General features: G+C 43.9%; 4 protein-coding genes and 1 pseudogene across 9 annotated transcripts; 1 reads left to right on the forward strand and 4 right to left on the reverse strand.

The window, feature by feature from the left end:
* Positions 1-445: 445 nt before the first annotated feature.
* LOC133915481 (protein WRKY1-like) lies at positions 446-3646 on the reverse strand. Of its 2 annotated transcripts, XM_062358658.1 has the most exons (5): positions 3478-3646; positions 1943-2855; positions 1725-1850; positions 873-1030; positions 446-819 (listed from the first exon to the last, which is right to left on the reverse strand). In XM_062358658.1, the coding sequence occupies exons 1-4, from the start codon at positions 3611-3613 to the stop codon at positions 892-894; spliced, it is 1314 nt and encodes a 437-aa protein (XP_062214642.1). In that variant the 5' UTR covers positions 3614-3646; the 3' UTR covers positions 446-819; positions 873-891. The 2 variants fall into 2 exon arrangements, with proteins under 2 accessions (XP_062214642.1, XP_062214641.1); XM_062358657.1 differs by having other exon boundaries at positions 446-1030; positions 3478-3645.
* A 27341-nt stretch (positions 3647-30987) lies between these two features.
* Positions 30988-32010, reverse strand: LOC133915483 (transcription factor BHLH148-like). Its single transcript, XM_062358661.1, has 2 exons — positions 31465-32010; positions 30988-31358 (listed from the first exon to the last, which is right to left on the reverse strand). The coding sequence occupies exons 1-2, from the start codon at positions 31891-31893 to the stop codon at positions 31077-31079; spliced, it is 711 nt and encodes a 236-aa protein (XP_062214645.1). The 5' UTR covers positions 31894-32010; the 3' UTR covers positions 30988-31076.
* Positions 32011-34148: 2138 nt separating this feature from the next.
* LOC133915482 (DNA repair protein XRCC4-like) lies at positions 34149-49198 on the reverse strand. Of its 4 annotated transcripts, none has more exons than XR_009909328.1 (5): positions 48747-49196; positions 47467-47595; positions 47103-47225; positions 45902-46796; positions 34149-34381 (listed from the first exon to the last, which is right to left on the reverse strand). XR_009909328.1 is itself a non-coding variant. In XM_062358659.1 (4 exons), exons 1-4 carry the CDS (start codon positions 49056-49058, stop codon positions 46533-46535), a joined length of 828 nt encoding a protein of 275 aa, XP_062214643.1. In that variant the 5' UTR covers positions 49059-49196; the 3' UTR covers positions 41954-46532. The 4 variants fall into 4 exon arrangements, 1 of the variants encoding a protein (XP_062214643.1); XR_009909329.1 differs by having other exon boundaries at positions 45801-46796; XR_009909330.1 differs by lacking the exon at positions 47103-47225 and having other exon boundaries at positions 48747-49198.
* A 3723-nt stretch (positions 49199-52921) lies between these two features.
* On the forward strand, positions 52922-55171 carry LOC133914560 (inactive LRR receptor-like serine/threonine-protein kinase BIR2; annotated as a pseudogene).
* Positions 55172-55997: 826 nt separating this feature from the next.
* LOC133915484 (deoxyhypusine synthase) lies at positions 55998-60566 on the reverse strand. Of its 2 annotated transcripts, none has more exons than XM_062358662.1 (7): positions 60209-60566; positions 59393-59560; positions 58978-59196; positions 58202-58285; positions 57105-57210; positions 56803-57038; positions 55998-56358 (listed from the first exon to the last, which is right to left on the reverse strand). In XM_062358662.1, the coding sequence occupies exons 1-7, from the start codon at positions 60449-60451 to the stop codon at positions 56272-56274; spliced, it is 1143 nt and encodes a 380-aa protein (XP_062214646.1). In that variant the 5' UTR covers positions 60452-60566; the 3' UTR covers positions 55998-56271. The 2 variants fall into 2 exon arrangements, with proteins under 2 accessions (XP_062214646.1, XP_062214647.1); XM_062358663.1 differs by having other exon boundaries at positions 59393-59556; positions 60209-60343.
* Positions 60567-65539: the final 4973 nt, after the last annotated feature.

Genomic DNA, 65539 nt, shown 5'->3' on the forward strand with positions numbered 1-65539 from the left:
CCGTTTCCATCCCTAGATATCTAAGTGTGCTCATTGGTTTTATCAGTCGTACTGCTTGGAGGCAAGCATGCTCCCGAGTTCAGACAGACATTTCCATCGAGCATCAGTACTTGTCGGCTTGACATTGCACGCGTGCGAAAAGTCAAAAAAAAAAAGAAGGAAAGAAATTCCTTAGCCAACCGGGCAGTGATACAGAGAACTGATCCCCCAATGCCTCAAGCAGAACGCCTGAACTCGCAGCATGGAGCTGTCAAAGCATCAAGAAGAGATAAGACAGGTGAGACACTACAACATGCAGATCGCAAGAAACCGGCCTCTCAACAAGACATCTCACGTTCTCGGTAAGAAAACAGCAGGACATCTCGGTACAAATGCCGCTGCAGCATCTGCTTCTGCACGATCAAAACTTAGCAGAGCATCAGGATTGTGCTAAAGAGACAACACATGTCAAACCACTGCCTCAACAAGATTGTACCATTGGACTGAAGATCAGGGTGCATTCTGTTCCTAGGTGTTGCGACTTTTACAGGCACTACCTGCCTTATGCCTTCTCCAATCCCGTAACACCATCCCCAGACACACAACTGCAGCTCAATGTTACACGGCACCACATGATGGCCCTCCTAGCACAAGCATGAACAGAAAGTGAAAAAAAATGAAAGCTACAAAACTATGAGTCTTCGATGAGGAACGCTCCCTCAACCATCTGCGCGTTAAGTTTCTTTCTTTCGCCATCGATTCTTCTGCAAGACCTAGCTAACTCCCTCTTCCCCCCAGCTGTTAGAAGCAGAACATATGTACAAACACAAGGTTCTCCTTCTTTTTCTTGTTGTCCTCCCTTCTCTAGGAAGGGAGGCGACTGAAACGGTCTGCGATTGAAAGCCTGAAAGATCAGGCTGGCTGGGCTAGCACACGGTTGTGGTTGTGATCACCTTCATAGGTAACAATCAGCATCGAGGGGTCATCGACACACCTCTCAACGTGCTTCCTTGCTGGGCAGCCTCTCACACTGCTACACTTGTAGTAACCCCTAAAAGACAACGAGCATATGTGAGCACTCTTTATCTGCATATTTGACGAAGGAACAAGAGAGTAAACTGTGCTGAGGAGAGGTTGCCAGTTGTAACCTTTCTTGGATTGCAACAGGCACGCTACCAGAATTGGAACAGGTTTCTTTCAAACCACATGTATGCTTATTGTAAGCGAAGAATGAAACTGAATGACTTGATTAGAAGCAAAACAACCCATTTCTGAGTGATATCTCACTTGCTAGCTATAAGCAGTATCTAAACAGTTGGGGAAGATACATCTTTGGAATTTTCAACTCAAAGTCAAGAGCTGAAAAATAATTCTAATGGTTCATATCGATCAACCTTTGGGATGGCTACTTCATGGGTGATCATGCATCCTATGATTCCAGTCAGCATGTACATATAATTCTTTTTTCTGATTATGATAAAAAGAAGCTCTAACTTCGACTTAATATAAATGAAGGTTCAGGAACTAATTACAACCTTTTTCCTAGAATAACAAACTAGTATTAAGTCAGCAAACAGCAAGAACAGATGAGCTAGCAACCGGCACTATGAACTAGCAAATACAAAATCGATATAAGCAACCCGAGTCTATTGTTAAACATGGACAATAGTACAGTAAGCAACACAAAATACAGCAGAATGATTAAACATTAAAAGGCACAGAAAAGATCAAGAATTTAGCGGTACCTAGGATGTGGGGATCCTTTTATTGGCTTCTGCCCATACTTCCTCCACGAGAACTCATCAGCAGGGATGTCTGCAACCTTGTTGCTTATCGCAGGGACTTTGATAGACCTCCTTATCCTCAGCTTCCTGCAATTACATACAATCAGTGATTTTCAAAACAAAAAAATGACTATAAGATCAATTGTCAGTAATCAATTTATCACCAAAAAAATCCCAACCTTTTCTTTGCACAATGGCACCGGCTCCCAGTTGCGCACCGACCACTCCCATCCTCCCTACCAGTGCAACTCCTCCTGTGCGCGACGCCCAACTCCGGAGTGCTGGACGTCTGAGAGCCACTAACTAGCTGGAAAGGCCTGCTTGCCCGGCTCCCATCCAAACTCGCGATACTCCCCTCCATGCTCAGAGAGGAAAGGAACGAGCGAGATGATGATGCTGTGCAATTCGAGCTGTCGAACTTGAGATTGACACCCTTGCCTCCAGCACTGCAACTACCACCCTGATCACCAAGACTGCTCCTCTTCATCATCTCGCTCTGAATCTTCATCTGCTGCATGAGCTGAAACCTCTGGTAGCTCTGATGCTGCTGGATGAAATGAAGGTGCGCCGCAGGCAATGCCGGGGTTGACGTCCTGGCCAGGGATGCAACGGACACCGGCTGGACGTGCTGGAGAGGAGGGGCCTTTGACGGCCCATCAAAATCGACAGCTGGGTTCTCTAGAAGCAACCTCCTGGGGAATTGGGTAGGGATCCTCACAGGATCCTTCGACGACGAGCCCTCCATCTGGTGGTACCTTGGAAACAGCTGGAGGCTAGTGATCGGGCTCCGGTTGGGTGTCTTGGCAGCGGTGGCTGCAGACACTGCAGAGCTCTCCAAGAAGAGGTTGCTGTCGAACATAGGCAAGGGTTTCTTGATCTTCCTGACCCTGGCATGGCCCTGGAGGCCATTGACATCGGAGAGCTTGGAGGTTAGGGATCCAAACTTGGAAACGGCCTCTCCGGTGGCTGCCACGAGATCCTTGTTGGGGACGAGCTGGCCGTGTGGGTTGGAGAGGAGGGCCAGCACCCGGTGGCAGCACTCCACTGCCGCCCTGTTGGCTTCCTCTATCCCCTCCATCGACGACCCCCTCCCTGCAACCAATGACTCAAATCAATCACTGCTTCAGCCCTCTGTTCGACCACGCACGCGAATCAGACATATCGACAAGCATTCAACACATGCCCTGAGCTAGCAATTCTTGGATTCAGCACATTTTCTTCAGTACACGAAAGAAAGCAGTACAAGAGGGGCACAGGTTTATACGCCGGTGGCTCTAATCATTCCATGCCATAAAAGATTGCATCCTCCCTAGATTTCGAAGATAAACAAATAGCAGCTCGACGCAGTAGATACCCACAATCATGAGGCACGTCAGGGCAGCATTTCGGTGACTGGCTAAGCTAAAATTGGGCATGCGAGCACGGAAACATGGCTCTTAAATGGTCCACTAAAATTAGGCAACATGACAGCGCAACAATCACCTGAACCTACAATAGCAGAAAGGTTGCAGCAGCACACCCATGACTACCCTACTACTCACCTACAAAAACCAATAAAAAATCAGGGGGAAAATCTACACCAGCAATCAGCTTCTCCACTCCCCATCCATAGAACAAAGCTCGCCACAAAATCAGCAGGGCGTCACGGAGTTTACAGAGTACACATACACATGCATGGCTTTAGAAGGAGCAAAAAAGAGCAGGAGAAGCTAACCTCGCAGAGCCAAGACTGGTCTGGCCTCCTCCCTGTCCTCCTCCTCCTCGCTGGCAACGACGACTCGAGGCTGGGAGACGCTCACTCGGCTGGTAAGCGAGGAAGGAAGCAAACAGCAGCAGTGCAGGCACGGCATGAGTCCAAGACGAGGCAGAGTGGAGTGAGCGAATAAATAAATAAATAAACAAATACTGGTAGGGGTGGCCAGTGCTCTCGCTTTTCGTTTTCGCCTTTATTTATTTATTTATTTATTCCGCCTTGTGCTCTCTCGTATTCCTTCCTCGGGCACGCAAAAATACTGCGGGGCGGGGCCACCGAAGTGGGCCCCCGGGTGATCGCTGCCGTCCATCGCGCCCGTCCCTGTCCCGCGCTTGGACTTTTTCTTTGGCTCCGATTTTTCCTTTTTTTTTTTCCGGGAGAGCGGTGGGGTTGGGCTCCGTGCTGCTGTTTCGTCAAAGGGTGTGTTCTGTGTCAGAGGCCAGCGACAGTAGTAGTGGAGGTGGGCCCCCCACGGCTTCTCTCTCCCCTTCCTGCTCCTCGTGAGCGTTGGCATCTCTCCCTCTCGCTCGCCACCTCCACGGTGTGCTGGCTACGTGGTGTGGTCCGCTGTGTGTGAGCGAGCGCAATGTGTAGTGTAGTGCATTTTGTTCTGGTGGAATTAATGTGCTCGGCAAATAGTCGAACCTGAAGAATGTCCAGTTCATGCTTCGTACTCACAATCCATGCCTCGTTTATGGCATATCTGCCTTTTAGATATCTCTCGTCTATAGCATAGTACTTCTATTTAGTACAATAATAGATATCTAATTTATAGCACATATTAATTAATATATTGGTTTTATACAGTACAAGAAATCTGGTGGGCTAACACAAGACTTGGCTCAGAGTGTGTAGGATAGGCGCATGCCATGGGTCCACCTATGATGGTGATGCCTAGGCATATAACAATGATTTCAAATCGTTAGGAGACATTCAATCTAAAATGGACATGTAAGATTTAATATTATAGTACTTTATGAACAGAAAGCGAACACAAGTATGTTCGATGAACAGTGATTGTGATTATTGTTCGTCTTTATAGTACTGTAGCTCATCTTACGAAGCACTATACGCATTTGATTTCATCGGATGAGTCGGACAATCCAAATCCTAAGTCATGAGACACATAGAGGTTTATTGTGTCAGCTGCAATGGACAAAAGGTGTCACGAGCTTGGCTTACTGGCAGGTCCACATGGCTTGGCTTCGCTGCAAGGTATATGATTATTGAGGCTAAGTCAAAGAACACAATTTACATCCTTTGGTAAGCATGTCATGTTTTCATGTTTGCGACCATATATCATGATTTCAATGGTTATCAATCACTAAGCGATACAAGATGTATGTTAAACCATTGACCAATAAGGGATATTGTGAGAGAAGATGGTGCAAAAGGAGAACATATATATGAGCCAATAAAATATTTTACTCATAAACTTCCAGTCAGCTAATGTCTCTTCTTGAGTCGACACTCTAGTAACTAATACTGCTTAAAATAGAAAATTGCATGTTCACATTCGATTTTATCTCCCACGGTTCATGTTAAGTCATTCACCTGGGTCTTGGCAACTAAAATTTACAATTTTGGTGAAGCAAATCTAACCGCTAGATCTTAAATGAAGCTAAATTTTGCAACTATACACCTAAAAAAAATCTTAATGGCAACCTGGCAACCATGTTGTTTACTTACTCCCACTGTCTCAAAATATAGAGTGTATTAGAATTTGAAAAAGTCTTTTAAAAGTATATTTAATCATTACTTTATTTTGTAATTTATTATTAATTTCTATAAAATTAATATTGTATTAAAAGAGCTATGAAATACAAATAGATTGATACAACTTTTATATATTAAAATATACATATAATTTAACTAATTATTTATCAAAAATTATAAAATTTAATTTTTCCAAATCTTAATACGCTCGGAAAGAACCGAACCGCGTTACTCGAAACCGTTTGCAACTTGAAATCGGAAAACCTTTGCAGAAGATCCGCGCCTCCTCCCCTGAAGCCGTTGCAGAGTTCCCGCGAATCACCGCGCGACACGTATAACAGAGGAGGCGTGGGGCCGGCCCGGGACGGGGAGCGAGTGTGGACGCCTCGCCGCGCTGGCTGTCAGGTGGGCCCCACGGTGTCAGGCCTCCCCCTTCCCTCGGCCGGGTGGCAGTCGCGCCCGACAGCGACAGGCGTCTTCCGACGAGACGCGTCCCGAGTTGACGAGCCAGCCAGACTCTCCGGTCCTGCCGGCGGTCGTGGTCCCGTGCCGAATCGTCCTCCACTCTCCCGTTGCGCGCCTGCATAGTAGTAGAAGGGGTCCTCCACTCACATGTCACCTTTTCCTTTTTGGGTTTTTTTGTAAGGAACAATCGCAGTTCACGATGACTTTATGCTCCTTCGTCCTAAGCTCAAACACTTAAGTTTGTTGAGGATATTATTTTTCGTTGGAAGTGTCTCAGAAAGTGTTTAGGTAGAAATCCAAGTGTCGTCGTGATAAGATTACTCCTGGGAAAAGCTATGCATGGTAGCATCTGATTACGGCACACGTAGAGGGCATATACATGAGAAAAATAAAGAATGTATTTTTGTTCTAGCATCGCCCCAACAGCTTCGATCTTGTCAAGAAAGGGAGTTAGATGCTTAAATATTTTATTTCCGGTTTTTCTTTTCCGATCCGTTTGTCATCATATTGTATGCAACGAAGAAAGTACATGGTTGTATTTGTAAATTACTATTTGGCATCTTTCTTAGCGAAAAGACGCGTATTGCCCCCGCGAATTCTCCAATCGAATCCAAAGAGAAAATTTACAAATTTAGCACAACGACTTTAATTTTGCTTAGATCACGTACTACAAGGCTGAATATACTTGACATATCAACATTTCTCTAGTAGGACTGTATATATAGTATCGACTCGAACGCTGACCATTGACCGAGTAATAATACACTCTACTCTAAATACACACACCAACCAGCTGGTGTACGTACCCAACTACAATAGTTCGAAAGGAGAGTAATTAACAATAGTTCGAAAGGAGAGTAATTAAGCTGCAGGTCAGTGATTCTAGAGATCGTAATCAATGGTCACTAAGATAATCATCAATTCAACATAATGAATTCACACGTAGTTCGTTTTTGTGTTCCTGAGTTAACTGTTTGAAAGGCTGTCGACACTTGACACGGTAACCCTGATACACACATATACGTACCCCCCTCCCCACCTAAAAAAGATAGGTCTTCATACGTATGGAACACTGATACTCTAGCATACGTGTATCCTAACAATATATATATCAGCTAGCTATAAGGTTGATAACGTTAGATTTTTTTATATGTTGAGAGAAGATTGATAAGGAGAGATAAAAAGTATACTACTAACTAGTACATAGTATACTCATTTAATTTATTGATCTTGTAGACTATTACACATGAATCTACATTAATTTTATAAACAATGTTGTATTTAAGTTATTGGGGATGTTGTTTATGATATTATATATTGATGATATGTATCTCTTATATATAACAATTATCTATATGGTTAGAGGTACTCCTGTAACTAAAGCTTTTGGTGGTTGACACCGAATTATTAACCACTGTTAGAGTCAGTTCCAGGGTACGTACCTACGGATTGGCCTACGGCTACGAGGGAATTAAAAGGGAATAAATATAATGATAGCTGCTTGTATCTAACAACCGGGCAGCGTCCCCGTCCGCACGTGTGATCTTCTTTGCTCTTTGGAAGAGAGAAAATGGTTTGTAATGATGGTTCCCTGCATGGCTACACCTAATTATGATCGCTACTGTTTCCTATTAATATGGTCATGAACGGATAATCATACTGTTCTCTGAATAACGCAGAATGATGGCGACGGTCACATCTTGTCGTGATACAGTTGTATTGATTATTAGTTTAAGGAAATTTATTTTTCACCAAGTAGTATATTTGCTGAACCTATGATATTGCATGCATATACGTGCGTGCGCACTGAGCTAACTAGCGGAGACAGACGGAAGTGCAGTCTAAGCAATTTCGCAACGCCACGGATTTTCCACTAACGCACGCAGCACTCTCGAAGCTATCCATCCATCGGAGCACGCACACGCGGTGCGTATCTACTTACCAATGGCAGATGCAGGACTACGTACGTGGTGCCGCTTTAACGAAAATTTTACGTCAAGGACTTGACCGTCACTACGACGGCACTCGCGTTTCGGTTTCAGCACGAGCCATGCATGGCCTTTATAGTCGTTGGATCCACACCCACCAGCGGAGATGAGCACAAAGGAAAAGCCGTTGGAGTAGACGTCGCTCTGGCTAGTTGCATAGCTTGACGATGCCGTGGCCCGTGAGAGCATGGTGCCTACGCCTCTCTCTCTCTCTCTCTCTCTCTCTCTCTCTCTCTCTCTCTCTCTCTCTCTCAGTCGCCTTCGCCCGGTGAAAAGGCCAGCCACGATCGAACTCGCACCGGCCAAGCGCGCGTGGCTTGATGCCCCTCCTATTTCCTGCTCCATCACGCCTCCCACTTGGAAGAAAAAGATTAGAATGATGATAGTACGAGACTGGGTGAAGCCAGCTCTCACCTGCTTTTCCATCATCTTCTTCGCCTTCATCCTTTTCGGTCTCTGATGGGGTTGTTGCTGCATGACGCTGGAATCTTGGACGCGATCTTCTTTTATCTGCTCGTATATGGCCCGACTCGCCAGGCTCTTGCTTGGAGGAGCTGTGCATATATGCGTGGTGCCATCTCTCACCTCAAATCTGGAATCTGAACTGGGTTGGACGTGCTTGGTTGTGTGCCGACATGTGAGAGCGGGAAACAAGTGTTTCAGGTCACACTGTACGAGACGAGCTTCGGTTGGGTCTGTCCTTTCGTACGTAGTGTGGTCCGGCGTGGTCTGTTTGTGGGTTCGCATGCCTCCTCCTATATGTTACCATATCATTCATGTATATATTAGCTGGGTACGGGTAACTGAGACTGAGAGGGTGACTTCTGGACCAAACTTTGAACCGTGCGAAGTACGGGTAACTGAGTGACCTGAGCACAGCTTACATGCATCCTTTCGAGTAAGCTCCGTATGAGTGTTTGAGTATGCGTATATGCGTACGTATAGCGCACCGGTAAGGGTGTGAATGCACCGTGACATTCAGTCTAATTTGGATTGAGCCTATGAGTGATTCATAAGTATATGAGTACATATGTTTAGTATCATTTTACTAGTTGTAAGAGTAGAACCAATTTATAAGGTTATTTGAATCTATACCATCAACTCTTGTGTTAATCAATTTACGTGAAATAGGGATAAAAATGTAAGCGACTTGGTGTGGGTGTGTTGTCCACCCAACATGTGAGTGGGTCTACAATCGGTATGGACTCTGAGCTGCTACATGCATGCACCCCTAAGTCCTACTCTACCGATGCTTTAACAAAGACTAGGAAGAGAGGCACGCTCCGCCATGCCCGCTTTGGGTGTGTGTTGACGGCGTCCTGGAAAGGGGATGCGACGGCGCTGCAGATATGCTATTGTGTAGTGAACATGATCTTTTTAGGATATATATGTGACTTTAGTGATTAATGATAACATAATCAATGAGACTAACATGTTTGTCAAGTATATGCTTTAGTATGTCTCATGGATGCAATACAGGAAGAAACCATCGAAGCAGAACTCTGGAAAGTTTGAATTGGACGATTTTAGAAAAGGTTGCACTCACCGGATGGTACTGCGCTCAGTAAAATGTACACGTTGGAATGTTTTCTCCTCAGAAGAGAAAATTGAAGACTACATGGTCTGGTGTTTGAGTGATGTGCATATCGAAGTGTTTTCCAGAACTTATGCAGATCTTCAGAGGAAAGCTTTTGAACTCGTCGGATGGTCTGATGCTCAGAAAAGGTGTATACTGGAGCATTCTTAGTTGAAGGTGAAAATGATGTACTCACCGGATGGTCCGATGATGAAGTGACGAACACACCAGAGGCTTCACCGAAGTATTTACCAGGAGATGTTGCAACGGCTTGTCTGGTGTGGTTGTACATATCAAATGGTCCAGTGATCAGATAATCTACACGCCGGATAATGAACAGTGAGAAGTGGTTTGGTTGGCTCAAGTCTACACACCGGATAATTTGGTGATGGAGGGGAAGGTAACACCGGAACATCCGGTGTTCATAAATGTGTTTGAGTAGGGTTCCAACGGCTAGTGACAGCTGACAAAGGCAGAGACTATACACCGAATGGTCCGATGTTCAGAAAAGGGTATTGCTAGAATATCCGGTGTTAAGAAAAAATCTTACCGTTGGAGCAACGGCTAGTGCGCAGGTTTTAGGCTATAAATACCCTCTCACTTGGTCATTTCAGTGTGCTGAGGTCCAAGAAAGCTCATAGACACTTGAGAATACATCTAACCCACCAATATGCTAAAAATGATCATCCAAAGTAATTAACATAAGATTAGGAGAGTGATTAATGCTATTAGGTATAGAGAAAAAGGTTGCTAGGTGTTGCTACCTAGACAAGTGATGAAGGAGTGATCCTAGCTTGTATCGAGAGATACGTCGGTATCTTGGTGGCTCAAACTTTGAAGTAATGTCGGTAACAAGTGACCGAAAAAGAGGCTTATGGTGAGACATTGCCTTGGTGGCTTAGTGGCTCAACGTACTTGAGGCCTAGGTGGCTGAAGGGTCGTGATCGGATGCTGTAGGGGAGCTATAGCCTTGGTGGTTGTTACAACGTAGACTAGAGGTAGTGTTTATGCCATCAATATCACGAGATAAAAATCTCTTGTGCCGAGTTTGCTCTCTCTACCTTATTTACGTTTCCACATTTACACACTTGAAATCTGCGTTTGCATGTTTACCTTCCTAGAGTAGCTTGCTAGGATTGACTATTGGTTGCAAACCTTTGAACGGTAGAGTAGACACACTAGATGAATATAGAGTACATTTAGATGAAATTGATAAAGGTTTATCTTATGAAGTTTTTGGAACCGATTAGTTTTATATGTCTTAATTCACCCTCTCTCAGGACGCTACCAATCCCTTCATTTTTGCTGCTGTTGCCATCATCCGAAGAGGGCTCACGGTTGGCGAAGGCTGGCGGGGCCCGAGCTGTCCTACTGTTGCTCCATGGTGTGGCTCGCATGGATGCAACGAGCAATGGTGGTGGTGGCACTGCAGAACACGGTGATGTGCACGTGTGGTCTCGGGGAGGAGGAACGTAGGGGCTACAAATATTTAGATTGTCCTGGTGGTGCTTATAGAGGGTTCGACTAGGTCAGGGAAGGTCTAGGGAATGCCAACGACGATGAGTAGCGGCGGCGGCCATGGAGTCTCTTGGTGCTGGGTTGGCTCTGGCATGGAGAGGAGGAATTGAAGGGTGGAGGAGGTAGAGGGGAGGGAAGCGGTGCTCACCGAGGTCTCCTAAAGGTCGGAGGTGGTCGGCGGTGGCAGATTTAACAGTGGTCGGAGACAGGGATGAAATGGGGAACGACAAAAATTGCCTTGTTTAATGGTGGGGGAGCTCCATTGGTGGTACAAGAAGGAGGAAGGAAGGCGGGGGCTCCATTTTATAGGTGCCCAAAGGCAGGCGGGGATGTAGCTTGGTGATGTGGCAGCAATAGTGGTGTGGCTTGCTGGTGCTCGGTTGGCGTTGGTGGGTCGCGTAGCATAGAGCGACGTGACACAGAGCACGTTTGCAGCGGTGGTGACGACGGAGTGGCTCAGGCGGTCTAAAGTGCTGGACCGAGTCGAGAGAGAGAGAGAGAGAGAGAGAGAGAGAGAGAGAGAGAGAGAGAGAGAGAGAGGTCGGAGAAGTAGACGAAGAGTCGGGAGAGTCCTCAATGGTGGGTGAGGGAGAGAGGGGGGCGGAGGAAGACCAGTGGGGTCGAGCTGGGCGAAGGCGCGACTGAGCTCGGATCCTCAGCGAAGAAAGCAGCGTGAATTTTTGGGCAGCGACTGGAGTTTGCAGAAGGAGGTGTTGGTAGTCTCTAGGCTTCACACGAGACGAGGGGCTGGCGCTGGAGTGGGACTCACTTGTCATAGGCGCGCTACAGGAGCTACATTTTCGTGACACTGTGAGAGGTTGTCGAGTTCTGAAACTTTAGGATGTAAGTTTTATGCATTCATTGCGTACTCTCGGGAGTATATACTCCCACATATGTATCTCATTACGTAGGGAGTATCTCATGTGATAAATGGTATGTACATAAAGCATGTGAGTATATAAGATCATCCAAGTAGTATGTATAGTTTTTTAGTGGTTTGCACATATTTTTTTAGTGTATTATATTTTATATACAAATACAAATGTATTATCAAAATCTAATAAAATTGATGGACTTCTCTTCTATTTTTTCATGTATACTTATAGTGACAAATACGTATATCTAGTTTATTTATGTGGTAGTATATCATAGTGTGTGCGCGCGAGTATATATATATATAAAAGTACTGAATAGATGGATCGGTGGATTAGCCATTGAAGTTATGGGCCGTTATAGTAACTAGCGTTTCATTCGAACCCAACCAGGCCCATAGCATAGCAATTTCCATCATCGATCAAGTCCGAGATCGAATAAGACCTAAGAAAAAAATCCTCAGCCCAGAAAAGATTTGCGATAGATCCAAAATTTTCTCATCCTCCATAAATGAACGATAATCCTTGTAAAAAAAGATAACTAAGATATTGTTTGGTAGAGCTCAAGTTTCTATATCTATATAAAATTTAAAATTTATAAATAAAATAAAATAATTTAAATATATATTTTTATTTAAAATAAAAACAAGTGTCTCAATTAAAGACCTAAAAATGGTCACAGCTTCAACTCTAATTTTTTTAAACTATAAATAACTGTTTTTAAAAATTTATAAAGCTAGAACTTTACTAAACAGACTCTACTCAACTAAGGTCCCTCGAGCAAATCCCATTTGCCAATTCCGATTAGATAACTGTGTGAAATTTCCACGATGTAATTTTTTAAGGTCAACTAACCATGTCGCTGCCGGCACCCCTGATAGGTCCACTAAAGTAGAGCCACAATTCTGTAATCTACACCACACAAGGCACGGCCAAAACGTGGTCTCCTCGTTCAGTTTGGATCTTCCTGCTCCTCTAATTCCAGTTGACCTCACTGTCTGAAACTGCACGTCTCCTCCCTTCGTCCCAGTCCCAACAGGTAGGGATAGACTGAGTGGAGTGATTCTAGATCCACTCACTGTAATAAAATAGGTTATTCGTACCAATTCATCAGTACCGGTTAGAATAGAATCGGCACTAATAAAATATCAGTGTCAGTTCAATTTAGTTTAATTGTTGATCGAGCACGAGAAGTTATGAACTGACACTGATACTCAATATCAGTATCGGCTCTTGAAACAAACCGATATTGATAATTCAATACCGGCTGTTAACTATAAGTCGGTACTGATACCGTCGGTTCGTATTTCGGACCGATACTAATAAATATACAGTATATAAAAAGCGTTTTCTTCTTCTCCAAGGGCGAACATAACAGAGATGAGCTCTGTTCTGCTCTGCTCCTGCCATTTATGTCCAACTTGCGCTTGGAGACTTCAAAATTTGGAGGAATATATTTGATCAAGGTGCTCTAAGGTTAATAAGATGATCTACATTTAATTTTTACTTAGATTTACTTGCTAGATTGCTTTATATTTGAAAGTATGTGATTGCTCCATGGTGATAAATTTTGGGAGGATCTAGAGCTCCAATTGAGTAAAAATTACAATTTTCTCATTGTAGGGTACATAGAGATGATTTAATTTTCATTTATGAGTAGATTTATTTGTTTGGTTGCTCTATATTTGAAAGTATGTGATTATGCCATGGTGATCTAGATCTCCAATTTTCTAGTAATGATTTAAGAAAAAAAAATATTAAAATCATCTCTAAATAGATTAAAATCTAGCTCCAATTTTTAAATAGTGAATTAGTAAAATAAAATTAAAATTACCTCTAAATAGATCAACATATTAAATATGAATATTGTGTTGTAGGGATGACACATCCATTTGCTAGTCGCAAGTGGACGTGACAGTATTTAGAAGGCGGGTTCTCCGACCCGGACCAAGTGCTGGAAGGTGATGAGCCATCTAACATAGATCAATCAAGATACGAGGTAATTCAATAAATTAGATTTATATTTTTAAATATTGTATGGTTCTCAGTTCAATGGTTTTTTTAATGATTGATAAAATGTAATGATAATAATGAATTTATAGATGGACCGGACATAGATGTACAAGGCTGACCGTCGTTGTCCAGATTTCTTTCATAGTATGGATGCTTTTTTAGGGCTACTGCGATGTAAAAAAAAGGCAAAAAATAAGCGTAATGATCACTCTATATGATGTCCGTGCATTGATTGCAAGAATTAAAAGCAGTTCTTAAGGCATAGAGCAGATTCGTGCTCATTTGTTTCGCATGAGTTTCAAGTCTAGTTATATTTGCTGGACCAAGCATTGTGAACATGAGGAGGTTGTGCATGAAGACCATCCCACAGTCAAAGAAGACGTAGGCAACGATATGATGGCTGATGAAAGCATCAATATGTCAACGTTTGAAGATACTTTTGTAAGCAACAACGATGACAACATAGACGACAAGTTGCGCAATGCGGAGGGAGACTTCACCAGTGATAGGAAACATGAAAAGTTTTAGCGCATGATAGAGGACTATAAAACACCGGTCTTCCCAGGCTGTAAAAAAGAGCACAACAAGCTACATGTTGTGCTGATATTGCTGCAAATGAAGTCTAGCAACGATTGGTTTAATAAGGGATTCAACGAGTTGTTACGATTATTGAGGGACTTGATTCTAGAGGGCAATGAGTGGCATAAAAACACGTACTATATCAAGCAGATTGTCTGCCCGTTACGGTTGGAAGTAGAGAAAATACATGCATGTCAAAATGACTACATGTTGTATCGCAACAGGATACAAATTTGGAAGCGTGTCGCGTTTGTGGCGTATCACGGTACAAGGGCAACATTGACGATATCGATAACGATGACGTAGGGGAGAAGAGTACGGGTAAAAGACCCCCCCTCTGGCTAAGATGGTTTGGTATTTCCCTATAATCTCTCGCTTGAAGCGACTGTCTGCAAACAAAGTTGCTGAGTTGATGTGATGGAACGTTGAAGGGCGTAAGAAATATGAAATGCTTAGACATCCTGCTGATGGAATGCAATGGAGGAACTTCGACACAAAATACAAGAAATTCAAAGTTGGATTGTGGAATATAATGTTCGGATTGAATACGGATGTGATGAATCCTTTCGACAACATGAGCAATAGTCATAGCAGGAATAAAAGAGCTTCTGGATCATCCGACGTTCATTGCCTCCCCGATGCCGCATCAGTGTTGGTTGTAGACCACAACCGGCACTGATTATCTACATGCCATATGGTTTGGCGTACACATTGGATGCTTTGCGATGAAGACACACACTGGATGATCCAGCGTCCAAAATTTTCTACATATCGAATGCTTCGCGTTGTAGTAGTTTCAGTGGACGACGCACATTGGATGTTACATCATTTGGATTCTGTGCATGCTGGATCATCCGACGTTCACTGCCTCCAGACGCCTCATCAGTGCCAGCTGGGTTTCACAACCGGCACTGATAGTCCAAGCATCAGTGTTGGCTGGGTTCTACAACCGCCACTGATACTCTGTTCCTATATAAGCAGGACTTAGTCACATCCTCTCCACTCCTTCCTTGCACATCTGCCAATTCCGCTACCTCCCCGATGCCATCGTTCCTGGAGCCCCTCCGTCCCTGTCCCCGACGCCGCCTTCCTTGGAGCCTCACTATCTCCATAACGCTGTCATCCCTAAAGCCCTACTGTCCTCATCCCCGTCGCCGTCCCTGGAGCTCCGCCATCCACATCCCTGGAGGCCCGCCGTCCTTATTCCCGTTGCCGTCCCCAGAGCCCCACCGTCCCCATCCCTGTCCCCGGAGCCCCACCGTCCTCATCCCCGTTGCTGTCCCTGGAGCCCAACCATCCCTGTCCCTGCCCCTGTAGCCCCACCGTCCTCATCCCAGTCGCCCACCCCCAGAGCCCTACCGTTCCCGTCCTCATCCCTGTTGCCGACATCGCCTCCCCGTCGTCCTCGTCCCTGTCGCTGTACCTGCAAAGTTTCAATAAAGAGGTTCAATTACACCATTGAAAGTTCAATCCAAATGGCTTTGTCAATAAGATTCCTAAGGGTATCAAATATATTTGCCTTACATCGTTGATAAGGTTCTTAGACGAGATGTCTTCCCTGTTAGAATCGACTTTTAACCATGTTATTATCTCAATTATTAGAATACCCAGACTAAATATGTCTGATTTGGTTGAGACTTCACCTCTGTAGTAGTATTCTGGAGCCATGTATCCTCTGTATCACTTGAGCGATAATGTTTGGAACAATACATGCAGGCTAATGCATAGAGCTTGTTTTGACCACGATGAAACAAAGATTGGGTTTATTAATTTGTATCATGCTTACCTTGATCCTACTACATTTGAAGTTAGTGTCCATGTTTGTTCTTCACCAAAGAGCCTTGACAAAGAGAATCTAAAAATTTTGGCATTAAATTATCGTCCAACAATATATTGCCAGGTTTGAGATCCATAGAATTATGGGTCTTCACAATTCATGTAAGAACCTTAGACCTTGACAAATCCTTTGTATTATTTTGAAGACCATGTTCCAATTAAGTTCATGAGATGCACCTGTAGAAATACACAAAAATAGTCAGTCAAAACTAGAAAAGGTTGTTTGTGTGATACCCATACTAAATATGCATTATTATCAATAAAAAAGTGATATTAACACAAAATTTACAATATATGCATTGAATATATCCTTTAGATATATGGACATATTCAGAATTTTTTTTAAGGTGTAATGTGGACTGATAGCATTCCGACAACATATTAAATTTCACTGTCTTTTGTGGCAGATCCAGAGAGAATTTAATAAAAATAGAAGGACATCAAAACTAAGACATACCTTATAAACTACCCCAAAAGAACCTCTACCGATTTCTTGTATGCTAGCTTCTTCTCCATGAATTCGTGTATGCTAGCTTTATAATTGATTTTTGCTTGAAGATATTTCATCTTAAATAAGGCCATATATATTTTACTTTAGAGCTTCTAGCTTAAATCCTTTACCTGCGAGTTTATCCATTATTGATACTGCAGTAGGTCTTTTCTTTGGATCAGTCTCCACACACTTTAATCCAAGTTCAATGCATCTTTTTACATGTAGGAGGTATTCTTCTTCTAGTGATTTATACTTTGATTCTACATGCGATTTTTTTGTCCAATTTTTGCATACATGTGTAATAATTAGAAAGTATATCTCAAATGAAACTATGAAGTAAATAAAGTACGCCATTATGTTGCAATGTATCCTCTGGGTCACATTAATATCAGATTATAAACTATCATACGAATAATACAAATGTAACTTTGAAGAATAGAAAGAAAAAAAAAAAGGGAAGTTATCAGTTTAAGTTTATCCTGTATCCATCCCACAACATTTTGGGTGAAAATTTAGGTTTGTTCTTCACCAAACAACCTCGACAATCCAAAATCTGTGATATTTGGCACCATGTTGTCACCCAACAATATATTGCTTAGTTTGAGGTTCAAGTGAATGATGACCTCATTTCGCTCCTCATGTAGAAAATGTAAACCATTGCACGTACAAAATGTCGATGTTGCAAGAAATTTAAATAGATAGAATTTTTATGTATGAATGACACATTCAAAATCAGGTCACCGTCCATAGACGTGCCCCCCATACAAGGCCTTTGACCAGGATCCAATCTAAGATGATGCTCCGAAGCGAAGCTCGAGTGCATACCTCAACCTAAATGAACCTGGCACTGATGCTTTGGAGGGTCCGACCACTGATGATGCGCTCTCGTCTCTGACAACTGATACTGCATCGGTGGGTCGGTCGTCCAAAGAACCGAGGCATGGCCAAGGTCCTAGCATGATGCATGAGGACATTTTGTCATCATGGAGGTCATTTCAACTGGGGAGCCCATAAAACTTTTAGATGTACTCGGGCCGTTCAAGACAGCATGCGGGTGTCTCGTAAGGGACCACGCTGGTGAAAGATTTTTTGGAATAATTTTGTGAAGTACAGGGTTTCGAGGGAAGCAAAAAAGATAAGTGAAGCAAACAAGACTAACTCTAAGAATAACTTATAACCCTACAGAACCGGCTCGCGCGGGTACATTAGGAAACTTGACGAGTGGGAGAAGATGGAAGAAGACGTAACTAAAAGCGGTGCCATACTTGCGACAGCTGAGTGGATTCCACGAGCGAAGAACTACTTGTATGGGAGATGGGTGACTCTTGCGACTAATGGAAGATTATGCTTCAAAAGTGAACTGTAGCGAAAATGACCCTTTTAGGCTATGATTATGATTTTGGTGATTAATGATAACATAGTCAATGGGACTAACATGTTTTGTCAAGAATATATGTTAGTAGGTCTCATGGATGCAATACATGAAGAAGCCACCGCAGTCGAGACAAAGTTTGAGTGAATTAGAGAAGTCTCAAGAGATTTGTTCTCACCGGATGGTCCGGTGTTAAGAAAATTGTACTCACCGGACTATTTAACAGAAGCTCGGTATTTTCGAAGGAAATAGATTATAAGCCACCGGATAGTCCGGTGACCAGAAGTGATGCACACCGGAGGCTTCACCGGAGCATTTAACAGAGTGTGTGAAAAACCCAGAAAAGAAGAGCTTAAGGTTAAATTTGAGTGCATTGAATTTCAACCTAAGGTCCCTTTGAAACAATCTACCTCACTTTTTAATTACAATCCTAAGGTAGATGTTTTCACTTCTTGTGATGATTTAATTACTTTATCTAGCTCACCCTTTTGCAATGAGATTTGTGTTAAAAATGTTGTTGTAGAATCATCTAACAATCTCGTTGCACAAGAAAATGATGAGCTCAAGCAAGAAGTGGAGAAGCTTAAGGAAGACTTGGCGAGATTGAAGGGCAAGAACCATGTCCAACCTACTCAAGATAACGATGCCACCATGGTGAAAAAGCTTGCAAAGGGGTCCACCGTGACATGCTTCAAGTACCATCAAGAAGGCCACAAGTCCTTCCAATGCAATCAAGTCAAGAAAGAGACCAAGGAGAAGAAGAAGATGATAAACCTCTCTAAAAAGACCTCCAACATCTACACCAAACTCAAGTATAAAAACAAGATCAAGAGCAACCACTATAAGCTCAAGAAGAAGAACAAAGGCAAAGTAGTTGCACACATGGTTGGAAGAAAGGATAAGAAGTGGAACCAACCTATTTGGGTGCTCAAGAAAGTCATCACCAACATTAACGTCCACATGTCTTCGGAGATTTGGAGACTTGGCACATAAGATTAAATGAAAATTCAAGCAAAAAGTCAAGTGTACAAGATTGGGCGCATTGTCTAGGATTGTATATGTTTATTTCAATTTATTGCAATGCCTAGTGTATATTTTTATATGGATGGTTGCTTGTATTTTGTTCTTATCCATGAGCAACCTACATGGTTTATCAGTTGTAGGTTTCTTTCATGGCACTAGTCCTTTAATTGGTAATCACTAACTCTTCAATTAGTATTTCTTATGTACCATGAACCAATTCATAGGATAAATTCCCTATTGTTATCAATAACAAGTGCATATCTCTTACAAATATTTAACATTTATATGCACACTTTTAGGGGGAGTATATCTTTTCGGTTGTGATTTTGAGACTAGCATGTATTTCAAGTGATATCTTTTGTAGTCTCATGAAGTGATCAACAAGACCCCATAGGTATGCAATGCTTAAAAGATTCAATTGGTATCATTATCAATTCATTTTCTTCATTTAAGCTACCTCCATGCATGATATGTCTTAAACTTCCTACCTTATCTAGTTGTGCATATATTTTACTCTCATCATATGAATGCACACATATAGGGGGAGTTTAGATTATATCATGTGAGTTTCATGATTTGTGATCCTTGTTTGTCTTATATAATTGGTATCAATATCTCATATTCTTTCAATTGGTATATCTTTTCAATTGGTATCAATACCTCATGGATCATAGCTTATTAAGCTCTCTCATAAAATGCTCTAATGTTTTTCCCTTGAGCTCAACATGTGTTTGCAGCCTTTTTGAGATTGTTGACAAAGAGGAAGAATTTTGAGACCAAAGCAAGAAACAAGAGAAAGCAAGATGTAAGAACTATCTTGAGTAGAGTGTTGACAAATGGGGATGCATCTTGAGTTGATAAAGGAGATGAAGAAACTCTTGCATGGGTTAATCAAGGGAGATAGAAAAGGGGGAGATTCTAACGAAAACAGGAGATATAAATTGGTAAGAACATGATTGCATTACAATTATTATCATAATTTGTTCTTACCATGCATTAAAGCAAAGAGGTATGGTCTTATGAACTTTTGAAATCATGTATTCTCTTAATTGGTCTAATTGGTATCATTTGCCTCTTGCTTTGGTTGTGCTGTCATCAATCTCTAAAAAGGGGATATTGTAGCGAAAATGACCCTTTTAGGTCATGATTATGATTTTGGTGATTAATGACAACATAGTCAATGAGACTAACATGTTTTTGTCAAGAATATATGTTAGTAGGTCTCATGGATGCAATACATGAAGAAGCCACCACAGCCGGGACAAAGTTTGAGTGAATTGGAGAAGTCCTAGGAGATTTGTTCTCACTGGATGGTCCGATATTAAGGAAATTGTACTCACTGGATTATTTAACAGAAGCTTGGTATTTTTGAAGGAAATAGATTATAAGCTACCGGATGGTCCGGTGACTAGAAGTGATGCACACCGGAGGCTTCACCAGAATATTTAACAGAGTGTGTGGAAAACCAGAAAAAAAGAAGTTGTACACACCGGAAGGTCCGGTGATGAAGACAGTGCACACCGGAGTATTTTGTGCAAAGAAGAAGTTTGGCGCGATCTGGCTTAGGAAAACTCATCGGATAGTCCAGTGATGGATTGAAGATTAGATCGGACAATCTGGTGTTTAGAAGAACTCTGAGTGGAGTTCCAACGGCTAGTTTCTGAGAATGTACACACTGGATGGTCCGGTGCTTATACCTCTGTTAACGCTGGATCATCCGGTGTTTACAGAATCTGTGACCGTTGGAGCATCGACTAGTTCACGGAGTTGAGCCTATTCATACCCCTCCACTCAGTCATTTGAAGGTGCTGGAGTCCAGAGAAACCCTTGTACACCAAAGAAGACATCCAAGCTATCCAAGAGCATAAAGTGTTCATCCAAGATGATTAAGCACACCATTAGTGAGTGATTAGTGCTTATAGGCCTAGAGAGAAGAGTTGCTAGGTGCTGCAACCTAGAGTGTGGATCAAGGAGTGATCCAAAAGTGTACCGAGAGGTATTCCGACGCCTTGGAGTCTTTGTGATTCGTCGGTAACTTGTTGACCCTCCGACTTGGTGTGAAGCGGCGACAAGAGGATTGTGTGGGGATGCAGAGGCCCTTATCTTTGTGACTAAAGCTCCGAAGTGAAGACACCGTAGAAGTGACCGGAAGAGAGGTTAGTGGTGAGACCTTGCTTTGGTGGTTTGGTGGCTCATCGTGCTTGAGGCATTGTCTTGGTGACTTGGTATCTCAAGAGCCGTGACCAGAAGAGACTTGGCGACCGGGAGCATATCCTTTGTGGAGCTCCAATGTGGACTAGGGATGCCTTGTGTGCCACCGATACCACGGGATAAAAATCCTTCATGCCGAGTTTGTCTCTCTACCTCATTTACATTTTTGCATTTACATACTTGCAATTTACCTAGCAATCGTTATGAGCGGTAGAAGTAGACACACTAGATAAGTCTAGAGCACATTTAGATAGAAATTGAGATAGGCTTATCTTGTGAAAGTTTTGGAGCCAATAGTTTTAAGTGTCCTAATTCACCCCCCCCCCCTTCTTAGGACGTCATCGGTCCCTTCACAAACAAGAACTGGAAGTCACACAGAAGATTAGAGATGCCAACGTCCAGTCTTCCCAGGGCTCTTTCTAGGCAGATAGGGAGAACGACGTGCTAACTTTGACATTGAGAAACAAGGAGCGCACTAGTCGCACACGAGGCAAGGGTTTCAGGCCTTGGAAGGTCAGATTCGAACAAAACACCGACACTTACAAGAAATAAAGAAAAGAAAATATGTGAGAAATGATGGCCATTATAAAACAAGAAATTGCATATGAGAGACATATGACATACACCAAAATAGCAGCAGTTATGCAGCAAGCTAGACGGGAGTAATTAGTCATCACAGATAATGCTTTGATGATGATCCATGTGGGTCCTCAGAGCAACTGCGCATCCACGAGGCTTTCAGGAGAAGACTTAATCTGTCACCCCATGGACGACATCATAGAAAGCACACCATGCATGCTTCTCATGCCCACCTTGAGTGTTCCCACCACGATGACTAGGGGTTTGGCTAAGCAATGGGTGGAAGGAACTCTCTTGAATGGTTGTCCGATACCGCAGGGATATGCCAGGGTACACGTGGACAATGTAATACATGCATATCGTAAATGTAAGCTAGATTACTCTGGAGAGGCGGGGGAAACAAGGCTATCAAAAAACGTAGGCCGATACGTCTTGTGGTGCAAGCGTGCCATATTGTTTACTGAAGACACATACGAGTTTGAGTCTAGTTTGTAGTCGTCGGACGCACCCAGAAGATCTCTGCCTCCTCTGCTATCGCATCCACAGCCACCTAGAAGATCTCCACCTCCTCCGTCGTCGCCTCCACAACCACCAAGAAGATCTCCACCTCCGTCGTCATCTCCACAGCTACCAAGAAGATCTCTAACCGCTTCGCCGCCGCCTATCCCGCTTCAGAAGCCGGTAGCACCTGCACAATCTCAGAAGTTGATGTCATCGTAGAAATTGACTTCGTCACAACAGCAAGTAGCAGCTAAGAAGTGGCAGGAAGCATCTAAGAAGCCGACATCTGCTCTGCCTTATGATAAAACTGATAAGAAAATCCAGCAACAACCGCCAAGGGAAGTGAACTCCAATGTCACTGCATACTTCAAACGTACTGAGCCAGATAAGAGTGCTATTGATCCAGCAACAACCGCCAAGTTTCTTCAAAATTTGGCCAGACCTGTGTACCCACCGATAAAATCTAACTACGAGCACATCATGGGTAAAAAATAGTTGAGGAATGTGTTGTGTGAGAAGGCAAAAAAACAATGAGCGCTAGAACAACAGGAAGAATTAGAAAGAAACTTTCTAATTCAGACCGGAATGACAAAAGAAGCACTTCATGAGGATTCCAAGGTTGAAAAAACAACAACTAAATGGCAATTTAAGCTTGGCGAACCACTGGTCGAGTCCCTGTCGGAGCTAACAACCCAAATGAGGAGATTCCATTCGTGGTACATGAGGCAGTCGAAGGCTGGTAGAGAAATGTTCGTATTCAAATACAATCATTGTGATTTCCTCCACGGGGACGGAAAAGTCTGGATTCATTTCGATAATATATATCAATTGTACCAGCAAGACGCCCTCGACGTTCAACTCATAAGTTTGTGGACTTTGTAAGTGTCTTAATTCACATTATATATTCTTGTACCATTAGACTAAATGTCTTAACTTCTTGTGTATGTAGAATGGAGATACATACATGCGGTCAAAAAGACATTACTGAAGTAGGATTCCTCGACCCAATAAAAATAAATGAGACGATGGTCGCCACCTAGCCACAAGTAACCGAGAACTATGCACTTGATTTTATTCAGACATACCAATTAAAGAGATACATACTTTTACCTTACAACTTTGGGTACATGTTTTCCTTCATGTTTGTTCTACTCTTTTTAGCATCACGATATTAGGACTTATGACTAATTACATACAATGACATATGTGCAGTTTTTACTAGGCTCTCTTTGTCATCTAGACTGACTATAGTAATATCATTATCCTCGACGTGAAAAGAAATCTAGTAGCCGAATACTAATCCGTCATAGACTTGCTACAAAGGTAAACTAATCATTTCATTAATGCTTTAGTAAACTTTGAATTGATTGAATCTAAGTCTAGTTATGGTCAACAATCACACACATATAAGGTGTACGTGAGTTATGTCAAGAGTTAAGTACGTCACTTTAGAAAGTCATAACTAACTTTTCTTGTAGGATTCAGACCAAGGGCAACAATTTATGTGGCTACTATGTATGTGACTTCATGCATGGATTCACCGAAAATAATTATAGTACCATTACCAATGCTGTGGTAAGTGATATACATATTGATGATTAATTTTTAGTTCCTACTCGTGTTCAAATAGATTGATTTCTTGAATTCTGATAATTGCAAGACCTCGAGTTGGAAATAGGTATCCTTATGCCGCAGAGAATCAACACACTTCAGGAACAACTCTATAGGTTCATCAATGATGAAGTCATTCTAGAGTCCGAGTGGTACCATATTTTCAAATGGTGCTGTTCGGATGCCGTCCCATCATATAGCCCGTGGAGTTCGTTACCTGATTCTTCTCAAAGCAAAAAGCATAGTTCAGGGTCTTCGGTTAATAAGAAGAATTGAATGACATCGCTTCTTACCCTTTTATTGTATAATCGTGTTAATTATGAATTTTTATTGTAAACTTGTCTCAATTAACTCTAGTCAATGGCATGTGAAATAATATGATTACATATGCATGAATGAGATAAGATGTGAATGAATTGTATACGCATATGTGATTATATGAGCTGAGATGATTATATGTGCATGTGAAACTTGAATGCGTGTTTATCTTGCTGTATGCGTTGTATGTGAAAATATACAGGGCAACAACTAAATTTTGTACAGGGCAGTGGGGACATCAGTGCCGGCTCATGACAAAAAGCCGACACTGATATAGAGACTATCCGTTTCGGCTTGTACCATAAAACAATACTGATAGTCTGAGTATCAATGCCGGTTCCTTATTATGGACTAACACTGATACTCATTATCTGTGCCAGTTTATAAACCGACACTGATAGTTCACGATTATCAGTGCTGAGTAATCAGTGTCGGTACAAAAACTGTCACTGATAGCATTTTTGAGTTGACACTGATGACCCTTTCTGTAGTAGTGACTTTAATTGAACTTAATTAGCTAATTAGTCATTTGTGTTAGAGTATATTTGGGATATCTCTAGATATGCTAGTTTAGGATTGATTGTAATGCCAGGATACCTGTCTTATCTCTAGGAGAGGCTTCTTGCCCTCAAAGCTTTGTACTCTATATATTCCGTTCTTGAGGTTCAATACAATACATCAACCACATTAAGCCACCTTCAATCTCTATCATGGTATCAGTTTAGGTTTCGGTCCTAGCCATAAACCACTTCTTCTTTCGGTACCCTGCCCCTAGGGAGATCGATCTCCATAATCTCCACAGGGGGTTGCGCAACATGTAGCTAGGTTTTTGTGGCCGATCCTATTGATCCGCCGCCATTTTCGCATCGTTCAACACAGTAGGGCTCCTCGGTCGCGCTGTCGGTGCCGTCACCCGCGCTCGTGCCGCACCCTCGTCGCTCGTGCATGCCCGTGCCCTCACCAGTCCATGTGGCGTGTGTGCCATGTCCTTATCGCTTGTGCATGCCGTGTCGGTACACCTCGCTCAGTCGGCCGTGTTGCTCGGGCGGCCACACCGTCAGTACGCGCCCTGGTTGCCTCCTACTACTGTTGCTTTTCCTTTTTCCTGATCAGAGATCATGTTGTGTCTCCTTGCTGATCCGTCAATCGCTCCTCTACTTCAGACTACACTGCTCGGCTTCGACCTCTCTGATGCCTCCTCCCTTCGACAATGCTGCAACATGTCTAAGCGCACTCGTCGACACCATCCGAGCATCCGTCAACCTACCGTCGTCATGTTGGATCATTGTCACCGGCGTGTCTTCCGCGCCATCAAGGTTTCACACCACCGAGCGCCTACGCCCATGGCCACATCGTCATCGCCTCTCAGCACCATCTGCTCATCCTCGTCATCGCCACAAGCACAAGTCCGAGTTAGCACCTTCTGTCGTAACTCCAGACCACCGTTGCCGCCGCCGCCTCCGCGTCGAGGCCGCTGCCACAGTCGACCCTTTAGCCAAATCACAGTGATTTTGTGTACCTATGCGCCTATGTTGGTGTTTGGGGCTTTCACCCCTCTCCATGACAACGTTCACGGCACCCCGCTCTCGGCTACCTCGGCAACAAAAGTGCTACCATCCGGATGAGCTACTCATCGGTTTCTCCTGTCACAGCATCTACATCGTGTTGTTTTGACTGTGGAGATGTCATTCATCTTACTCTTCAGTCTCATCATGTGCGATGCTCCAGCTGCGACTCCCACTTGGAATAAACAGCAACGGTTGGAGACAGGGAGGGATTAGATGATAAAGGGCATGTGGCGATTTTCACTTCCTCCGCTACGTGTAAAATAATGAACAAGTGAGGTACGTTGGGGTTCGTGGGCTCAAAGAGGATTCAGAACACGTTTTGCACGTGCGATGATGCCTGATGGCCCCAGGAGCCCCTGCTGCTGGTGGTTCCCGGAAATGGGGCTCAGGCTGCTGGTTCCTCTCCATTTCCTTCATCAGAGCCTCCTCCACGGCCTTCTCCACTTCAGTAGCCGCAATCTGCGAATGGTTGATCGACACAAGAGGAAGCGTGTGGTTAGTTGAGTATACAAGTAACAAGTGGCATGCTATGATTGATCGGTTGATAAACTAACAACCCCTCAGTTTAGTGCTTTATTTTCTTTGTTTTCGTGAGACTCGTTACCTTTTGTATTTCGCTTGTCTAGCTCTTTTATCTTAGTTTTTAATATAAATAGACAGCTCTCATGTCTCTTTTATTTTAAAGAAGAGAGATAAGCTTGGCACCGTGGAGAGAGATGCTGCGTTTTCAGATTGCGAGGCATTGATATATATATATATATATATAGGAAAACTAGTATGTACTCCTGGGTGTATATATATATATATATATATATATATATATATATATATATATATATTGACGAAACAGCATTGGCAATTGACATGATGTATTTTTTTTTAGTGGTGGTAAAAAAAGGGCAAGGCTGATGGATGCTTGATGTTTTTAGACACAAGGGTTCTTTGATTGACAGTTGGAAAATTAATGCTAACTAAAAAACAGCTGCATTTTGGTTAATCTGTTTATTGCAGGTTTTATAACTTTTGCGAGCAGGTGAGCTAGGATTTGTTTTTGAGGAAACAGGTGGGGATTTGTTCGAACGATCTATACAAAACCGGAAGATTTGAGCGCTAGTTTGACAACCGTTGACTGCTGCCAGAATGATGGATTCCAAGTGAGAATGGTAGTGTTTTGATCTCAAATGAGAAGGCTATGATAGTGTGTCCCTTAAGGAACATATAATTTGGTAGTATTCATACGATCTTACCCAGATTTTCATTCCTAAATTTGATTAAAATTCTTCATCGTTATCCTGTTGGCAATAAATGCTGCTTCCTATCGAACAATCTAATTCAGCAAGGAAGGATCTAGTGTACAAATAGGGTACGGAATTTCGAAAAGCTTGTAGGTGACTGAACTGCTGTATCTTTCTCCAATCTAAAGTCTGGACCAGCTATTGTCAGCAAAGCAGTTGACTAAGTTCAGAAATTTCAAGCATCCTAAGCTAACATCTCGAGAATTCCAATGATTCACGCTATCAGAGTGCTCACAGTGGTTTCGGCATTCATCTCTGCTCACCACGTGCGAAGCAATTTGGAGTTGAGGAGGTGCAGATGCACCCACACAAAAAAATCGAAAATAAACACTAACTCTCGAAATTTTACACCTAACACACCCCACGGCCCAAGCTCCTACACCCACCCTCTCGGCCCAATCTCGTGGCCTAGCTCGACAAGGGCGCCCAGCAAGCTGCACAGTCTAACGTCGAGCATACAGCCGTGTGTGGGCGAGCGACCCAGGCATAAATTGATCTCGCAATTATTGTATATGTGCGATAATAAGAGCATATATATATATATATATATATATATATATATATATATATTATATCCAAATTCTATGGATACAAAAACAGGAGCTTAACAGAATGAGAACAACACACATGAACAATAAACAGACTAACCAAAGTTATGTAACAACAGTAAGTTGACTCATGTGTATTGTATGAACTGAACAACACAAATAAAACTTTTGTGAAATTGCTCTCAGAACAATATGATAATTGGCCCCAGGAACAAAATATTCATGCTCCATAATTGTTTAACAATTATCCCAGTGATTGGGCAATATTCCTAGGATCTCAGCTAGCAAGATATAACTCGACTGAATTCTCAAATCCTAAAAACCTGTCCTGGACAGTGCTGCACACCACTATCAGAGAATACCCAGTCGGCACAGTAGAAACAGAATGGCCGAATCAGAGATGAAATTGAACTACCAAAAGGCAAAAACAGGAAATGCAATTTGAGCTATCAATCCATCTCAAAGCAGATATAAGCAAGGTAAACTCATATCACACTGCAGCGCTGAACCAGGACAAGCTTAACAAACGAAACTGGGGTTCCACTGTCCAGATCACGTTATATAGGAACAGGAAAATATGAACACCGATAAACCTGTAGGTTCCACCAGTTTCAATCAACAACAATAGAATCAACGGTTATGAGCTAGTGTACTTAGTGGACATGTCCAATCTCATAGTAATTTATCATCATCGAGCAAAAAAAAACATAAAGGAATCTCGCTATCTAGTTCAACAGAGAGGGAGAAAAGATGAATCTTAATACTCAGAGATATGCTATCAAAGGATTCAATAAGTGAGGCAAGGCACGACAAACACACCGCTGACCCAAAAATCCTATTCGCCGTTGTTACCGTCGGCTAGGAAGACGAAGATATAAGGCCTCACCACACCACGTTGGCGTGTGCGGGCGAGCCTCAGCACTCACAGCTCCGGTGAGCACCAACAAGATAGCTCCTCCACTTGATCTCCCCAAGCACCAAAGCTCTGAACCCCCAGAACCGAGCACCAATCGGTTCAATTTCATAGCAGCAAAACCAATCAAAGAGGCCAGCCTATTTGAAGCCACGACGCCGCCCTCCAGCTCCCCATAATCCCTGCAAGAATTGGGGGAGCAGTTGCGTCGTCGCCGCTCTACCCGAGTCGCCACCAGTCTCTCTCCGAGCTCAACCAGCGCCTGCCCTTATGCACTAGCCAAGCTGAGCCCCTTGTACTCAACGTCGTATGGGCTCGGCCCACACAAAGCAAAGGGCCAACCGGTCCAAGCAAAAGAAGCCCAAGAGAACATTAAAATTCAACAATTTTTCAACAGCAACTTGTTGATCGGTTCCTCTTCCTCTGTTCGTCTCGCCTACTCGCCGACCAGCCAAAGTCCTGTCTCCCACTCTCCCTCAATTCCCCACCGTGAATCCACAATCACGGAGCCTGCACTACCATAGAAAGGCTAATCACTGTCAGTTTTGAAACCGGTAGTATTTACTCGGCAATGAAAATCGTAAATATCACTATTGGGTCTAGAACCGGCGGTGATAGGCGTTCTCGTGAGCAAAAAAAAGAAAAGAAATGAGGCCGAGTCGTGCCACAACTTGCCTTGCTCCGCCTTGCGCAAGAAAATGTGGCAACACAAAAGCCGCCGCGACAGAACATAGCACAAAGGCCACCGTCACCGTCCTTCCTGACGTCGACCACGAGCACAGACAACGAGCCACGACAAGTCGGCCCTTGTCCCACCACGCCCTCAAACCCGCCGCCCTCGGCTGGTTCCTTTGGACCTTCCGGAGTGGATCTTGCGAAGCCGGTGGGGGAGGAGATTAGGAGGATGCCAACAGGGGAGGCCAGTGGGGATGCTGGTGAGGGAGGAGGCAGGTGAGGGCGGCGGTGGCCAAGGTGATACGGTGGCAGGGGAGCGGGAGCAGGCGATGACGACAACAGCCGAGGCGATGCTGAGGGAGGCGACAAAGAGAGTGGACGAGTGGACGCAATGAGATAAGACCGAGCTAGAGAGAGAGACAAAGAGAGCAGCCGAGCGGACGCGAAGAGATAAGACCGAGCCGATCGAACGTCGTGGGAGAGCCAAAATCTGATTGAACGCAAATTTTGGGTCCAGGCTAGCTTAACTGCCAGTTTGGGCTACACTCGGCACTGATGGGTCGGTATTAGTGCCAATTTTTAACAAAAACCGGCACTGATAACGACTATCAATGTTGATTCTTAGTGGTTTCATCGCGGTTTGAACGCGAGAGGTTAAGAACTGGTAGGGATACATTTTCACTGCCAGTTCTTGTACAACTGGCAGTGATGAACCACTATTTATGGCCAGTTCTGTAGTAATGCTAGAGTGTTGTAGCCCCGAAGGATGGGTGGCCGTGGCCAAGGCCTCCGCCCTCGCCCCTCAACACTTGCTGGCTGCCGCCTGCCGGGTACTGCAGGCTGCCGGGTATCGCATGTGCCCTAATTTCGTCCACCAAAAATTCACAAAAAAACAATAAAGTAAGTTACATCAATTCCTGAACTGATGCTTATTTATATTTCTCAGTTTTCATGTGTTCCGAGAACCTTTAGTTGTTGTTTGTCCAGGGACTTAGGGTTTGAAATGGGGGAACATTCAATATATATTGTCTTTTCTATTATGCAATTGATAGGTAATCAATGGAACAATTTTTAAACAAAAGCATCAGAGCCAAATAGTGCCAACAATGAGGGAAATTCATGTCCAGATGATATCAACCGGAAAGAGGAGATTAAATATGATTCATGCTTAATAAAGTTAATTGATTCTTACCATCCTAATCAACGAGAGAGGGTGAGAAGGAAGTACTTGGAGAATGCGCCTTCCCAGTCTCACACATTTAATTTTCCATTTTCACATAAAGGAGATAGCCCGAGAAGGTTCATTTCGGAATGGTTTATCGAATTTTAAAGCTTGCATTAGTATTGTCAGTTGCTACTATCACAGTTGAGATGTGCTTTTCAGCCATGAAGATTGTGAAAACATATTTGAGCAATAGCATCGGCGATGACTATATGAATCATACCCTTATTTGCTACGTGGAGAAAGAAGAAATAGAGAAAGTTGCCAATGAGATAGTGGTTTGTCGTTTCATAAAAATGAGACGACGTAGATATAATGATTAAAAGGTAAATTGTAATAGTGTATTATATTTATTTTCATTGGATTACTCTTTTAAAAAAAACTGAATTGTTTGATCTCTTTTTTAGACCGTTGAGGTCGGATGATGTATTTTGCCGATGCCGTCATTCCAACCATATTTTGTTCATGACTACACCAAATCCCTAACCAAGGTTATTAGTAGATTTCTTCATATTGATAATACTTTTATCGTTTCTTTTTTTTGGTTGTGCATTGATGCCGCATATGTTAGATTACTAATGTTAAAATCACCGATTATATTGAACACTGCTTGAAATTATATATAGTGTTATACTCATAGTAAAATCTTACATCTCCTCTATTTCGTTCTAGGTTCGCCACTGCATCCACAGCCTGCCGTCGGACATGTTCGACCGGATCCCTCTCGCCCTCACGTCCATGCTCTTGAGGCGCCTGAGGGCTCCGATCATGGAGTCGATCGCCGACGACGTCTCGTCGACCTCGAACTGAATCTCGACGCACTGCTGCCGCGCGTCGTGGCCGAGGATCTTGGCCTTGAGCTCCTCGTTCCGCCGCTGCAGCTGGTCCCGCGCGCCCTTGAGCTCGTGGATGTAGATCGCCGCGGACTGCACGACCGAGTTCTTGTCCCCCTGTCAGCAGTCAGCACAGCAGTAGTGTTCGTTCCACTGATCAGCACACTCCGCTGAAGAAGCTATCATAGCGTGGGAGCAGAGGCGGGCGGGCGAGGAGACGAACCTTGGACCTGGCGGAGACCATGGCGTAGAGGTCGGCGTAGCTCTGGCTGAGCTTCTCGCGACGCTGCCGCTCCCGCATCATGTGCCGGAACCCGCGGCTGCTCTCCACCGTGTCCGCCGGCTGGCGCCGCTCCTCCTCCTCGTCCCTCTGTTCACGATCTCCACCCATCCTGCCCAGCGCGTCAACCACCCTCCTGTCGACGTTCGTCCCGCTCCCGTGTGGCGCCCGCGCCCCGGCCGGGAGCAGCTCAAGTCCGGCCCCGCGGTAATCCTGGAACGCGCCAGCCCTCGGCGGCTGCGACACGCTGGACGGCTCCCCTGGCGAGGCAATGAGGCCGAATGGCAGCTCCGGGGAGGCCGGCGCGGCGCCGTGCAGGTAGAAGGGGGCCTCGTCGTGGAAGCTGGCGTAGTAGTAGGAGCCCATCTGCATTCCCAGCCTCCCGCAGGCTCGATCTCTCCGCTCCCCTCCCTGTTCTGCAAGCTGCGGCGGCGGTGCGACGGAGAGACACGGAGCGCAGAGCGGTTTGGTTCCCCGGCAAGTGTTCGAACGCGGGTTAAGTAGGCACCGGTGCGTGTGCGCGGCGGCTTTGGGTCACGTGGTCAAATGGCGCGTCGAGCCGAAGTGTGCGCGTATCAAATCTGATTATAAATATAATTCGTAGCGTAATATAGATTAATTTCTTTTTTAGTTTTATCACATATAATTTCTCTAATTTCACTATATATTTTATAGTATTTTTTTATCATGTAACTCTCTATAAATTGAATCAGGCCATAAATGCATAATCATATCTCGTATGATTATTTTCCCAGAGAGGGCGGGAGCGATGCGATTGGTTGGCTGGGGCCAGGACAGGTTGAGGAAAGGTCAAATCTGGAATTTTGCATTAGTTAATCTGGGAGGAAGTAAAAAAGGGCGTGCGGGAATGGGGCTGAGGCTACGCGCTTGGAGCTGTCGCGTCCGGGTGGCGCACACGTAGGACGGGCCGGATGAGAAGGTTCCACGTAGGGGGGTCACTTGGAAATCAAATCACGAGCGGGGGCTCAATGTATTTGCAGCTGGCACCCTCCGAGATTTGCTATTTCACATGTCGACATTAACAGGCACCGCACAACGAATTTCTTTGCGCAGGTTTTATGATCTGACGACATATTCATTGATGGACTTTGTGTGGTTTGATTCATTAACATATCGATCATTGCGTTTTATCAGTTCATAATTACATAGGATTTCAGAAAAGCGCCATTTACAATAGTAAATTTAAAGTTAGTTAAAGCCCCTAAAATTAAAAGAAAATCCCCTTGCCTGTTTTTAAAAAAATAATAATTACAAACTGGATCATTAGGTTATTTATGTTTTTTAACAATCTAGGCGAGACAAATAACTGACTAAAAAGTCCTAGCTGACACAAACATAATCCAGAATTTTCCAACGGTTAGAGGACTTTCTGTAAACAACAAGTTTGAGGGCTTAATTCGCACTTTAGTAATAAAGAAGCTTTGAAGGGCACGAACAACTCGAAGAGGGCATTTCTGTGGAATAATGTAACATGTGGACGGGAAGATGTGATATGTTCAAATAATTGCCACTGTAACAACCGGTCAACAAAAATATCATATTTGCATGTTGAGCAGATATATATCCATGCAGTACAAGAAAGATATAGAAAGTATATTTCTCCTAGTAGTAGCAAACTAAAATAAGTTGGAAAAATTCAAGCAACGAGTAGATTCAAGCAACGAGTACTATACGTACCTCACCGGTGTGAATTAGAACAGGCAACGACGAGAAAGCACGTCCTTCGCCACACGGTGGCGAGACCGTCACTCCGTGACATACATGCATGGGTGAAGAGCAAATGACGAGTAAAGACTTCTCCTTGACCGCATAATCTTCTACTCCCCTTGCTGTTGAGCACATGGAACCTTATATTATATTCCGAATCCTCGGCGAGTTGTTCGTGCCACTATTAGGATTTGAATAATAAGGTTTAAACTTTTTTTAGTGTTACCAGGTGGATTTAATTTTGTCATGTGCATGGAAGGTGACAGGTGGGATTGGTTGAAATTCAAATCCAAATCCAAATAGAGGACTTCAATTAAAAATCAATTAAAGCAAGCTTCTAATCCAGTCCAAACCTAATAGAAATATGTAACTTCCGATCCAATCCAACTCCCATAAGTCCAAATCCATCCAACACCATCCAATAATAGTCGGAGATGCAGTCCAGAGATTGGAGACAAACTGGAACATCGACTCTTGAATGCCTTATGGTGTGCGTGGCGAGGACGACAAGCATGGCGTTGGTGGGGCCGATGTAGCATTGACGGCCAGCTCTTGCAGGTCACCGTGGAGGGCGGATGCAGCGGCAATGACTTCAGGTGCTAGATGCGCAAGCGACGCAGCTACGAGGAGGCTGAGGCGGTGACGTGGGGGTTGCAACGGGGGGAAAGGCCGAGGGCAGTCCAGACAGGGCGAGGAGGAGAGCACCCTCCAAGCCTAGCAGGATCCGACCATGCATTGGCAACCAGCAAAGTAATCCATTATGACCTGTGGGATTTAGACGGGATGTCCTGTAACATCTTACTCTACGACTAAAGCATAAATAAGCCAAAAATTCAAATTTTTGGCAACAACTTCTCTGTAATTAAGGTATAACTGATAATACAATCACAAGCAAAATATATAAGATATAAATGATATATAAATCTCCTCATGATGCAACCATATCATACGTCTCTTTCTAACATATACAATAATGGTTCTTCTTCTTCAAACGAAAACTTAACACAAGCATTGTACTATTAAAAAAACTGAGTTTCATGGTGTGATTAGGGTTATTGATATTATGGTGAAGTGGTGCGTGCAACTACAAAAATCCCATGCCCATCATGCACGTCAAACCGCCTAAGTGTACCTGTAAGAGAATTAACGGGGTGAGATAAACTCAGCAAGTAACGGCTATGAATATAAACATATCTTACCTAGTTAAAGAGTAATTAAGTACAACAAGTTACTCACAAAGAAAGACCAAGACATATGAATTTAAAAGGGGTATTCTTCCACATGACATAATATCTGTCAACACAATTTTCCATATACCATGGCATCAAATTCTCCAAGATTCTGTATTATTCAAGTATTATATAAATGTATGAATGCCATGTTGCAACTTTATTTGAGAGTTTTGTGCTAGAGGATACCAGCATCTCATGCAACTCCATGTACGGGTACGAGTCATGGTATGATGGCGATGACTGATCTTTATCTCCATATAAAATGCATAAGTGCATATGTATGCATGTGAATTGATGTCAATTCTTAATTTTTCTTTTGATCACTCCTCATGATGAATAACACCACTACTAATTCATGACGCTAACAATATAATCAAAATCATTAAAATAGCATGGATTTGATTAGTCAGATGCAATATCATCCATGGATTGAATAAATTAGAAAAATCCAAATACTTCAATCTATTCACAAAAGAAATAAGATATGAATGTAAACATTGCACTGAATTACACCCCTACGTTACTTGCCTTTTACCGAAAGCGGTGAAAGAATCTCGCTTAGGCATGTCGGAAGTACTACCACCTCCACAAGTTCATTTTTAGTCCTAAAACACATCAATTACACATTTAGTACAAAAGCACGCTCTGTACACCTGAAAACATTGCATATATGGCATTACATCAAAAGCAGGCCAAATAGAAAAAATCATCTAGCATGAACTGATGTGACACCTCCACCTCAAGGTCGAACTAGACCTCCCATACTAATTAGACCTTGCTCAATTAAAACGAAAGGATGGATTACTTCGGATGTCACATCTTCATCTTAAACAATGGCTATTTTAAGCAAATCGGATTACTAATCATATATTCGACGAGAATTGACTATCTCAACTTACCTGCAAGCGCCTAATGATTAATTAGGAATCACCTTCATAGGATTGATGAGGAATTCGACGAAATTGGAAGAATTCCAACTCTTCCCCCCTTTGCCCTTCTCCTTCTTACCCCTTCCTCCTTCCTTTTCCTCTTCCTTCTTTGCCTTCTTTCCTTCTTGTCTTTCCTTTTCACTTCTAATGGAATATCTTCCACACGCACGACAACATCGTGCCCCTCAACTAGAGCAACTAGCAGCTAGAGCGACGAGTGGTGGATGAAGGCAACGATGTGTAAGGTGGTTGAGCCATTCGACTCAAGAGGGGTATGGATGGATCAGGGTGGGCGACTGATCCATCCATGATTGTATCCTTTTTTAAAAAAAAAATCAACGGTCTAAGTTTATTGGACTCGCTACGGGTCACAGGGTGTTTGAAATGGATGTTTAAATAGAAAAATGGATTCATCTCAACGGGATCTACACAGTTATGGTCTCCAATCTTTCATTTGAGCAACGAATTTAAAAGTAAATTATTTGGTTCTCATGGTCAACACACTCTCTTCTTTTTTTCTGAACATTTTGGTATTACATGTCCATCTCTTCTTAGATGTTCTGGCCCATGAAATGGAGGATGCACTATGGATGGGATGTCCATCTAGGCTAGCTTCGCGCATTGGATTACTCATGCCCAAGCGCCACTACCACTGACGCTTTCATTGAGGTCTAGTCGGTGTACAACCTCAGCTTGAGCCACCATGCAACCATAGAGGTAGACGGGATATCCTTCTCCTAGAACAAGTGGAAGCAAAGGAAGGCGTCGATGGTGCACTTGCACTTCTATGGTGTGAGCCACATGCCATATCAAATGGGGTACATGATGATGTCTGGCTGCGAGGATAGGGCCCATGTGATATTGCAGCTTCAGAACTTCGATGAGCCCTCAAATTTCTTGGACGCGAGTATGCGATGACCTCGCCCATCCTATCGTGGGGCAACCACGGGCCCGACGAGGAGGACGACAATGCATAGAAGAATTGAGTCCGAAGAGGTCCAATGGACATTGGATATTTACCGTTTCTATCCAAATGGATGTTGGATACTACTGGATCTTGTGGTGTTGGATGTCCAAGTCCAATCAAGGTATGTCCAAGCAAGTCCAAACAAGGTTTAGTCCAATTGGACTTTGGATTACACAGATCCAATCCCACCTATAGTGACAGTGTTGTTTGTGTATTCAAGGTCCAACCATAGTCATGGTGTGGTTATGGGTGATTCCAAACATCCCATATTCCTCGCATTCCCCATGATAGCTTCCCAGTGGTTTGTAATGTTTAATAGTTGTTTTCCAAGGGTGAGGGTGATGCATGAGTATGTTTCGCTCATTTACTTATACCTACAATTTGCATATTACACACGTGTGTGAGGGTAACGCATGGCTCTACAAAGAAACCATTGTTAAAACAAGGGTTACTTAGATATATGGTACTGCTGGCTTGCTAACTTCGATATATTAGAGATATACAATATGGATGAAATTGGACTAAAGTGCCCTTCCTTCTTTTAACCTCCACATCTCTCATCCTCCCATGGCCGCTGGCCACCATTATTATTGCTTTTCCTATATGGATTGGTTGTCAACTCCATTTACCACAAAATATTTGTTCCGCAAAGGTGACTTGAGGCCGAGATAGGCTTGGAATTATCGTCCGAGGCCGCAAAGACAGGGGTGACCAAGGAACCACTAGCGGTGGTGACACATGAGAGAATGTCCTTACCCTGGGTGACAAGTGAAAATGTCCTCCATTTAGTCAAGGGCATGAGTGGAGTAAGGGAGCTCCCACACTATGTGTGCAGTAGCATCGAGAGGCTCCTTTGTCTCTCAGTGGAGGCTAGTGTTGAACATAACTAGGTCCAACGCTAGTGGAAGTGATGGGTAGGGATAAGATGATCTAGTGGCTCAAGGCATAGGAGAAGGAGGGGCTTGTAGCTATAGTAGGGAGACATGTTTGGGCAGAGTGAATCCGGCTTGCCAAGGTTGATTATTGTCGGTAACGGTGATGACAACATGGTTATTGGTCGGAGAAGCTGCTCGTTGCCCATGATTGTTGCTTGGAGTTGGGAGAAGAGCGCTATAATGGTTTATTCAAAACCAACAATTTTGCTGTGGCATATATCTCTAACCCCTTAAAATAAGAGACTGTTCCTTTTTCTTTGACAATGTGATCACTAAGATATTACTTTGAACGTTACTTTCTAAAACTTCATATTAATATGTAGAAGTGAAAATTGTAATTTTATGAAGTTTTAGATGATAAATTAACTATATATCTTTATGTAATAATAAAATTAGTTAGGATCACGAATGATATATCACTACTCGTACTAGACTGCTAACTAGTACGACAAAATGCTACTCTCATACTTTGTTTCGTCATAAACCAATAAGGAGTTGTGTTAGTGTTACCGTAGATTAATGACCTATTTTGTTCTTCAACTTTACGTTGCTACTCATTTTAGTCCATTGAGCTATCTGATTTTGGTCAAAAAGGTGTGGCACTGCCCCGTGAGCAAGTGAGTCTGCTTGGCGTGAGATGTACCGACGCACCATGCACAGATCGTGTGCTGGCCCAATACCGAACAGGCTCGCGCATCTCATCTACTGTCTTCTGCCTCCATGGCAACATGACCATCCTTGGGAGCCACCGTTGCATTGGCATCGCCCTAGCGCCTTGCGTGTGGTCTTGGGCACATCATGATCCGATTTAACTATCTAGGTGTGTGTCTATGTCTGTGCTAGTGAGATAATGTGGCGTTGCCTAACATAGTACAAATGTAAGGAAGAATAAATTATTCACATCAGTTTTATAAGCACAATTTGTGAAGGCAGCAAATGATAAATTTGTAGCTTCTCAAGAATCACATCAAGAACCATCACTGTTTTCAAAACTATGTGAGTAAAGTAGCTACATCTTTTTCCTCAAGAGCATGGCCAAGAATGTTAGTTTAGCACTTCGGTGGCACAAGAGATGCCATGCTAAATTGGAATAATCTAGCGGTACACCTAGGATTTTAAGAATGGGAGTATAAAAATTTTAGCATTCGAGTTTTGTTTCCTAAATATATGTCATTTTAGTACAAGACATCTGAAATTGAATAATTAACCCTGTGAAAACTTTTACTGTGGCCAACATGGTCTCTACGTGTAGTGTGAAAAAAATCAACGTATGTTGTGGAATATGAGAGGAACTAGTGAGTAGAATTTCAGATGCATCATAGAAGAACATTAATAGCAGTTGTTCTATTAAACCAACAACCGAAAACAACTAGTAGTCTCATATTACCATCTCTAAACATTATAGCTTAGGTTAGTCTCTTTTCCGCATAAATATCTTTCTCTACAAACATCCTTAAAATATCAATCTTTAGATAGTTTTTTACATTACCTTACAATATTTGAGTATTCCAAAAGAATTATACATTCCTTTGATCTAATAACATTCTAGAAATTTTCTTTATAGCATAAAATCTTTGGAGGTAACAATTACCATGCAATGTTAGAGTATTCAAGTGTTTTGAAGTGCCTTGTTTTGGCATTTTTAGAGGAAAGGATGAACTTTATTGATTAATAATATGTAAAAAGTTACATGGGGATATCTAGAGTATTCGAGAACCACACATAGCGCTCAAGCCCAAGTATGGAAGCCGCCTTGGCTATTATGACCTTCTCCATTATTGTTCCTTCCTTCATGCTTAAAGCATCTCTCTTTCTCCCTTCACGAGTGTGCTTGCCTCTGCCCCGTGCTTCTCCTCCTGTATATGGCAACATTCCCATAGCCAAATCCTCCACCGCCGTGCTAACCGAGCTTCGCTGGGTTGTTTTATTGCCTCACTCGTTGTTAGCACCGTACACCTGCCATCCTTTGCCAGTTTGCCATGATCGTTGATCTGGCCTACCTCCTAGGGCATCCCCTTAAGGCCAGCACCGATGAACCCCTCCCCATAATCGAAAGCCCCTTGCGCTAAAATCTCGTCAGCAATGTCTAGTACTATAAGCTCCTCCAAATTTTAGTCGATTGTAATCTAGGAAGGATGTCAAAGATATCACAAACAATCAATCCAAACATGGTATCATCTTTCTAACAAACAATAGATCCATTTCATAAATGAAATAAATGGCTCACCAATTATTTGGTTCAAACCCATGGAGAAAGAAAATCCTCCGTCGTTGAATGGACGGAATACAGGCCGCAGCTTATGCCTCCTAATTTAACCAGTCTCCATCGTGTAGCATTCGATATGGTGGTATGCAATGCTAGTGCTGCACAATACCTAAGTGACAAAATGGCAATATAGATGGGGAGGCCCGGAGGGGAGCTGAGTCGTAGGAGGTGACACCAAGGATTAACAGGAGAGGTTGCAACGGTGTGAACGAAGCAGGCAACTGGCAGTGGCGAGCGAGGAGTGGTGGGGTGGTTTATCAAAGCCGACGACGTGACATGGAGAGCTAGATGATAGAGGGAGGCGACAACACGAGAGGGACGAGCGTGATTAGAGCCGCCACGACGAGGTTGAGTCTGGAGATGGGGCGGTGGGCAAAGCAAGAAGGCCTTGGGCCATGACATCCGACGTGGTTGGTGCGGGTTGAAGGTCGTTGGCCCGTCAAATTTTATCCGAGACGCACGTCTTGATACAATGTGCATGAGATAGCCCACCTTAGGGTGGACCGCAATCAACAAATTTTGCAGTATACCCCCTCATATGGATGGCGACTATTAATTACGATCCAAAATGTTACAGTTTAGCCCCTAAAATGGATCACGGTTATTAATTGCAATCCAAATATGTGAGACCCGGATCTCAGGTTCCCCAATGCCTCTTGTATCAGTCTCTGATCAAGTAACTGATATGGACAAAATTCAACAGAATGATATCAAAGCGGACAATAATTACCAGAAAAGAGCGAACAATGATCTTGTGGATTAGGATCCATGACAAACCAGCTAGGCAGAAGAGCCTACAACGGAGCAAAGTGGCACAAAGCGGAACAACCCAATTTCATAGGCAACTTGGGTGTGGACGCGGCCATAGACTTCTTCTCTTTAACTTCGTCAGGATCGAGATTGATCTCCATCTCAATAATCTAAAAGCAGAAAGACTGAGTATGGAAATTACGCAACAAGTCCTAACACTACTTCAAGAAGTTGAGTAGATGTATAGGGGAGGTAACTAAGGATAAAGCCATTGGGTTATAGTTTGGGCGCAAAACCAGTTTTATATGCAATGCGAATTAAGGTGTAACGCTCAGTTTAAACCAATTAAACAAAATCCATGTTTGATTGATATAAGTTGTTGGCCCTGGGGAAACCTATTTGTTCCCCTGCAGTTCCCATCTTTTTGCTAATTGATACCTATCGAACCAATTTCAACGGCATATAACCAGCTTTCTCCAAAACATGGGCACGCTGCCCACTCGCACATCAAGGGGTGCACACACTATGAAACCAACTATTGTGAATATATAACTTTGCATGTCCATGACCGTGGACAGACTATTCGAATAGATTTACACTTTGCAGAAGTTGTGCACTGTACACATACGATATGCTCAATCTCCAATTGTTACAAGCGGATGAGTGAATCATATCGAGATCCCATACCCATCCAACATGTTGCTACATGATCCACCCACAAGATAAATGGGGGTCTGGATCATTGGATTAATCGTGGTTGGAGTCCAGCCATTGCAATGTCACCAGCCGGCCCTCGTACTGCGCACAGTAACGAGTCTTTTCCTGAGTTTCCATTGCACCCTTGCCTCCAAGGTGGGTACTTAGCTCAGCTAATGGGGTGTGAGATCAAGTCCTACCCATAACATGACACATGGTTGCACGGGATGGCTTAGTACAGTAACTCAATGATTCTGTCCTTACACGATCGGGACAAGTATCTTCATATCAGCAATCCTCCCCAAAGGACTTGCTTACTAGGAGGCATCCTTCTCAAAAGAATACTTGTAGGAGATAATCCCCTAACTCTCAGAGGACTATCCTGCTTGCCCTCGCTAAAGCAGTTTTCAGAGTTTTCTTAACAATGCACCATTTTTCACCACTCACACCATCAATCACCTCAACATATTTCACTCATTTGTAAATTAAGTGATCGTAATAAAAAGTGATTAAGTACTCTTTGAGGAGAGAGCAAGTGTCTCCGATGAGAGCAGAGTAATCAACCCTAAGCATACTAGTTGATAAGGTTTCATCCAACATCATTATATCAAGTGTTGGGAGCATTATAGGTGAGTAGTGTTAATATTTGAATATTGTGAGTAGTGATTGTAGTATGACTCAGTAAATGGGTTATAACTAATATCAGCATTTAAAGAGAAACTATTATATAGCATGCATGTATAATTATCATGTTTTTACTTCGTTATTTTATTATATTGCAAACATGGGATCAGCATGATCAAGGAGTTAGGACTTGCCTTGATGAAGGTCAATTCTTGATTAGTCCTGCCGTTCAAGTCTCCCAGGTTTTTCATTATCGGGTCCCACCTTCATGAAAGTTTATCTAGCCCCTAAGTGTGGTTTTGGAATTAATGATAATACCTATAAACTAATAATTGTGTTGAGAATTATTAGTAGATTGTTCCATAGGTGATGCATGAAAGTATGAGCATGGATTCATTGAGGAATGCCATATGATCAAGAGAGATGCATCAAGATGAATGAGCTTTAGATGATGCTCGGGTAAGTGATGATAATACCTATAGACTAATAATTATATTGAGAATTATTAGTAGGTTGTTTCATAGGAGATGCATAAGTGATATATTGTGGATTCATTGAGGAATTCTTTGAGATCAAAGAAATGCATCTATGTCATTGAGCTCTAGGTGATGCTCATGAGATAAAGGAGAAGCTCAAGAAGATTGACGATAAGCGTGAAGGATAAGTCATATGTGGAGATTAAGTGACTAAAGTTATAAGATTGTCAATTGAGTTTTGTGGACTAACCCATGTGCTTTGTGCTTAAGAGTGAATTAGGGTTAGGTTCTATAAGAAGGCATGAGTTGAATTGAGATATTCAATATACCAAGTTGAAAGATCAAGATCAATACAAGCTTAGTGGATAACTTATATACTTGATGCTTTCGGTTCATGCATTAGTGGTGAACCAAATGAAGATGACACGAAGAGTGAAGTTTCCTATACTTTATACATAGGAAGCTATCAAGAGAGCTTCATTAAGCTTCTAGAGATCGAGTGAAGATCAAGATGAAAATGAGGATGATCAACGTCATCAAGAGAAGAGAAGCTGATGATGAGCCTTGAAGAGCTATGAGAAGCATCGGGGCTTAGATGATGTGTTTGTCAAGTCTGATGAGATTGCTTAAGGAAAATGTATAAATAGAATAGATTTTCTAGTTTTTTCAGTCTCAAAGAGTTTGGTGGGAAACCAGATTATAGAATTGATAGCCGTACTATCAAGAGGGGCTACCAAAAGCGTTGCTCGATTGTCGTGTCAAATGCTCAAACGATGTGCTTAGTGCAGGATGAGCTTGTGTTGAGAGTTTGTTTTAGGAGTCCAGTGTATCTAAAAGGTATTTTAGATCTAATCATTTGTTGTTGTTGGCCTTAGTGGTGAAAATTGCTTGTGACCAAGTCTTAGTGGTGTTTGCCATGTTCCATGTGGTACCAAGTTTAATCTTTGGGGGATTAAGCTTTGTACAATGGGTGGAAGTGCCGCCAGGGGTTCACAATGAGATATATAGGTCGGGCATCTACGCGTGACGAGGATTCTGATTTGGGGCTCATCGTCGGAAGGCGGTGGCCGAAGCGATGTCAGACGGTGGCTGGAGATGGTCGTGACGATGGTAGCAAAAAAATGGGCAACACCTCCCCGCAAATTATGCGCTCTGGGCACCTGCAAACCTACGGCTACAGCCTCTGGTGTCTCCACGGCACGAAGGCGAGCTCAATAAATGGGGCGAGGGCCATTAGCAGCAATCATACCACGACAGTAGGGGAAAATCCCGTTGTTACCCTTTGCCGCACCAAGGCAGGACACACGAACCACAACGCGCTAACTGGGAAGGGGTAGAAGGGCAGGGGAGACTCACCGTTGTCTCTGGGGAAGGAAGGGTGGCCAACGATAGAGGGATGCGTGACTGCGGCGAGAAGTCGTAGGCGGTGGTGACGTCGGCTCGACCTCGGGTCCCTACTCTCCTCTCGGCTCCAAGCGTTCTCCTGCACTCCTTCGCGCTTCCAGTGAAGGCTTTACGGTGGTGGCTAGCGGGTCGAAGCGGCAACGTGTCTGTGACAGCGGCTCAACAGCGGTAGTGGATTTGGGGGAAGAAGGGGAAAAAGGGGCCTGCGTGCCCATTTTATAGGAGGGGGAGCAAGAGGTGGCGGTGGTGAGATGGCGCGACGTGACATGTCTGTGGCAGTGCCTACTGGAAAACGCATGGCAATGGCAGCACGAGCACCGGCCATTGTGTACGGTGTGCTGCATAGTCGCGGTGTCAGGCCTTTCCCCGCGTTACACGCGTCGGCAGGAGAGAGAGAGAGAGAGAGAGAGAGAGAGAGAGAGAGAGAGAGAGAGAGAGAGGAGAAGGCAAGGAAGTCGTTGGCACATTGAATGCGGGAAACAACGGTGTGACTTTAGGTCAGCGCGACAGCGAGCTAGAGGAGGGTGAAGAGAGCAGGCGGTGTGGGTCTCCCATGTCGGTGAGGGAGAGGAGAGCAAACTAGCGCTTGGCTGGCGGGCTAATGCATGGGTTGGCGCGTGCGTGTGTCGAGCTGGCTTACTACACGCGCCACTTGGTCGGTACAGCGTGGTGGTAGCCCAAGGTGCGCTCGCAAGGGGGAGGAAGGGCTGTGTCGCGTTGGCCTGGGTTGCGCAAGGAAAAGAAAAGAAGGCAGCCCGTGAAGAATAAAATAAATGGGAATTGATTGGTACTAATTCAAATGGATTTATTTGAACTAGGATTTGGATATGGATTTGAATTTGAAGCTTTGATATTTGAGAGAGGTTTGAATTTAGAAGGTATGAATTTAATTGGATTTCAGCTGAATTAAATCTAAGGATCTAGATTTGAATTTGAGAGACATTCAAATTCAAATCCTCACTCAAAGAATCATAAAAACAAATAAACCAAAAATACATATCAATTTATTGCAAGGATTAATTTAGAAATTAATTTGGTGCTCTTTAAAATACTTAGTCAAAATAATATATGTGAATATATACATACATGTATATATATTCAACTATATATTTCCTTGATTTTATATTTATTTAAATAATTAGATTTTTTTAAAAGAAGTGAATTTTGTTATCTTCTAATGCTAAAACGCTTACAAAATATTTGCATGTAACCCCTATTTTGGGTTGCGATTATTAACCGCGATCCAAATTCTCTGCCCCTCGTTCGCATCTGGCGGCGGTGCACGACGACGGGCGCTAGCAGACTCCGGCGGATAAGCGACGCCGAGGATGTGCTCACACCATGATCTCGGTAGCGGAGAACCCGGATGCGCGGCCGTTGTAGGCTTGTAGCGCGGAAACGGCGAGAATACGATAACGCGGCGGCGCGGAGAAGAACTCAAGGCCGGTGGAAGGGGACGGAGCTCCGGGCCACAGTCTGGTCGATTGAGCGTCAAGGATACTGTGCGTACCGATGGCGGATGCGATGTGGCCGGAGATGCCCAGATGAAGGCTGGCAGCGGCGGTTGCCATGGCCGGGGCAGAGAAGATCGACGGCGATTGGTCGGCGGAGACAGTGGCGGCCGATGGAGACCCTAAATGCCATGAGGTGCCGCAGGTTACTTCGGTCTTCGGATGTCCGGCCGGTGGATAAACGGCAGCGGGTGGTGTGTCAGGGACTGCCCCGCTGGGCGGGCGCCAAGCTGGCCCCTCCCTGGCTGGGCTGGACGCCGGGTACCAAAGGGGCGACACAGCACGTGAAAAAGGAGCGAATAGAACAGACTGAACCGGCTCTCTTCTTCCTCCTCGACATCTTCTTCTACCTCCGGCTCCCTCAGCTTCCTTCTGGGCTCCTCCGTTCTTCTTCTTCTAGCAGACCAGACCTCTTTCTTCCCCTCTGTGCTGTTCTTCTCTCCCACTTGTATCCCAGTGTTTGTGCTTGGTTTGGCTGAGGCAAACACATCCTGAACTTGAGGAATTCGGTGTTTGTGTGTTGATTCGGTTACTTGATCCACTGAGGTTCGTGACATGGTGCTCGGACAAGGTCACCTGAAGGATTGGACATGGCGGAGACGCTAATTGTGGTGTCAGTTTGGGGGCATCGGGGTTGACGATGGCGGCGGCGCTGGTCTTCACCGTGGCGGAAGACGGAGCCAAAACCGCCACTCCGCCAAATAATCCCAGATAGACACTGAAAACACACAAAAGAACCGGAAAAGGCAAAACGAATTCACCTGAACAATCTGCACTCCAGCCAAAACAGCCTACTGCATCAGAGCTCCCAGAAAAAAAGCTGCGTCAACGAATCGCATCAGATTAGCAAGCGATTTCTTACCTCAACTTTGTTTCTCGATCTGGTTCTTCTTTCCTTTCCGCTTTTTCTCTCCTGTGCTTCTTCCGCGTCTGCTGGGAGGATGGCGGGAGCCTGGGAGGGGCGATGGTGGTCAACAGCAGGAAATGTTCTGCCGCGTGGATTCCAAATGTTTATTTGGTCCAACAGCCAGGAAACGAGGAAGAGTCTGAGTGTTCGACTCTGGAAAATGGAAATTGACCGGCCCTCAAATGCATGAAAAACACGTGGTCAAACATTCCTCCTCTTTTCTTTTGTTTTTCCAAGCAAGGAAAATATATCTGAGGGGGAAAAGAAAGCGACCGAGCTCAAATGAAATGGAAAAAAATGGTATGGGACATAACACATGTGATGAAATGCAAATATTCTTCATCAATAAGCTACAGCTGACATCCGCAGTCACTTTCGTCATACACTTCAATTTGGTACCTTCCTCTGCCAAAAACACGTGAAGACCATTTTCAACAACTTTGGCATGATAGATCAAGGGTCAGCTGCAGATGGAAGTCACAAGGTGCATGATCAACTAGCTGGATGACTGATACATCACAAGGATAAACATTTTCCATGTAGGTCCCGTTATGTTCAGTCTAGCAGTGAGTTTGCTTTGTTCAGTCTATTTTCTTGTCCTCTTGCAACCTCTCCTCCCTCTGGAGGTGGCTGCGGATTTCTCAGGAGAGCTATGAAGATGGTCGCTGCCTGTCTCTGATGGCTCATCGTTGACGCTTGCCTCTTTGTCGCCTCCTCCCTCGAAGAGCTCTGTTCTGTCCGTTGAGTTCTCCTCTTCCTCCTTTGGACGCTTGTCCGCAGATTCGAGTTCAGCAACTTTGTCTCTAAGCTGTCTGAGCTTGGCCTTCTTTGAGTTTAAGACAGCCACAAACTAAATAAACACAGAATAGTGAGTAATGCACAAATACGTTAAGCTAAAACTATGGCTTTGTAGAGTTCTAATCAGTTAGAACAGAATGAGAAAAACATTGACATCTAAACATCAGCACAAAATGGAGCAAAAATGTCAGATTGTGAAAATGTGAGGCCCAACAACCAGTGTTTTCTGTGATAATAGTGCATCAACATCAAAAGGTCCAGGGTATGAGCGTTAAGTATTTTGAATTTCATGAGGAACTGCATAAGAAATCATCATCTGCAACAGGCACTCAGTGAACAAAACAACAATAAACTATACCTTTGAAAAGGTGGCTTGTACGAACTCAGCTTTCTCATTATTTAATCTTTCACTTTGTTGCAAGCACTTCTCGGCTTCTTGTTTCAACTTGTCGAAGGATTGTGTTTTCCTAACAACCTCTTCCTAAATAAGGAAATGTAACAACTTAGTAAATTTAGGCCCAATTAAGAAATTTACTAAAGTGGTTCAGTAGTTTGGCGGTTGGGGGCAATTCAAGCAAATCAAGTTCATATTCATCTGCACCTTGACAAGCAATTCACCCTGTGGTTCTCTTTAAATTCAACATAGCCATAGCTTAGCTAGATTTTCCATAATCCCATGTAGTCCTAAATGAAGATGTAAAACAAAGGGTAAAGGGACATACACTCAAGCGTATATTTGCAACCATAAGAAAATCCAGGATCTCAGATATAGTCTGTTGGGTAGTAGGTGAAGGCTGCAGCTTCCAACGCCATTCCAACTTGGTACCTTGTCTTTCAAATGTCCATGACAACTAAATGGAAGAAGAAAGACCAAACAATTCAGGTAAAAAAGTAAAGGGAAAAAATTTGAGAAGCAAAAAAGAAGCAAGGACATGGACTTTCCATAAGCTGGAAGGCAAGTTTGAATAGTAGATACATAATGACCATATGAACCTCTTTAGACACAAGTGCATTACGTCTTCATATTTCAAGATGGCGAGACCTCAACAAAAGCTAAGAATCTTACTTGTTCCTCCTGTGTTGAGTAAGTTGGAAATAATAGTAACTCTGACTACATTACTAAGGCCTAGCTCCAAACAATCAAGACAACTAAAAGTGAAGGAAGTAAATCAGTCCTAGAGGTAGTGGTGAGCATATACTACAAAGAAAAGTTTTTTCTCCTTTCCATGAACAAGTCCTGGTCTATATGCTAAGTTCTGAAGGTTGTTTTAATTTTCTTTCTGCTGGCTAGTTCTTTTTTGGTTCCTTAGTTCCATCTCATCTGTGGCTGACCCTTCCTCAATCGGTATTGTATTTGTAAATTGCTGTTTCATGACCTTTCTATGCACCCCTCTCCTATCTATCCTTAAAAGGAATACACGGCAAGTTTTCAAGGGATCAGGCCATCATTTTAGTGCTATAAACTGGTAGCACAAAGTGTTGGTGAAAAGGCATTTATCAGCAGTTTCAGCACATGGCCTAAAGGCATTACCGAATCAGCATCCCATTGCATTTTAATCCATCAATGTCTGTAACTGTAGTTTTCTGAACAAGTGGGTAGTGTGCACAATTGAATTTGAGAGCTGCTTAGTAGATCGCTAGAAAGGCCCAAATCCAAACACGCAAATTTGTCAGCAACTTGCACATGAGCAAATGGACCTAAATATTGAATGCGTTCTTGGATAAATACTTGCTACCAAACCTCCCAGATTGCCATGCCTATATGTTACACTGAACAGAGTTAGTGAAAGAAATAAGGATCAAACTTAATACTGCAGACCTCAAATAATAACCCTTAAGGCTTACATCCAAATGAAATCGAATAGCCTAGTTTCAACAATTCAAACTTGCTCTAAAATCAGTAGCCTTCTTCCATTGACTCGATAATTCCTATTTACGCATGAACCGGTTCAGTGGACAGGAAAGGAAGATAAACTGGGTGACCAGAGCCGAATGGACTGACCCTGCGATGACCGTTGCCGGCGTCGTGGAAGGAGTAGGAGGAGGACGGCTGGTGGAAGGCGAGGTAGCGCTCCGCGAGGGCGAGGTAATCTGCGACGGGCTGATCCCACTGCTCGGCGCGGAGCCGCACCTCGGCGTCGGAAGCGTCGGCGACCCACGCGCCGGCGCCGTCGGTGACGGCGAGGGAGAAGCGGGTGGGGAGCCACGTGGCTTTGACGAATACGGCGCCGCCGCCCGCCGCCTTGGGGTCCTCCACCGCCACCGAGAGATTCGCGCAGCTGTGCCTGGGCGCAGCCGCGGCGGTCGTCGCCATCGTCGCCGAGCCCGAAGAAGGGAAGGCGGCTGGTCGGGGCACGGATCGGCCGTTGGAGAGAACCGCGCACGGGAGCTTGAGTCTTTTGGACCGTCCGATGACGTGACTAGTTGAAACCAAGTGTTTACGGAGACGCTTCTTCTTCATTCTCTTCCTCCCCTTCTTTTTTATCTCAAATATGTAGAAAAGCTATACATATTTATATTAAAAAAAAAACATAGAGTTTTTAACGACGACCTTGGAGGGTCTAGTTATAGGATCATACAAAACACACTATCACATTAATACAAAAGAAAAACAACCGTAGGACTGAATATCGATGTTAGCTAAAAAATCGAGCCCCAACAACTCAGCCTAGCTAAGAGGATGGACAGCTTTATCACGCCAGGGCGCACCATCGTTCAGAGTCCTCCCAAATTAGGGCCAATAAGCAAACTGATGAGATGCAATGATTATTGAAGATGATGTCGTTGCGTGACAACTAGATGTGCCAACAAGTTACAGTGAGTCCAAGCCTTTGCGGAGTTCCTCATCCACACGCCCCTAGATATCAACCCACCAGTCTAGAAGAACAAGATCATCCGTTGGAACATGAACCCTCAGAACATGCCACCAAACTTTGCACACCAAGGAATAATGTAAGAATAGGTGGTCAACTGTCTCCGGAAGTTGCAAGCAAAACGAGCACAAATCATCTGGTTGTAGCCCGTGGTGCTTCCTTCGAACCGTGGTCCATAAGCGGCCATGGAGGCTGAGCCAAGCAAAGAATTTTACTTTCGTCAGCGCCCACACTTTCCATAGTAATCGTGCACCTTTGAAACGAATGGATCCTTGGAACATGAGGTGGTAAGCAGGCCTTGTCGTGTACTTTCTTGAAGGGCACCATCTCCATATCACGCAATCCTGCCCGTCACCAAGGCGAACGGATCCCAGTTTGGAATAGAGATGCAGAAACTAGGTGATCGCGGCAACGGAGAGCGGGGTCGTGATGTCCCTCACCCAAGAGCGGTTGGGCAAAGCATCCTTCACTGTTCTAAACTTAAGGCGCAAAGGAGTGATGCAACCGAAGAGGTCTGGTGCCAACAGACGAATAGAACAATCCTCCAACAACGCTTTAGTCCAAAAGAAAGTTGATTCCCCATTGCCAATCTCAAAAGTGGTTGAAGCATAAAAAAGGGCGACGACTTCACGCTCATGAATTAGGGGAAGGTTCACCCATGGCCTAGAGTGGTCTGAGCGCTACCACCAGAGCCATAGGAGGTGCAAAGCAAAGCCGACAATCCGAAGGTCTTGAATTCCCATTCCTCCATAGGCTAGTAGCCAACACACTCATTGCCATGCCAGAGCACTGCAACCCCCGGTCATCACCATGTTACCAGCCCATAAAAAGGCCTTCCGAAGCTTATCTATTTCCTTGATTATGCACAGAGGAACAGGAAAGGAGATGATCGTGTGCAAAGGAGTTGAGGACAACACCGCTTTGACCAGAGTGGCATGGCCAAATTTTGAAATTAGCCTAGCCTGCTAGGTTAGTAACTTAGCAGCGACCCTGTCCACCAAAGGTTGGAGGTGATGTCTACGCAGCCGGCTGATCGTGAGAGGCACTCCCAAGTATTGGATGGGGAAGGCAGACAGCTGACACAGGACGTTCTCGCTGATAACTATGAGGTCATGATCGTCACAGCAAATAGGAACGGTCATGCATTTGTCCAAATTAGTTTTAAGCCTAGAAACCTCACCGAAGAAATGCAAGATATCTAAATGAGCTCAGATGTCTTGCAGTTTTGGTGAAATTTGCTGAGACATGCGCCTAAGGAGAAATAGCCGAGGAGCTGAGTGACGTGCCAGCGCTACTACTTGATTGAGTGCCAACACGTAGCTGTGCTTTCAGCAAGAATTTCACCATTGGGAGCAGGTGCCTTTCGAAGCACTTTCACGTGTGAACCGAAGTCGTCTTGCCGAACTCAAGACCCACGGAGACCTACCTATAGTGACGTCAAAGTACCAGTGAGCATGGAGGTTTGGTTAGGCTTGGTTACGACGACGTCGAGTTGGCGACGGAGGAAGACTCGGCATGAAGGCCAGCCACCCGGTGGTGTGGTACGTAGTGGTAATAGTACGCGCCCCGCTCTGAAACAAAGAAAAAGGTGCGTGCCGAAACAAAGAAAAAGATCACTGTGTCATCGACGTATAGAGAACAACGGTGCCAGATTGAAGCACGTCCCATGGACTCAATGATTCCTGCCACCCCAGCCTTGGTCAGCAGACAATTAAGAGTGCCCATCACCACCACGAATAAGAATGGGGACAAGGGGTCCCCTTGACGCAATCCACACACGTGGTAGAAAGATGGCCCCGGAATAGAGTTTAGAAGAATTACGAGTGGACGAGGATCCAAGAATTTGCTTCAATCCAGGAGCACCAATGGGGACCAAAGCCCCATGCCTGCATAACCTCTAAGAGAAAAGCCTAGCTCACAGAATCGAATGCTTTAGCGATGTCCAACTTGAACAAAATCTTAGATCTCTTGGATTTCTTGAATAACCTCGCAGTGGAGTGGATTAATTTGAAGTTGTCATGAATAGAATGCCCGGCGATGAACAACATTGACTGCTAGTGATTATTGAGCTAAGCCGAGGCGCGAACCAAAGAGCCAAAGCTTTTGTGATCAACTTCCCAACGCTATGAATAAGGCTAATAGGGTGGAAATCCGAGACCGAGGTGGCCCCTTCCTTCTTTGCTAGAAGCGTGATGAGAGCGTTGTTGACCCATTGAGACACCTACGATCGCCAATGCCGAATGCACATATGGCAAGGGTCACATCATTCTTGATGACAGGACAGGCAGCGCGATAGAACTCCGCTGTAAAACCGTCAGGGTCCGGAGCCTTGTTGAGCAGTAGGTGCTTGATTGCCTCCAGAATATCCTCCTCACTGAAAGTAGAATCAAGCAGCTGCAAGTCAAGAGGATTGATGTCAAGTTTAGACAGGTCCAAGGAGAAAGGTCTGGAAGGAGTGACGCCAAAAATGGAAGTGAAATGGCCGAGTAGCGCCTCCTCTATAGCATTGTGGTCAGAAATTGTGCCTTTCAATGTGGCTAAAGAATAGATGGTGTTCTTGCGTGCCTAGAAATTAGCGAAGGAGTGAAAGAGCCTAGAATTGGCGTTCCCCTCCAAGAGCTAGGTCAACCTGGAATGGCTACGCGCAATTGAGCGCTCGAGGGAGGCCAGGCCCAAACAAAGAAACTTGAGGTGCCTACGCAACTCAGATTCTGTGGTTCAAAGACCCCTGCCCTCCTGAGCGGCATCAAAATGAGCAATAAGCTCTCGTGCAATGAGTAACTGATCCATGATGCTGCCGATGTATTTGCTACTCCAGCGCTGAAGCGCTTTAGTAGTACGCCGGAGCAAGATGTCAAGCCTAGAGAGCGGTGGCTTGGACAACTCCTCAGGCGATAACACCCAACCATTCTGGACAGCATCAAGAAAGCTGAGCAGTTTAGTCCAGAAAGCCTCGAAGTGAAAATGGCTGCGCCTCTATGTGTACACCGAAGATGATAGCAGGAGGGGGCAGTGGTCCAAACAATCGGAAAACAAGGCTTACAGGAGATAGTCTGAGAACATGTCCTCCCATTCTGAGGACGCCAGAGCTCTGTCAAGCCTCACTAGCGTGGGGGAGGCCCTCTCGTTGGACCAAGTGTATCGACGACCAACAAGATGAAGATCATTGAGCTCCTCTCCTACGATGAACCGCTGGAATTGTGCAATAGACCACCTGTTGAGCTTGGTGTTGTTCTTATCTGAAGAAGAAGCGATCATATTGAAATCTCCAACAATCAGCCAAGGACTAGGCATTAGCACGTGCATGTTAGCAAGCTCAAAGAGGAAGGAGTCCTTAAGGCTCTCGTCATTGGGGCCATTCACAGAAGGTCTTAGAATTGTGTCTAGTTTTTTTTAAGATTTTTTTATTTTTTTCAAATTTTTTGAATTCAAATTCGGTTACCGTTCGGTTTCTAAAACCGAACCGGATCGAGAAGGTCGGTTATCGCAATTTTTGAACGGTTAACGTCGCTTTTTTGAACCGTGGTATCACTCAGCTGGGCGAGGAAATTGAAAATTTTACACTTACAATGTTGGACTTCGATAATTTATTATTCTAAAACTTATATTTAACAATTTATCATCATAAAAATAATGAAAATGCTATAACTCGAGCATCCGACGCATCGGATGCCCGCTCAACTCATAACCTATCATTAGGTCAGCCAAAAAATATTATCCATTTGAGTTAATTTCTGTTATGTCGCATCTTCAATATTTTAGATGTTCAAATTTAATGTTTCAGACGTTATTAAAATTTATTATCATAGTTATTTTTTTAATGTTACATCCCGAAATCTCTTGTAAACAGATCCGAACCCGAAAAAACTATCCATTCGAGTTAATTATTATATTTTCGCATCTCCAATATTTCAGACCTTCAAATTTAATGTTTCAGACGTTATGGAAATTTGTTGCTATAGTTATCTTTGTATGTTACATCCCAAAATGTCTTGTGATAGATCCGGATAAAAAATTATTCGTTTAAGTTAATTTATATATTTTTACATATCCAATGTTTCAGATGTTATAAAATTTTATTGTCGTAGTTATCCTTGTATGTTACACCCATGAGATTTTACTTAAAAATGTTACATGCAATATGGAGTGATGTTGTAATGGAAATTTTCTCCTAAAATCGAATGCATACAACAAATTATTTTGGTGCATATTTTTTAATGTTACAGATAATTCTTTTAGATGTTGTAAAAGTTAATGTTTGATGTTACGACGAAAGGACGGAGCGTCAGAAGAGAAATTTTCCATCCGGACGCTAGCAGCCAAAAAAATAAGCTATCATGATTCACTGCCACGTACACTTTTGCCCATTAGTCCCACCTGTCAGCTACTTGTTACCATCGCTGAGCTACCGCGTCAATCCGTGTGTCCACCCATCATGCCTCCTCCCCACCATCTTGCCATCCTCCTCCTGGCCCCGTAGCTCCCGCCACTGCGCCGCTGCCTGCGTCGTCGGGTGCGAGGGCGCCGACGCCGTAGGAGGAGGACTTGCGCTGCCTTCAGGGCGTCAAGTCCGACCTCTGCAACCCGGACGGGTGTCTCGTGTCCTGGTCCTTCACCAACACCTCCGGCGGTGCCGTCTGTGAGTTCAGCGGCGTCTCCTGCTAGAACCCGCAGGAGTCACGCGTCATCGCGCTCTCGCTCTCCGGGTTCGGCCTCTAGGGCCTCGTCCCCTCCTCGCTCCAGTACTGCCGCGCCGCCACCACACTCGACCTCTCCGACAACGCACTTGAGGACCTGATACCTCCCGCGCTCTGCGATTGGCTCCCCTTCCTGGTCTCCCTCGACCTCTCCGACAACCAACTCTCCGGCCCGCTCCCCGTATAGCTCGCCAACTGTCGCTTCCTCAACTCGCTCAAGCTCTCCGGCAACGCGCTCTCTGGCCAGATCCCCACCTCCCTCCGTCCCTCGCGCAGCTCGACCGGCTCAAGTCGCTCGACCTCTTGGGGAACCGCCTCGACGGCCAGATCCCGCCCCAGGTCGGCGCGAGCTTCCCCAAGGAGTCCTTCTCCGGGAACTCGGGCCTCTGTGGCTGCCTCGTGTCTTCGCGCTGCGGCCGCGGGCAAGGGGGCACCTGGCTCGGCATCGTTATCGCTACGGGGTCTTCGGCGCCGCAGCGTCGCTGCTCCCCGCCTACTTCTTCTGGCGGTGCACCGGGAAGAGCAAGGGAGGGAGCCGCCACCACAGGCGCGGTGGCAGCGAGTCTGAGAAGAGGAGATGGTTGAAGAAGAGAAAAAGGTAGCCGACCGATCATAGATAAAAAAAATTGTCTACGATGGGAGCCGATCGGGGGCTTGAACCCTTGTCTCACGAGCATTTAACTTTTTTTCCTTTTTATGGGATGAGTGGTAACTAATTTGCCACTGATTTATATTCACTAATTTAGGTCGTCTCCCGTATTAATGGAAGATCGAATTAGCATATGATAAAAATGATAAATAGTTAAATAATTTCGAGTCTCATATTTCCTGTCAAAAGCCTTCAGAAGCTCCAGAAAGGGGACCTGGTTATTTAAGAAAAAATGACTCATCTTTATAATGATAAATTATCGAAATCCAACTTTTAAGTGTCAAATATTCAATTTCCTCCCGGGCAGCTGGAGGCGGTTCAAGAGCTCTGCAGTGTTGTGGAGCCGTATGGGCCGTTTTCTTAATGGAGACGAGGATGGAAGGTAAGCGAACTTCGAGGAGGAAACTAAGAGCGGCGGGGCCTGGCTTTGTTCTGGCAGCAAGAAGTTGGTGTCACGTTGCAAAACCTTTCCAATTCGCATATTGATGATCTCTTTCTCAAAAAACTCTTTTTTCAAAAAATCAATCAGTGGTATGAAATATTTCATGAACTTACTAAAACGAAAAAAAAAACAGGATGGTACATGTCTAGGCGACAAAACCACCCGCCAAGATCAAAATGTTCATGTGGCAAGTTTTCACTGATAAACTTCAAACGGCTGTGGACTCAAGGAAGCGTAACTGGCTGGGAGAAGAATGCGTGATCTGTAAAGCTCAAGAGACCTGAGTACCTGAATCATATATTGCAAGCCAATCCCAATAAGAAAAAAAGGATGCCAACCGATCGATATATCTATGCATACAGCTACATATTAACCCCAAGTACCGAGTACCAAGTACTACAAGTTTATTTATTTTTGTAATATAAATTCTGTATGTTATCTATTTTATCAATACTGCCGAAAGATGAGGAAGAAATGCCGTGCGCTTCTGTACGTAACAAAGCGTGTAGAATCACCTTGGTTGGATTCGACGGCTCAAAATGCCGTCGTGGAATCAGCACAACAGAGCACACACGGAAACAAGACATTCAGATGAATAAATATCCCTTTGCTTAGAAACAGGTTATGTGTCAATTCCGTACACTTGTCAGGCATCATCGGATGACTCGGATGAACAGTTTGGAAACATACAAATGCTACCAGACTACTACAACATCAAGTGTACATCGACGAATGGTGGTATGTGAGACAACAAAACCTTGCGATTTATCCCAGTTCGGGTGCAGTACAACTCGTGCTCCAAACAATCATTTGGAGAATTCAACAAAATTCTGCCGGCTAGAGTCCCAAAGCTCAATGCTAGAGATTCAGTTCGTTGATTTGGAGCAGTGAACCTTACGCGCAAATGTTGCGGCCACAAGAAGGGGGAAAGCAATACTTGCATCGCAATGCACCTGGATTTTCAAATGTTCAAACAATATATTAGATTATTACAATAACAACCAAATCTGGTGTATGACTAAGTTACAATCCTATTTCCTCTCTTTATGAAGATTGAAATATTCCATTGGCAGAGAAAGCACAACTATATCTGTCAGATAATCATCCATAATCTCATCAGTTATTAAAAGAAGTAAAACGGCTACATGTTTCATGCCTAAAGTTTATTGCTATAATTTTCTACAATGCAAAAGTTGTACACAAGGATTAAGGTATTTTAAGATGGTTTAGAAATTAAACTCCTGTTTGACATGTTTTTTTATGGGGGCAGACCTCACTGCAAGAAAAATCAACAGAAGTGGTTGTGCGTGAAGCATGAAGTTCACAAAAGGAAGGTTAACTAGAGGTATGTAAAACATTAAACAAAAGCATCTGAAACTTCGTGGAAGTATATATACCTTTACAGGTTTTGCTGAGCCCTTGATCTTTCCCCATGAAACTGCTTCATCAGGCTGTGCTCCAGAATCACTACCATCAAATTCTTGAGCTGTGTTAATGTAGACTGCATAATCTGCACCATTGCGAAACATATTGGCATTGCATATATGATGCTTTGGAAGGCCTCCACCAAGAACTATGATCCCTGTCTTCCTTGGGGTTGCATGAATGGCTTCCCCATTCATCAGTCGTATATCTGTAAAGATGTCAAGTTCAATGTTAGATAAGAAAGCAAAGGCTAGGAAAGCACACGGAATCATACCTTGTACAATGTCAATAATAAGACCAGGATTGCGCACGGCGTGACAAAACAGCATGTCTCCAAGTGATCCATCAGTCAACGCTGGGCAGTATACAGGAATGTTATTCTGGTCAAGTTTTGAATTTTTTATGGGTCAGTACAAGTATGACTTCAGTCTTTGAGATGTAAATTAACAAAGCAGCTCTTGAAAGTAAGAACTTAAACAAAAGAAAAATATGAAATTCAATGCAATTTGTATAACATGTTCTACCTGGAATAAAGAAAAGGTAAGGCATAGGGTTTATTCTAAAATCAAGAGTAATAGCTACTGTACACTGCTTGCATTCACTCAGCTATAGATATGATATGGACTGAGTTGGGGTAAGGGTCCGAGGACCGAGGATGGATACGAATTCACCCCCCAAGCTTCCCGGACTTGTTCCAGACGAAGCCAGGAGGCTATGAACAGCCAGCGGAACGGGATAATGGCGAGATCGCTCTCGTCACCAACAGGGCTTGTCCATGCGGCAGGAGACTCTGATCATGTCGAGGACTAACTTGTTTATTTCTTTCTTGCTTCCACAAGGAGATAACATCCACTTTTAAATAGAGGCGTCCTAACAGAACATGCTAACAAACTATGGATAAGTATGCAACTAACAAATTGATAGATCACATAACATGCAGCTAACCAAATAACCATGCGTCTATGCTAACTAACATGCAGCTAACTACGTGTGCATACTAACTCCTGGGGGTCTAGCAACAGCGGCCGCAAGCTAGACCCAAGGCCCATAACAGATATCAAGTACCATTGTCGGTGCAATGGTTAGGTTCACAACTCTGAAATAAGGAAAGATAACTACTTCTGGGTGAAAACATAGGACCCCGTGTCGCTACTGAAAATAGTTTCCACAGTAAAACAACAGCAATAACTTGCTTAAATAACTCAACTAATTTTTATTACTTTTCTCATTTCCAAGAAAAAAGGAACATCACATCTCGTACTTTATCCAACAAAATTATGCATACTTCATAAATAGAATCAGCAAGTTCCCATTTCTGCAATTCTTTTATTACTTCCTAAGAATACAAAGGTAATGTCAGAAGCATTTTACCTTGTATGCCCAATAAAGGTAGGAGCTTTCATCGTTTATTTCTTTGCCAAGACGAGATATCACCTTTGATGGTGTCCAAACATTCTGCATTTAAGAATAAATTGATTTATAGCAAAGGTATAGAAAATGGTAAAACACTTGCTCCTAGAAAAACAGGATGGCTCTTACAACAAATTCATGGTGTAAAAAAATGCATGCTGCTCTTAAGTTAAAACATCAAATATCCAATAACTTGTAACCTTCTCTGTAATGATATTCGGAAACTTACGAAGAAACTAATAGCTCATACTTTATAAATTAGGTTTGGCAGATCCCACTATCTGGCTATTCAAATTTGTATACTTATTGCTAGAAAAAAAAACAGTTATCACTCATCACTCAAAAGGCCAGCGAAAAGGATACTGTCTGTAAGAAAGGAAGCTGATGCAAGCAAGGTCAAATAAAGTTAACGTCAGGATAGATTTTGATTTTTTTAGTATATTTATTGTTACATGTTAAACAATTCGAAATACTTTTGGAATCAGATTGTAGATCTATTCCATGTTAAGCTTTTCTTTCATGCTTCATAGTGGTTTAGACTCGGTAAAAAAAATCCGGACTCTTCTATAAGAAAGGTTCTAAAGGACTAAAGGTTGTAAGACAAAAACATATTCATATTAGATTTCTAGTAACTCTAAAAGCCAATTTATAAGACAAATGAAAAAGATTGTTTGCAGGTAGCTTTGTTTCAGCCAGAAGAAAAAATATAGGGCTTAAGACCCAATAGGAATGTTTACCTCGGTAGATTGTTCCAGTAGCATCTGATCAAAGAGTGGCATGATCCAGTTCTCAAACTTGCAATAGTTATCATTGGGCACCAACAGATTTCCTATCCGGTTCAGTCCTTTTGACCGCAGTAATGCTCCAGGTAAAGAAAAATCACCTCTGTAAGTTGGTGCAAGGCATTTAATGAGATCCTCCTCTATACCCCCAGCAGTTGTAACAATAACATCCACCTAAAGAACATTATTTATTTGTAGCAAAACAATTAGGCACGGATTAGAGCAGTAGACCTCAATGCATTTGGTAATGTTAGTAAACCACTGGAACAAACATGTCTAGGCATACTTCAAGTAGACCAATTCACAAAGGGATATTTGAACTTCTTTTCATTTCAAGTTTGCATGTGAGACAGAAGTTGGGAGAATTTACCATGTGATGCTGAGCTAGAAATCGGATTATATCCCGGATGCCAGAAGACACAAGGTTCGAAGTGAAGCCCAGAAATATCTTGCACTTCACAGATTCTCTATATTTAGGGTCAAGTTCAACTTCATCACAATCCTCGCATGGCTTCTCATGCGACAACCTCCAATCTAACTTCAGTGCAGTCAAGCACAGGAAAAAGGGTTAGCAAAACATCATAACCTTGCGAATAAGAGTATCAAAATCAGCAACACTGGAAATGAATAGTTTTTTTCGAAAGGAGAAGATGAATAAATTTATCGGGCAAATACTATGATAACAGAGATATTTCTTGATATCGATTATTTCCAGCTAACTCCATACGAATGTCCCAATCATCATTAATGAAAAAAATCCAGAATTCAGAATAAATATACAAAGTTCCCTGCCATTTTACACCCATCTGCTTCATTTAGTCAACACTTTACCCAGTTGAAATTAAACTGGCAATAGGGAGCTGCCAAGGCCTCAAGGTTAGCACATGCCAGTATGCTTCCCCTATTACCAGCAATACAAGTACATCTACATCACTGAAATCGTAACAGCTGGGCATCTATCGGATTCACCTAGTATACAACTTGGCCCCCAAGCGCTCTGGAACAAATTCAAGCCATCTAAACAGGAATTTGCTGGAGATTCCACAGAAACCGCGCTACAAATAGACCCCTCTACGCTCAAATTCCCACGAGTCAACCTTCCTCACGTTAAGTCTCACAAGCTAAAGCTCCGCCAGCAAGCTCGCAACCTCACAATCCGGTGGAAACGGAGAAGCGTGTGGCGTACCATCTGGCTGACGACGTCGATGGCGTCCCCGAGGCTGGAGGCCTGGAACCCCGTGGACGCGAGCGACCCGAGCAGCCCGTCGAGGCCGAGATTCGGTTCGTTGAAGTCGGCGCCGGCGATCCTCGTGAACCGCGCCTCGTCGAGCGATTCCGAAGGCTTCAGCACGATGGAGCGCACGTCCTCCAGCGCATCCACGTCTCGGACCACGCCGCCACCGCCACCGCTTCCCCCCGCGCCGTCCATCTCCGGTGAAGCCCTCTGGAGCCGAAACCGCCGCCGCCGCCGCCGGGAGACAGCAGCTTCGCTTCACTTCCTTCTTTCCCCCACAAAAATAGAAGAATCAGATTCCGCGCGGCTGCCATTGCGGTGCCTTTTCCTCTCTTGTTTCTGCGGTGGTCGGCCCATGGGCGTTCGTTTGAGCCCACCTGTGTTTTTGGGCTAAAAGGACGTAGCCGAACACGGCCCGTTCCATCACTATGGTTTGCGTAGGGATACAAGTTTTGTATTTTTTTTAGATCGACCTAAAATTTAAAAAATAAATTAGGGATTAACTCCCATTTAATTAAGTTAAGAAAAAAAATACACTAAGTAGTAACCTAGAAGTACACATTAAGTATTCACTTGCATCTCTAACCGTGCGCGATTCTGCTATCTGGCCTAGCGCCTCATTGCTAGAGGAATTTCCTTTTATTTATATATTTGTAAGGGCCGTTGGAAGGGTGACACAAGTATAAATTTTTGAATTTTGAAAACGGAAATATATATTTGCAAATTTTGAAAAAAATCTCGCTTGAGGCCGGTTCAATTCCTACGAACCCATTTACATTTGAAAAAATTCGAGCTTTTCTTTTTTTTTTCACTTACGTTGTGCCCAGTGACAGATCCAAATATATAAAATAAGAGGCTCTCACTTCTCTTCTTCGTTCTCCACTTCTCTTTTTCTATTCTTCTCTCCTCCTCCTCCATTCTTTCTTCTGTTTCTTCTTTCTCTTCTATACCAAAAATTAAAGGGGCCAGGAGTCTCTCAAGTGTGTCCGGAGGGAGCCCCTTCCTCCCTTGTGGATCCGCCGCTGGACAGCCTAGAGATTTGCTGCACCTGTGCGGCCAGTTGCTACGTCGGGTCGTGAGCTTCTGCGTCGCCACTCGAAAGCTTCGCGACCTTGCCACGCCGCACGCGCGTCCGCTGTAGGAGCTGCCGATCACATCCTCGGAGTCGAAGACGTACAGTACGCGGTGCACCGGCGGGGCATCTCCTTGAGCCGTGAACAGACAGGCAAGCACGACGTCGACAATACTCGACCGTCTCAAGCCACAACGAAGGCCTCGTGCTTGAACGCGGCACACGGATCATATTCTGACATGCAGTAGTGGACTAGTGGTGCTTGAGTGTTGACGTGTTGTACGTCGTCAAGCTTTATTCGCCTGAACTTTGACTGTGGACGTGGAGACGATTCACACACAGTTCACACGGGAGTCAGTATGAGCGATGGGCACGAACAATCAACGAACTGTGACAAGCATGCATGGGCCCGGGTACGAGGGGAAGAAGTCAGTTTAGTATACGATTGAACGCAGTTAGGGTTGTAAGTAAGGGTGAAAACGGTTCGGATTGTTTTCGGCCGATCTAGTTTGGAATCGGAAATAAATAGTTTTTTAATTGATATCGGATATTTTCAGTTCGGAATCAGCATCGGATATTTTTTTCAGAATCGGCGTAGCAATTTCCGATGAAATCGATATCGGCATCGGATATCCGGACTACCTGAGTTCGGATATTATCCGAAACCCAGAGCTAAAACAACATTCTAATGCTAAAAAAATTCTAAACATTAATGAAATAATCATAAAAAATTCAAAAAATATATATGTTCTAGATAATCCTATAATCTAGCTCTCAAAAAATTCAACTCCAAGTATGATATGTACAATAAGAAACAAAAAGGACAAATTTCATTATTTTATCCGAAATTTTTTAGGGCTAAATCATAGTATCCTCTACATCACCAAAATTGTTCAGAATTTTTTATAATAATTTTGACAGTGTTTTGAATTTTGAGGGCAAGAGAACGAAGTATTTTTTATTTTTAAATGTGTCGCCCGTTGGAATAGCAACATGTTTATTTTTTTAAACGGGATACTTCTATCTCAATTGTTAGCCACCATACGGGACACCGATCAAGGGCATAGACTTGGTTGTCTGCCGGTTCCCATCCTACCCGACGGTGGTGTTAGGCGCTATCCATACGATAGCAGGCTCGCCTGAAGAAGACCCTCCCTTCCATTTGTGGATATATTATCTTTAGTCTTTTACTAGCTTTGTGAGTTTATGCTAAACTAAGTTTAAATATGTGTACTAAGTTTAAGTATTGTGTGTCTGTATGAACTTGTATCAAGCATAACAGTGAACTTGTTTTTTGTCCAAGTGACTAAGTGTATGAACTATATTATCTCAGCTATTACATAGTAACTTCCTAGTATAAATATGCTTTTTATTTTTATTATAGTCTTATATACAATTTGAGTAGTCTTTCATGTTCCGGTAAGTATTCGCTGGTCGTATTTGTTTTCGATCCATATTCGTTTTGTATTCGTTTCCGATATTATCTGTGATCATATTCGTATCCGAACTATCCGTATTCGAATCTGTTTTCAGTAAAAAAAAATAGTTTCAAATACAGTAGAGCCATGTTCCGACCGATTTCGAGCTGTTTTCACCCCTAGTTGCAAGTGGGTAACTTAATGCGTAGTTTTGGTCACTAATTAGTTTTTTTCCTTATCTTAACTAGGTAAGAGTGAATATTTAGTTATTATTTTAGTTTAGGGTTGAACATATGACTCAAAAACACAAAACTTATATCCCTAAACGGAGTTAAGCTAGAGCTCAAAAGCTAGTGTAGGACTAGCGCTGATAATTGTCCGTCGTAACCAACTTCATCGGTAGGAGAGCATGCAGCATTAAGGTTACTGTTGTTCGTGTATGAGTTGCAGCTATCAAGGCCTGAACTCTACCTCATCCTCGATCCGTTCCTTTCAGCATTAGCCAATGCATGTTTGATCTCCTGATCGAATCCTGCCTGCCAGCTGCATCTATACGACTCTCGTCTATTAGCCTGAGGAAGTAAAGCTGGGATGACAGGAGTACTGAACTGGATGACAATCTGAACGCCTGATCTGCAGTGTGATGACAGCCTAGCTAGCTGCTCCGGTCAGCGTCGTCTGCACCAGCGCTGCAGTGCTGTCCACCACTATCACTAGCCAGAGGGCAGCATGCTCGCTCGCTGCAGCAACGACGACGAAATCAGACAAGCATGCACGCATGATGCCTTTTTGTGCCACTGTGCTAACCGAAAAGGGTCCCTGATCCAACCCTGATTAAAGGATCGATCGATGTTTTGGTGTCTGCTTCATGCCAGCCAATGGCTCGAGATACTACGGACGTGCAGGAAAATAGCCTGAGACGGCTCAGGCTTCTGCGTGCGCGTCAAGCAGTCTCAGGCTTCTACATACGCGTCAAGCAGAAGAAAGCAGTGGCCTAAGCCTTTTGCCTCGCACACAGCTAAACGAATTCCGGCGCGAGAGAGTTGCAGCCTCAGTTAACAAGCATTAGAGGTTGGTTGCCCATCCACCATCCATTTCCATTTCCACTCGAGGCGGCGATCGTGCGTGCGCTGAAGAGACGAGACGGCCAGAAGAGATCCATCGATCGTCTGATGGTGCCCGTGTACCGCGTCCGAACCAGAACCACCTCGTTTTGACAGGAACGGCTCATGGCTGGCTGGCTGGTGATCATCTTGTTACCTGTTGTCGGAGAATGGACAGGACTGCACTGATTTCCATCTGCTATATATGATCAAACGATTTGACAGCCATGACTGCGAACGCGTCACGTACTGCTAGCTACTCGATCGGTTTGACCCGTCTGGATACAGTACTGTGTTTGGTAGCACGGCATGTAGGTCATGTGCTTCCAGGGCGGTAGCAAAATAGAAAGCTCGGAGACGGGGTGAATCTGAACCCTGACGAAGTTGTCAAAGCGTCCTACCCTGCACGCAGTGACACAGTACGGTGATGTCGCGCAGAGACAGCCAAGCCAACAGGAAGGAGGGTCAGGGGACCGAGGCGGTTGGCGACTGCGTTCCAGTGTGCAACGAGCTGGCGTCCGCTTGTCTCGACTTCGAGCTTCTCTCCCTCCTTCCCGGTCTGTTGTCCAGCATCTATTGTGGACTGCAAGCCATATGAAGAAGCGGCAGCATCCTGGAACCCAGGATCTCCAGATCAACTTCCAAGGTTCAAAGTGTATAGCTCCCAAGAAGAAGGTCTCATATGCTAACTTTGTTGTGTACTGTCTAGAGGAAGAAAGTCGCCAGCAATGTTCGTCTTGTAATTCAGGATGGAGTGCGACCTGGGAGATTAAATCCCACAGCTCCAAATACTCTGATAGAGCTATAAGAGATATAGCACCTCGAATATCATGAATCCACTTATTGCCCACCATGGCTTTTTGCACAGTACGCCTATAGACAATCCATTTGGGAATGATGCCACTGAGATTAGGTGTCAGATCTGCGATAGCCTATCCATGCAGCCAACAATCGCACCAAAAAAGGGTGTTGGCACCATTACCCACCGAGGTCACCACCGAAATTGAGAAAATAGCCTTGGCGTTAGGGTGGACCGAAATTGTGAACTCTGCCTAAGGTTTATCAGGCTGTGTTTTTTTTGCAATCATAGCCATCTCATTCTCAAGGCCCATCCAAGAGTCGTGAGGTCATGGATACCCAAGCCTCCCAGTTCCTTGGGTCGACACACCTTTCGTCAAGCAATCAAACAATAGCCGCCTTTGACCTGATCTCTTCCTTTCCATAGGAATGCTCGTCTTATCTTATCGATAGCTTTGAGTGCCCATTTTGAGACATCCAAAGCAATAGAGTGATAGATTGGCATTACCGTTAGATCTACTTGGACCAGAATCAATCTTCCTGTTTGGGTCATAAGTGACGCCTTCCAACCTGGCAGTCGGTCTGCGATCTTATCAATGAGTGGCTGCAATTGTGCTTTAGTCAGCTTCTTAATTGTAAGTGGCAAACCAAGATAGATGCATGGGAACTCCCTGATCTCACACAGCAGATATTCCTGAATCACCATGATCTTGTTATCTATGGATTGTTTTGGTGTAACACTGCTCTTCGTTATATTTGTTTTGAGGTTTGATGCTTCTCCAAATACCCTAACGATATATTGCAGCATGTTCATGTCCTCAACACATGGCCGTAGGAATAATACCACATCATCTGCATATAGTGAGACCCTATGCTAAATGTTCCTGTTAGA

The sequence above is a fragment of the Phragmites australis genome, chromosome 4, assembly GCF_958298935.1.
Source record: "Phragmites australis chromosome 4, lpPhrAust1.1, whole genome shotgun sequence".
NCBI classification, from domain to species: Eukaryota; Viridiplantae; Streptophyta; class Magnoliopsida; order Poales; family Poaceae; genus Phragmites; species Phragmites australis.

What these genes read in the sequence shown, in the direction of transcription:
- LOC133915481 (XM_062358658.1), bottom strand. Translation starts at nt 3,613, where the DNA reads ATGCCGTGCCTGCACTGCTGCTGTTTGCTTCCTTCCTCGCTTACCAGC. An exon ending in ACCAGTCTTGGCTCTGCGAG is followed by an intron (nt 2,856 to 3,477) that starts GTTAGCTTCTCC and finishes CATTGGTTGCAG; the next exon opens with GGAGGGGGTCGTCGATGGAG. An exon ending in TGCCATTGTGCAAAGAAAAG is followed by an intron (nt 1,851 to 1,942) that starts GTTGGGATTTTT and finishes ATGTAATTGCAG; the next exon opens with GAAGCTGAGGATAAGGAGGT.
- LOC133915484 (XM_062358662.1), bottom strand. Translation starts at nt 60,451, where the DNA reads ATGGACGGCGCGGGGGGAAGCGGTGGCGGTGGCGGCGTGGTCCGAGAC. An exon ending in TTCTAGCTCAGCATCACATG is followed by an intron (nt 59,197 to 59,392) that starts GTAAATTCTCCC and finishes AATGTTCTTTAG; the next exon opens with GTGGATGTTATTGTTACAAC. An exon ending in TATTATTGACATTGTACAAG is followed by an intron (nt 57,039 to 57,104) that starts GTATGATTCCGT and finishes ACATCTTTACAG; the next exon opens with ATATACGACTGATGAATGGG.
- LOC133915483 (XM_062358661.1), bottom strand. Translation starts at nt 31,893, where the DNA reads ATGCAGATGGGCTCCTACTACTACGCCAGCTTCCACGACGAGGCCCCC. An exon ending in TGGTCTCCGCCAGGTCCAAG is followed by an intron (nt 31,359 to 31,464) that starts GTTCGTCTCCTC and finishes GACTGCTGACAG; the next exon opens with GGGGACAAGAACTCGGTCGT.
- LOC133915482 (XM_062358659.1), bottom strand. Translation starts at nt 49,058, where the DNA reads ATGGCGACGACCGCCGCGGCTGCGCCCAGGCACAGCTGCGCGAATCTC. An exon ending in CCGGCAACGGTCATCGCAGG is followed by an intron (nt 47,596 to 48,746) that starts GTCAGTCCATTC and finishes TCTTCCATTTAG; the next exon opens with TTGTCATGGACATTTGAAAG. An exon ending in TACAAGCCACCTTTTCAAAG is followed by an intron (nt 46,797 to 47,102) that starts GTATAGTTTATT and finishes GTGTTTATTTAG; the next exon opens with TTTGTGGCTGTCTTAAACTC.